The sequence below is a fragment of the Syzygium oleosum genome, unplaced genomic scaffold (genome assembly GCF_021117445.2).
Source record: "Syzygium oleosum isolate NSW1041296 unplaced genomic scaffold, Sole_v2.1 Sole_v2.13, whole genome shotgun sequence".
Taxonomy (NCBI): domain Eukaryota; kingdom Viridiplantae; phylum Streptophyta; class Magnoliopsida; order Myrtales; family Myrtaceae; genus Syzygium; species Syzygium oleosum.
In genome coordinates, this window is record NW_026607497.1 from 7,236,009 (window position 1) to 7,306,666 (window position 70,658).

Below are 70,658 nucleotides of genomic sequence, written 5' to 3' on the forward strand. Positions count from 1 at the left end.
AGAATTGGGGACTGCACCTATTAATGAAAGACTTGTCCTTTAAGCATATACTAAGGTTTTAGTATATGCCCTAAGGAAATGAAATCGTAGCCTTTTGTCTCCTACAAAATGGAACGTGTCGTGTGTAAAGTAGAAGGCAGAAACCTCGGCGTGGGTGGTACTAAACCAAGATTGCAGAAGTTTAAGGAAGCTAATAGCTATCCACCTGCGTCCTAGAATATAGCTCGAGGATGATGATCTCTTGGCATTGAAGTTTCGATTGTTTAAGTAGGAAGGTCCTTTTTTTCTGGTTCCCTTTGGTCCCTCAAAAGTGACCAAGGTCGAAAGGAAACGGCAAGTGACTTCTCGGGCCTGTTTTTTTTTTTTTTTGCGAAACACGAAGTTTCTAAAAATAATCGCTTGCATTGCTTAAAATAATCAGCTAATGAAAAGAATTTTCGTTATCAACAATTTATGTCTGAACATTTTCGTGGATGAGCTATGAGTGATAAAAATGATCATTTTTAAAGAAATATTTTTCAAATCGTCCATTTTTCGCAAAACAAACACGCCCGAATTCCTATTTGTGCCTCATAAAAAGCTGTGTGGACATGCATGCGAGGTCACATCGCTTATCTTACAGCCAAAGACTCTGAAGATGTCAAAGTAAGGTATCCAACATAATGCTACATAGGGACAAAAGGATGCAAATACTGCTGGTGGAGTGGACAAAACAGTGGAGTGAGAAATTAGGGTTAAAGAAACAACACGATTCAAGGAAATGTTGGAAATGAACATAGTACTAACGTGGAAAATTGGAGACGATGAGTCCATCATAACTGCCTTGAGCTTTTCCTGTTGCATTGACCTTAATTGTCAAAATTAACAGTAAAATGTACTCCGTACCAGAGAATACTCAACAGAAATTTCAAATCATAGAACATTCAAACGTCCGTGTAATTTGTAATGTTGAGATACCGTATCTTAAACTCATTAGCAAGAGTACCGAAAAAATTTGGAGGCGGGTGCTTCAGGCGCTCGACAGTAGACACTGCTATTTAGACTTGATCGACGGGCAAGCCTAAACCAGCCCGAATTTGAAAAAAAACATTAGAATTTTCGCTTAGCATTTGACCGGACCGGAGTTGGTCGGGTCATGTCCAAAGAGGGAATTGCTTGTCTAGATCCGTCCCTTTATCCTTTGGGCCAAACCGGGTCTAAATGGACTTAGGAGGGCCTATTATGCTGCGTGCCTAGTGATCACCTCTACGATTGATTCTAATTCTACACCAAAATGGGTGAGGGCCACAGTTGTGGCAAACCGGATCCATTGTTGATTAAGCACGTTTCAGGTGAAGTTGACATAACACAGGAAATCACTCGTACCGAATGTGCCAACACTCTAAAAACGAACAGTCAGTCACCGATACATTTCCCTATAGATCGACTCGAGATCGTTTTATTCACACACTTTGATCAACGAGCGGGTATGTGCGGGCCGGACCGTCTACCGGGCTTAACGGCCCTTGCCAAGGCCCACCACGATTTGGAAGATGTTAGATGTTCATAAAAAACTATCGGGGCTAGACGGGGCCCGAGCGAGTCTATATGGACGGGCGGGCTCGGGCACAAGAAACTACGGGGTTATCGCACAAAATCGAGCCAGCCGACCTGCTCGCGCTCCTAATCCGCGGGATCGAAGTTCTCTTCATTGCCGTAAAAGACGTCCAAGAATGAAAGCCCCGCGTTGTTTGCTCGAAGATGGGCCAGTTTTGCCCAAGTAATCTTTTCTGCTTCCTCTAGTTGGTTAAGAAGCCTGTACGTGCCACATTTGCACGAGGCCCATTGCTCAAACTGTTCCGCCCCATACGCTGTGCTTTGCTTTGAACCACAAAACGATTTAGAGCGAGAGAGAGAGAGAGAGAGATGGGATTGGGGATAATGTAAGGGTTTTCGAATTAGACTTACACGGGAGAGTTTAACGGGGGTGACGAGTGTCTCGTCGGTGGCATTAACGTCATTGTCCGGCAGGAGCATACCTCACTCTCTTAATAATCGGTAGGTCCGTTTATACAGATAGGACATATGAGACGAAAACTCAAAAAGCAGCCTTGTATTTGGCCGCCCCTAAACTTTCAACTCAAGGAGGCTCGACCCTCCTTACGGTTTTTAGAGTTCAAGCCTCGGTTGCCACCTTGACCATTCCTGTTGAACCGAATTCCTAATTTCTCCTTGAAATCGAGGGTCGTGTAAAGCTCTGAATGTTCCTTCTCGCAATACATTTTGAAACATATTAATTTTCGTTCTATGCCGACCAAACCCGGCTTCTCGGGTCCTAACTAATTTTTAGCGATAGCTGGTCGTAATAGTTGATTTTGGATACAACTTGTATGGCCCCCATTCTTCCTTTTTTCACACTAATTCTTCATCAATCGTTGTTCAAGATCAAATCAGATTTTCCATCTGCTGTGACCTTTTTGAATTACATTCTCCTCGCCAAGTGCAACGAACTTTGCGGTAAAGAACAAAAGAAGGCATTCAATGAGATGCGGACAAAAGGTGCGGTGATAGCAAAGACCCCACCAAAAGGAAAGCATTTGAATCCATGCACGCAAGACCACCAACATACATTAAAGAAGTCCGATCACTAAGACGTTGTGGACCACCTCAATCCAGTCAATTGACGGTGTAGAACAAACACAGCACAAGAAGAAGCGACCCGTATAAATTGGTCGGGAGAGAGAGGTTACGCTGTGGTCGGATTGCCGCGTTAACGTCGTTATCTAGCCACGTGACGAGCATTCATATATCTCGTACCCTCCTCACTATTCCGCACCGCGCCGCCCCGCCGAAAATCACCTCCTCCATGCCGTCATCAGCGCCGCCCACCCGCCGGCCGCAAGAATTTCGCTCCCACCCTCCCCACCACCAAAAGAGCCTCGTTTGCTCAATTGCCATGAGGCTTGAGCTAAAGCTTTGCTCGATTGACTCTAATCATTTGCCTCTAATGCCCCCAAAACAAAGAGCCCCCAAAACAAAGAACCCCCAAAAAAAACGAAAGCGTATGATGACGTCACCGATGACGGCAAAAACAGAGCCACTAATTAGCAAATGTAGCAAGTGTAGATAGAAAGCGATCAATCATGGGCAAAGTGGATAGATCCACGTCAATTTTGCTGACCTTTTTTTTTGGTTTTCCTCCCTTTTGACTTTTTTTTGAACGATCTCAGTCCCCCTCCGTCGACTGAAATCGCATCGCTAATCACCCCCGCCTTCGCCTTGAATTCCCCCGCAAATTTCAATAACGTTGAAACCCCAAAAATCCCTTTTTGTAATTTCTTTTTTGTGAAATTAAAAATGTAAAAAAAAAAATTCGCAAAGGCTTTGAGTTTTTTTTTCTTTTTTTTTACAGCAGCACGGGTGGGCTCTCGAGCAACTTCCTCTGTGATTCATCGGACTCTCCGCTTTCCTTGGCGACCGCGCCGTCAGCGTCGGTTCCCCCGTCGCCGCCCTGGAGGTCGCGGTACCCCGCGCGGCGGCTCTGCATGACCCCCATGGACCTCGACTTGGTCAGCCCCGCCATCACCGCCCGTTTGACCGCCACCCCACGATTGTGTGACGGCGCCGGCGAAGGCTTCTTCCTGGCTGCCCAGATCTCGCCGTTCGATCCGACCGACCTCGACCTCACCACGTGATCGCCGGAACCAGTCGCGACGGTTTTGTGCTCGACGCCGGCGACGCGAGATCCCTCGCTCCCTCGCTCCGCGCTCGGAACGCTGGAGACCTTGCTCTTGCTCCTCCCGCCGCTCCCGATCCTCCTCATCGTCTTCGCCATCTCATCGCCCGCCCCCGCCGCCGCGTCGTCGACGCCCGCGCTTGCCCCCGCCCGCCGCCGCCTCCCCCAGTTCCGCCACGCGCGGGCCCTCCGGCTCGCCTCCCTCAGACCCTCCACCACCTCGGCCATCTCCGGCCGCCTCCGCGCGCTCCCCTTGACGCACCTCGCCGCCAGCGCCGCCACGCTCCGCACCGCCGCGGGGTCCGCCGGCGGGTCGATCCGGTCGTCCCAGATCGCGTCGAACGCGCGGCGCCGGATCAAGGGCACTGCCCAGTCGACTATGGAAGGGGGGCTGAAGTTCACGTCGATAGCGTTCCTGCCGCTGACGATCTCGAGCAACAAGATGCCGAAGCTGAACACATCGCTCTTGGCGCTGAGATCGGACGGCTGGAGGTAGCCCGGGTCGAGGTAGCCTAGCGTCCCCGCCGGCGGGGTGCACCTGGCGCGTACGTCCTCCACGTGCCCCCTCAGAGCGAGCCCGAAGTCGCCCAGCCTCGCGTTCGACGCCCCGTCGATCAGCACGTTGGACGACTTGATGTCCCGGTGGATCACCGGCGGGTCCGCCGAGTGCAGGCACTGGACCGCCTTCGCCACCTGGAGCGCGAACCGGATCCGCCGGGTCCACCCGGGCGGTCTGGAGCTCCGGTGCAGCAGGTCGTACAGCGACCCGTTCGGCATGTACTCGACGACGAGATGGAGCTGGCCGTCCGACACGTCGTCGCAGAAGCCGATGAGGTTGACGAGCCTCGGGCTGTGAACCCGGGACAGGATCTCAACCTCGTTCTCCGCCGGGCTCGCGTTGCTGTTGTTTCCGTCGTTGAAGATGAGATTGAGATTGCTGTTGGCCATCGCCGCCGCCGCCGCCGACGGGTTGGAGGGCACTTTGGTCCTCTTGACGGCGGCGACGAGCTTGCCGTCGTCGAGGACGGCGCGGTAGACGCAGCCGTGGCTGCCCCTCCCGAGGAAGCTCTCGGCGGAGAAGCCATCGGTGGCCTTCACGAGGTCGCAGTAGGAGAACTTGCGGATCTTCTTCGCGGGCTTCTTGTGCTTGGCGGTGGCGGCGGCGTTGGCGGTGGTGGCGATTCTCTTGCAATCCCAGCCGTAGGGGTCGCAGGTGGCTACGGCGGTCTCGCCGCTGCATGAGAGATAACCCATGTCGGGACGACGACGGCGGCGGCGGCGGCGGCGTCGATGTATCGGAGGTTATGGTTCGACGGAGGAGGCGGCGACGGCGAGGAACGGCGGAGACAGGAGGGAGGAAACGACGAAGCAGGCGAGACCAGTGGCGAAAGCCATGACACTTCTGAGAGAGAGAGAGGGAGAGAGAGAGAGAGAGTGTGGTGTGCAAAGCTTGATATATTAGTTGTTTATTTATTTATTTATTTATTTATTTATTTTCTTTATATATAAAGTTGAGGAATTTGAAAAAAAAGAAAAAGAGATGTGGAATGAAAACATTCATAAGCTTGGAAATTCGGGTGCGGCTCTTGATTCTTTGAAAGTAATGATGGCATATTGTATGCAACGAGTGGTTCGAGACGTTTTATGAAATATGTTATACTCGAAACGAAAAAAATAAAAAAATTTCACGAGGTTTAGTTGCGCATAACACGAGGGAAATCAACGCATCGGATACTGTAAAAGAAATTTCTATAATTTTAGTCATTGACAGATCTCCCAAAATCCCCAATCATATCCGAGTTATATAAATAAAAATATCATAAGGTGGTGTTTAAATAAGTGAGGTGAGTTCAACAGATATGCGTACTATAGTATTAGTTTTAGTATGACTACCGGGTCGGCTCCTTATTTTTCTAAGGAATAATAACACGAACGGTCCCTGAACTTTGGCTCAATGTGCAATGTGGTCCCTGAACTTTTAATTTATTCGATGTAATCTCTTAACTTTAACCTAATATTCAATGTGATCCCTGAACTTTTGGTGCATGTTCAATTTCATTCACGAATTATATGAAAATATTCAATGTAGTCCCTGAACTTGAATTAACGGAAGGATTACATCAACTATTTTTCCAAAAAGTTCAGGGACAACGTTGAACAAATTAAATGTTCAAAAATCATATCGCACATTATGTTAAAGTTCAGGGACCGTATTTAATTAATTAAAAATTTAGATATGATATTACACATTAAATTAAAATTCATGAAGTGTTCGTGGTTTTTTTTTTTTTTTTTAAATGTTGTTTGACAAATGCACTGGCGTGCAGATTTGATAGAATTTCTTGGGAGTTGGTCATAAAGAGAGGGGGGGTGTGGTCCGCGGGGGTCAGCATCCAGGACTCGTCGATTTTCCCCCCACGCCCCCTTTAAGCTTTATCTTTATCCAATCTACAGCCTTAAAAGTCATATTCCTCATTTAAAACCCCGTAATTTAAAAAAAAAACTCTTCGCGAAAGCGATTTTATAACTAGAGATTCAATGATCGAGACCCCCTCGAATTGAATTATTCCTACGATTCGCCTGAATTCAAAATTCGTACATAGGGTAAACGGGGAGAGGGGGGCTTAGCAAAGGGTTTTCTTTTTTTTTTTTTTGCCCGTAAACCCGAAAGTCATACTTCTCATTTTTAAAATTGCACAATTTTAAAAGAAATCTTCGCGAAAGCGATTTCATCCGCCTTCAATTTGAGAGTTTAGCGACATAGTTAGCGATCGAGACCCCTCGAATTAAAATTATCCATACGACGAGCCCGAATTCAAAAATTCGCATAAAAGTAAACGGGTGGGGTGGGGCGAGCAAAGGGTGTTTTCTCTTTTTTTTTTCCCACCGATCCAACAAACTTTTTTTTTTTTTTGTGGTCGAGCTCCCTAATCGAACATAGACACCATTCTTTTCAAGCTTTCTCGTATTTCCACGAGGGTCGCTTTATGCCTTTTCCCATGTTTTACCTGTCGACGGAAGGCAAGAATCGCGTCATGCTTTTTTGATAATTTGAAAGAGGGAAAAAGGAGGGAGAATGGTCTGCTCACGCAAAGTCGCGATTTGCTTTCCTTTTCCGCGGCCGCTGAGCAGTAGTAGGTAAGGGCGAATCCGTGATGGGCTTCGAAGACCGTGTGATGGACATTCTTTCCTTCGATGTGATAAACATGTTCTTCAAGTGGTACGGTAACTAATTGAATAAACTAGTAATAAACATGTTGTACGGTAACTAATTTAGTCTTAAACTTTTTGATGACTAGTCAATTATGGCCGGAAATCGCTAATATAGATGCGGGCATGGCCTACGTGGCATGACTTAGGAGAGCGGCGCTAAGATGGACCATTTTCGCGATTTTTTTAAAATTTTCTGAATTTTTCTCCTTTTTTTTTTCTTTTTATTCCTTTTCTTCCTATTTCTCTCCACCGGTCACAAAGGCCTCGGCAATGGCCAGCGGAGGTACCTGGGAAATAGGGAAAAAAAAAAGGAAAAAAAATTTAGAAGATTTTAAAAAATATATTGCAAAAAATGTCCACACCATATGGCTGGCGCTGACTGCACTGCCACGTGAGCGATTTTTTGACCAAAATCAACTAGAAGGATTACATTGGCAAATCGTCGAAAATGTTTAGGACTAAATTGATCAAGTTGAAAAGTTTAGGATCGAATCAATCATCGTACAATAGATTTATGACCTTTTGGACAGTTTTCCCACTAAAACTCCATGCAAATTATACAATATGACGCTCCCATCATGATCCGATAGGCTTGAATTGGTGTCTTTCCAACGGGGAACTGATGAACGAGACGGTCGCTGCAAATCATTGCAATTGCACGTGAGGTGGCGCCACCAATTAAAACGTACGGTGGAAAATTTAGTGGTCCGAAGCACACCATGTTCTTGTTAGAAGACTCTTGCGTCCACGCATTGACGATGGGGCACCCAATGCTTGAAATTCGATACTGGCACGGATTTGTTCGGCCAATTTCGTGGAAATATTGCCGCCTTTGCGGGTTAATTTCGAATCTTTCGGACCCCGCGGATGGAGAAATTAGTTAGTAGCTTAATCGCAAAATATGATTGACGGGCAAGACAAAAAAAAAGTGGTAACTCGATAGAAATTGATGAATTCTCATAAGAACATAAACTCGGTCAACAATTCGAATGAGAGGCTGTAACGCAAAATTAGTCGGTGACTTGATCGAAGAAAAATTGGTAAATCACGAGAGAGGGTTGGTAATAAAATAGTTTGGTAAATTTAAGGAGTTTGTAAAAATAGATATCATATAAAAAGTTGTAAAACATAAGAGAGGGTTAATTTATTTGAGATAAGGGAGGTTGGTCATTTTTAAAATAGTAACTGTTTCGTCGGAATTTTGACTTCTGCGACGAAATACCTTTCACCGAAAACCATTTTTCAATTTTTATTAGAAGAGATAGGTTCCGTGGCGATTCCAGACAGGAAATATTTCAAGTATATAAGGAAACTAATAACTTTGCTTCGCACGGAACATAAAGTACACGAATTTTGTCGAAATTTAATCGACGACAAAGCCTGAGGACGTAAAAATAAAACGCTGGAATTTAATCGACGACGCGGATTGGAAACTACAGCTAAGAAACACTCCGGGATTTAATCGACGATGCGAATCTAGAAACTATGACTATAACGTAGGAATTGAAAAATAACACGTTTGCTTGTCTGTGCACAGCGAGATCTCTAGTATTCGAACATTGATACCTATAGTGCTCACTACGCAACTGCCTGTGAGCAGTTCTTCTACAATTTTAACTATGCTTCCTCGTCTTCGAGAATTTTGGTTCCATGTTCTCACGTCACCATGATCTCATCTTCAGGTGGTTGTTCCCTGAAAAACCACACCTCGATCTCTTGCACTTTGTTGGTGAGTTAACTCCATTCCTTCTCCCACGATTTAGGGCCCGTTTGGTTCGACTTTGGGGGAATGCAAATACCTTTAGGCTAAAGGGGTTTTCCGAAATGCAAGTAGCGTTTGGTAAGTATTTTATAAAATCAACTTGGGCTAAAGGACTTTTGCTATTTTTTTTTTTTAAAAAAAAGCTCCGGTGGAGCTACACCGCCGGCCACCGCCTCCGGCCAGATCTGGTCGCCGGCGACCACCGCCTGAGGGTCGTGCGACCCCGGCGACCGCCGCCTGGGGTCGCCGGACCTCGGGCGTTGCCGGGTCTCGCGACCTAGGCCAAGCGTTACTGGGTCGCGAGACCCGTGCGACCGCCCGAGGTCCCGGCGACCCCGGCGGCGGTCGCCGGGTCGCGCGACCCCGGGCGACCACCATCTAGGGGTCACGCGACCCGGGCGGCGGTCGCGCGACCCTCCGGCAACCACGCCGGGGGTCGCGCGACCGCGCCTGGGTCGCGCGGCCGCCGCCGGGTCGCCGGACCTCGGGCGTTCTGGGTCGCGAGACCCGGGGCGACGCCCGAGGTCCCGCGACCCCAGGAAGTCGCCGGGTCGCGCGACCCGGGCGGTGGTCGCCGAGTCGGGCTAGCCCTCGGCGGTGCGCGCTGGGTCGCCGGACCTCGGGCGGTCGCCGGGTCACGCGACCCGGCGCGCCCGAGGTCCGCACGGGGTGGCGCCGTCCCGGATCTCGGTTTAGGGAAGATGAACAATGTCGATGAATAGTGCAAGTTGCATTCCGAAAATGCAACTTCCCAAAGTACCTTCAGAGGTGCATTGGCCAAAGGTCCCTTGGGGAGCATTCCAAATACAATTGCATTTCCCCAAAGTGAGTAAAAAAAATTGTCAAACGCCATTTGCATTTGGCCAAGGGACTTTAGAGGCCAAATGAGCATTGGGAATGCTGAACCAAACGGGGCCTACTAGACTTCGTTGCTTTATCTACCGGTGATTTTAAATTTGAATATCGTAACTAAGTTTCGGCGCCTTCCAAATAATCACTCTTCACCTAGTGTCCCAATCGGCAACTTTCAATCCCCTTTTAAGCGGAATCTTTGTCTACTGACTCTGCCATGATAATCGTCGACCATGTTCTATCTTGTGTCGACAGCGTAGTCCATAGTTCTCGATGTATATTAACATCGATAACAATTCTTACGATCATTGACAACGACTCACGGTGTTGATATCGATAACCTCTAGCCACGTGCTTACTCATGTCGACGACTTGGTTAATTTTGTTCTGCAAACAGTAAGTAGCTCGACCTGCTCGTTCGATCTTCAACCTCGATTGTCGGGTCGATGAACTCCATGGTCATTCTCAAATCTCTTTGGTTCGAGAGAAGCCTTTCCTACATCACATTCATGTCGGTGCCAATTCAGAGAGCGTAGTTAAGACGATGAGCGGTCTGATAAAAGGCCACTCAAAACAAGAACAGCCGTCCTTCAATGGGTGCCTGAGCAAATGTATCTAACTGCAGCAACTGCTGATCAACTTCTATTCAGAAAAAAACGGTAGGACAAAGAAAGAAAGACAGGTGAAGGATCATTAAATCCATCTCCAGTAAAACGGGGGGTGGATGGACCGACCGTCCACCCAACATAACTGCGGATCAACCGTCGGCTCGGAGAAATCAATGCTGTCAGGCCAATTATCGAACCCCGACATACCGATCCAGGAACCCCGAGAGACGATTCATAGCAGCAAATAGAAAGGGAGAAGACACAGGAAAGAATACAGACCATGTGGTTCAGCTGTCCCCATTTATGGAAACCCCGTGCTTTGCTTCTTCGAGGACGACGAAGAGGGTCGTCCCCGATGACAAGGTCACTGTCGTGGTCGCGGTGGGAACAAAGAGAGAAACCGATTTGGAAGATTCGAGTTCGAGATGCGTCGTGTGTTTCATGAGTTCATTGAATCGGAACGACTCGTACGTACCCGCCCCGAACGGTGATATGGAAATTGTCCCGTGAAAGTAACTATAGGGACGATGATGGCCTCTCTCTTGTTCCTTTTCCACGTCTGCCAAAATAAGAGAGGACCGATTGGTAGGTTTGGACAAGCTCGATTTTCGGGCCCGCGACTTGCAGATCCGTCGGGCCAAACCCAGCCCGCTTAACGTTTCCCCGGGACGGCCCGTTCGAGCCCCCCCAGTTTCGTCGAGAAATATTTAGGTGGTATTAGAAGCGGAAAGACCCGAGATCGAGCCTGTGGAGTCTAGCGAGACCGTTCCTCCAATGACGATGCTGAGGTGGTCGTGTATACATGCCTGGTTCTACGGAACGCGAGGCCGTCTGGACCTCCCCTTTCGGTGTGTCTCGGGCCCCTTACATAGCATCGCCTCCGTCCCTCAAGCCTGCAAGCTCAAGTCTCACAATATATCTTTGGACTTTTATGCCTGAAAGTTCATTCGCTAATGATAAAGAAAGAACACTAATGATGCCGATGCTAGAATTCTAATCTTCTGTTTTTCTCTCCAGTGATTCCAGCTTCCGGGCCCTTTCTTCACATGTTGAGATGGACGTAACGCGGGCCAAGTTCCAGCAAAAGAAGCATCTCATCCTTCTTGGTACAAAGCCCTCATCACTGCATCCTCTTAAAATATAAAGGCTGAGAAGGCCCATCAAGTCCTCACTTTCACACGGCAACAGCAAAAAGAAAGTCTAGTCCCCTATGAAATGATGGCATCTCTCGTCGTCCTACTTTGAACTCCCCTTAACTAATCGAGTGACGGAGCTAGCCAAATTAAGAGCGGAAAGCGATTGCTTTGTGCCTCCGGAAGTCTTTGTTTACAATTCAATAATTCCTCCCCCCCCCCCAATCAAACCATATTAGCTTTTTCCACTAGAGGAAAAGCGCGAGAATGGGTGACTAGCATAGCTGCCTTCCCTCAACATACGCAGAGGGACTTCACGTCCCGTCACGGGATATTCGAGCAATGGGTCCGTCAAGTCCAACATTGTCTCGTCCCCGAATTGGATCGTCTCGGTCGACCATGGAGTATTAGAGCTCTAGACTAATTTGGGGAGAGGTATATTCGAGATGGGTCAATACATGCTCGGATCCATAACCTGTCAACATGACTCGCTCCCAAAAGTGCCAATCGGGTACAAGCATTCTCCAACTTTGGGTTGACTTGAGGTTAAATTCCAGGACTCCAAGGAATTGACCGTCTGACTCGGCAGGACTAGAGATGTCATCTCAATGAATTTGAGTCGGGGATCTCCAAATGTCTTAAACCTTAACTCAATCAGTACAATTTCATTTATTATCGGGAAAACCCGACCCGACACAAAAGCATGATTAGGGGGATCTGATTCGTGGAGAAAGTGAGTGAATGATTTGGAAAACATTTTCGTAAAAATAATAACAGCTTATACCGCTTTCAAAGATAAATAAACGAAAAATATTATCCAGAAAGATTTTTAGACAAAAACCCTTATCGATAATTAAAAAAAAATTATTGACTATTTATTTTTTAAGTAATACAAACGATCATTTTTAGGAAAATGTTTTTCCAAATCATTCGTTTTCAGCGAAACAGACCAAGCCTAAAAATTAAAATTTAAATAAATAGATACCATAAATATAAATAACCATTCAAACGCAGAATGCGAATAGCTAGTGCGCAATCGCTGCCCTAAACGTATCTATCTAACCAGCACCTTTTTTGGCACTACTGTTTTCTTATCTATGGGGAATCTCCATGACTTTCGCAACTTGGAGTGTTCCAGATGCAACCCTATCGTGCCTTGCGGGCTTAGAAGAAAAGAGTACCCCGCGAGGTTGATTGATCATATTCATTCACGCCTAATCAGATCTTACTCTCTCTCTCTTTATTAATTGTTAATTATATCCCGCATTAAATTTGATTAAAACAGAGCCTCCTTTCAATTCCTCAATTACTAAAACTGATCTTTGCATCTGGGTTCAATCTCTCTAGGCCAAGTGAGATTTTCTAGAATCTGGGTCGTCGAAGAAGAATCAAATTCTTGCTCATCGCTTTCCTTTCTCGTGAAGGGAAGGAAACGAAGGGAAGAATCTCTCGTGATTAGTGCCGGCGGATTAAAAAGGGTTGACACGTTAATCCTCGAATTTAGTAAAGGGCGGTCGTGATAGAGACCATTTATCATCAACAGCTCATTGAGCTTATCAAATTGGTTTTGATTTTGTGTACAAAGACCCACCCACCTAACCTAATGTCAACTTAATAAGGCAGGCACGCTGTGATAATCTAGAACGTGCCGATCCGCGTCGATTTGTCCGACCGGTCAACGCGAAACGGGGGCTAATTTCTCATTAGCATATTAAGCAAGATTATGGGGTATTCATTGAACTTGCATTTTTCACTTTTATCGTAGTAAAAAAGAATGTCATAACGGAGTTACGCGGAGGAGGACGGAGTTTTTCTCCTTTGATAAGTGAATGGTGCACCAAGAATCCTAAAACTTAGCTCGCAAGATAAAGAGAGTTATAGAGATTTTCAATCGATAATTTAAGTGATAAAATTTTTATTATGTTTTCAATCACATTCTCCTATTAAATTTGACGGAAATTATACACGTTGGAACGTGGCGTGGCCATAGATAATGACACGATAGAAGATTTCCGTCGGACTGAACGAGTAGAGTTAATGGACGGCTTTGGTTGAAAACTTACTAACGATTGCATTAGATTGCTTATAAAAATGTTATAAGCCCGAATTATACTGCCTATATATGTTTTTTTTCGAATTTTTATCGCACTTATTTCATATTTTTTCAAAGTAAAATGAATGTTCTAGTCAATCAGGATTGAAAAATGGTTTCCTAGCTTGTAGGTAGCCGTATAGCCGCAATTGACTTTGACCTACATTCCTTAGTTGATTTTGGCATGTTTGTTTGAATTAAAACAAGAGCAAAAAGTCTCGTGGAAAGAAGCAAAAGCAATTCTCGATATGACTTATTCGCACGAACACGATAAGCAATTAAACTGGTTCAGATTTGACATAAATGAAACCGTATCTTAGACAAATGATACGATAAAAAACCGTATCTTAGACAATTGATACGATAAAAAATCGTATCTTATCCAAGCTGATAATACAATTTAAAAGTAATATGAAGTGAAATCTACTCATATTTTCTAGAAACATTATGATACAATCATAATGTATCGACACCTAATACGGGACACATAAGATTATCTAATTAGTCGTGTCGTGTTGGTGTTGAGGTAATTTGACCCGTTTATTAAACGTGTCGCGTTCGGAGTAGCCATATTCATGGTAAACTCATGTTTCAGCACAATACCATATCGACAACATGACACGGCTCTGATTGCGCGCCTTAATAAATATGAGAAGGACGCTCGCAGACCACTAGAGGGTAAAAATTTGCATAGATTTTGGGTCCATGGATTGCAGTGGATCATAACCATTAATTTGGGTATTTATATTCACATAGGATCCCCATGATTAACAATAGTGACGATGAGCTTGGCACATGGAGACATGAGTCCGAGCAAGAAGGTATCTAGCCGTGCATATCACCCTTTCTAAGTTTGTAATGAAAAACAAGAATCTTGTCAATGGACGTTCCATTTCACATATTAAAACACAATCAATCAAACTATACACAATTTTCAAATTATTAGATGCACATGCGATGAGGACGACGCATATGTTGAAAACTCGAAGTATTTCCTATAGACAGTTCTGTAGAAACCCTACGAAATGCTAGACACATCAAACACACGACATGAATGCGCGTCGGCTTCTTGAAGCACAGGCCGACCAACGGGAAGCCCCCTAAGTCCCCATCATATCTTTTATCTTTTTTAGAGAGGGGGAATACAGAGATAACTTAGTGGGAAATCCGTCCGGCCGAAGGCCTAAGAATTTCCTTTTAAACCTAGTGAAATTTCTTCAATGAGAAAACACACGCCTACCAAACTTTCTAAGAGCAATTCATCCATCTCCATCTTCTCCCGCACTGAACACGGCGACATCGTATTCTCTTTTGGACATGTACAGGAAAACTTTCCAATGAAAAAACCCAGGAAAACAGGTCAACACCCATCACCAGAATCTAATCAAATTTTAACTCTAATTATGTCTCGTCTCTCTCATTCGCCATCTGGGGTTCCTCTGTACACCGAAACTTGCAGACGATGTTGCAGTCCCTCTGTCGCCGGATCAAAACTGGTACCCAGAAAAGCGGCGAGAAAAAGGGAAAAAAGAAACGATTTTGACCATACCCATTTACAAGTGAATTCTCCACAAGCGATTTCCTCTTCGATTCGTCGTCGTCGTCGTCAGCTCGAGACCTCGTCCAGGAGCTTGTACCGCCTCACCTTGTTCCGGAACCCCTGCCTCGGGACCGCGTGCGCCATCTCCTCCGATCTCGTCCTCCGCAGCAGCTTCTCCTCGAGCTCCCCCTTCGTGATGATCCTCCTCCTGACCGGCGTCGTCGGGGACGAGGTCCCCTCCGGGGACTTCTCCTTCTTGATCCGGCCGCCGTTCACCACCTGCAGGAGCAGGGGAGGGGGCTTCTGCTGGCGATCGTCGTCGCCGCCCCTGCCCCTCCTCACCCTCTTGCCGCTCTTGACGTCGCCCTCCAGTTCGGCCCCGCTCTTGCGCGGCGAGTTGGAATCCGACGAGTTCTGCTGCTGGGTCTTGACGGCCGGCGCGCCGTCGTCTCGGTTGTCCTGGCCCAGGCACCAGTTGCAGACTCGGTATGACTCGGCCTTCGGGTACAGATTACTGCAGTATCTGCACCGATTCCGCCATCGAAAAAAAGGAGACATTGTGAGGGTAATGCAGCGAACGGCGGATTCCGGGTTTTCAATTGATCAGACGCAGAGCAGAGGGAGACAGAGAGCTACCTGTGTTGAGATCTGAACTGGCAGATCCTGCACTGAAAAAGCTCATCCGTCAAGCCGCAATCGCCGCACATGCAGCACTCCACGCTCAATTGGGACGACGGTGCAACGATCGCCGCCGCTTTGCCTGCTGGAGTCATCATTTCGGTTTCATGTGGAAAGAGAGAGAGAGAAAAGAAAGGAAGAAGCGTTCTTGGGGGAGGCAGAGTCGGGCACCACCACCAACCAGGTGAAAGAAGGAACGAGAAAACTGAGAGGCAGGGGAATTTATATTCTCTGTAAAGGTGAGGGGTGGGATCGTATGATGTTCCTTTCTCTGCATATGTTTCTGTAACATCCGTGTCGCTGTCCCCGCGTGCTCGAAAGGCAATTTAGCAATTCTGTATTCGATTGCCAGAGGAAGATTGTCACGATAGTGGAGGTTGGGGGGTTGATGAGGGATGGAGAAGGCTCTGCTTTTCTGGGGCAAAAGGTCATAAAATCTGGTTACGTGTACTGTAGAAAAATGAAATGAAAGTGCTTCCACATTATCTATATTTGGGTATGAACATGATGTTGTTTCTGAATCATGCTTTTTCAAAAGAAGGAAAAAGTTGATCTTAGCTTTAGCTCTCTCTCTTTTTTGCATTTTTCTTTTTGTTAAATCTGCATAAGCGACAGAGATATTATTAGTATTAAAATAAGTGATTAAGGTGTAGGTTGAATTTTGATTTGCCTCGGTTTCTTTTTGGGACGGGGTAACCACAACTCAGGTAGGTAAAAAACTGGAACGCGTGAAATGTCTCGCTCGTTTCTTGAATCGGTCTTTGCTCTTTCCGTCTCTTGTTACCATACTTATTGCCGTTCGATATGCACCGCGTGACGAGAGCAGTTTAAAACCTATCCTCCCATCAAACGCCTCCTGCAACCTCGCCTTTGGACTTCAGAGCGCCGCAGTAGCACCGGGCCGCCTCTGCATCCGCCGAATCGCCTCGACATACCTACGCGATTCATTTCTTAAAACCCCCCGAGCTGATCTCCCTACGCGCCTGGAATCGATTGTATTGATTATACTTGCACGTGCATAAGCGAGCGACGCCAAATGCAGATTCTAGATCGTTTATCGACTCGGACGACCCTAAAGTCTACCGACTCTTACGATCGCATGAAATTGACTCGACCGGCAAATAAATGTAGGTTTCAAAAAACGAAAACAAGAAATTCTTCATAAGATTATTAGCAAATGAAAAAGGGCCCATATTAGGACTTTAGAGCAAGATTGCTGGTAATCTGTTTGCCACAATACGGCAAAGAACCATGTTTACAGGGTATATGGGGGTCGCCTTACAAGGATTAAGTTAATAATGCAGACAACCAAGTACTAAACTAAAACAATTCCTCTATTATTACAAAAGCTGTATAATAGCCAACTGTTTCTGCCCAAGATTTTGTGGAATGGGTAGGGACTAGAACCCCTTGATTGTGCTTGATTGGAGCGCGGTCGTTTGTGGATATAAAACTGATGGTGATTTGCTCTAATCATCGTACCGAACTTGGATATGATTGGCTTCCTCTCTTCTCGGTGGGTGAAGTCGATTCTTGGATCGATGCAGACGGCGTCACGAATTTGAGGATCATATTGACAAATCGTCAAAAAAATTTATAATTAAATCGGCAAAATTAAAAAGCTTATAACTGAATTGGCCGTCGTATAATGATTTTATGGTTTTTCCGGACAATCTTCGCTTAAATTTAACTTTACCCTAATTGGAAAAGGATCTCCACCGACAAAAGGATTCCGGGTTTTCGCGATTGGACGTTAGGTGTGGAGGGGTTGACTCTAGGGATAGGTGACTTGGAGCGTGTGGAATGCACCATCAATTAGAGCCACAAGTTTTTTGAGATTCTTTTGTTGTGTATTGCCCAATGGAAGAATCTAGAACCTATATATATATTGTGAAAAGGAGGTCTAATAATTTTCTAACTCAAAAATTGGAGAAATAGCTAATAAACCCATCGCTAAATTCAAGTCACCAAATCATAATTTGAGTAAAAGACTCGAGATCGCGGATCCCGGAACTCGGGGCGAGAGGCCTGAACATCGACTGGGCTCGATTCAAGTATCTTGCTTATTCTTTCCCTCGCGGCATCGCTGAGACCCGAAGCCGAAACTGGTGCGTTTGAGGATCGCTTACGGTTTTTAGGCAGCACCAGATACCGAATAACAAAATGAGATCCGCGATGCAGACGTGGACGCAACTGGGTTTACAAGATCCGAGCAACAAATTCTTTTATTAGGTCCGCTGCCAGGGTGATAAGTAATTTACATGCTCGTCGTCATGAAAGAATCCGGTTACAGAACTAACTCCAAATAAAAATGTCACTCATCGATATGTGAACATGCCGGCGGTGGACCTAACAATAATACTCGATACATTTCGTAACCCTAATTTGACATGTTATGAATTGCCAGCCTTGTGAGTTAGTCCATGAGGTCACTTGGGCCTTGGAAGCAATTCAGTCCCACAGCTCTCAGCCCGTTCCCATCTGCTGATCGTTACGGGTTGAACCAGTCTCTCACCCCCACTTCCTTCCGAAAGCTATGACAAGTTCTCGATTTCACAGAGAAAGGCACCTAACGTTCATTTGCAAGACAAACTCTCAAATGTCACATTAAAACACTTGGAAATGACTCTTGAGTGTCGAGTCGAAAGACGGTAATTCCGATCACAATCGCATACGTCACCACGTATGCGAGCTTTATGTCTCACGAGTAGACCTGTAAAAATGAATTATTGATCCATTTCTTAACCCATATATAATGAGATGGATTGTAAATGGGTCATAAGTGAATTATAAATGATTTACAACTTAAGACTCTTTCTTCATTCTCTCGCCCTCGTTCATTCTCGCACTCACTCACTCGGCACTCTCGCCTCGATTTGCGTATAAGTTCTCTTAGTGTTAGATAACAATATGAATGGAGTCGGATATGAGTCGAGAAATTTGCATTGCGAATAAATAGGCCATAAATGGGTTAATGGATCATTTCGGGTCGAACCATTTATGACCCTACCCATCCGTTTGACAGGTCTACTCACGAGACCGCGGAGCACAAGTTATTCTGATATATAGTTGCAGTTAATCTAAAGACGAGAGACCTCGAATGACCCCCAAAGACAGAAGCATGAAAGGCATGATTCACCTGCCTATTTCCCTAACCTCAACTTAGGTAGCACATATGAAACTTCCCCATCACAAATCCATATCCATGGAACCAAGAGGAATAGTTGTATAAGCAACAAGTGCATGCTCGAACAGCGACGCTAAATCTCATTCCACTTCACTGGTTACCACTCTAATCTAACCACCATATATCAACATGTGTAACCAATTAACCCCAAATGCTAATAAACAGCACACTTAAAACCAAATGCAGCAAAACGCTTACAACTTTCTAGCAGCAGCCACTGTCCCCAACATTTTACTAAACTGATACTGTCAAATAATCAAACCATCAGCGTCCCTGATGGATAAGAGATCAAACAGAGTACCTACACAACGACTTGGGAGCACAATATGAATAACATGGTGCAGGCGGACATTGTCTCTGCCTGTGATCCTACCCAACGTATGAGTGATGAAAGTAAAGAGAATGGGGGCTGGGAGCAAGCATGAGTGGGCTCCCACATTGATCCTGCACAAAGTACAAGAGAGACTGGGGGACGGGCAAGCATGAGTCGGCTCCCCCATCAGTAACGGCAATAGTATCCAGACTCTGTACACGGTCCATCGGCATGAAGAACGGCAAGCAATGTTTTGCCAAAAGTCACGACACTATGCAAGAGGAAGACCACAAGCCAAATCTCATTCCCGCTGATTGTACCAACCATTACCAAAGGACGACAGAACCAAGAATTTGTTTATGCAGCCGTCCAACTTCACCATCACTTCCAAGTGCAAATGCTTGAACTGTTAAATAGAGAAATTCAACAGCCTCGTACTCAACTTATTCCCTGTGCTTCCTCGCCAAAATAATGTATCGCGGAGTAATTGTGACAAGGGCAACCGCAGATTTTATGTCCAAGTCACATAGTAGAAAATCCCAAAGCTTTGGCTTCATCCTTCAAAGAATTCAAGTAACGGATAGCTTCATCGAGTACAACAGTCGCATCCTTTCCTTTTGTGCCAGGAAGTACTTTCTCCAAAAGGCTCACAGTCTCGCAAATTCTCTCCTTGCACAACCTTTTGTTGCAGCACGTGGAATTGACTTCACCTGAAAAACTGCTCCTATCACCGGCATTAGAATCTGCCTCAATTTCATTCTCATTGTGTCGGTTTTGAGTGGAAGAACTCGAGGCATCCACAAGGCTTCGCTTCTTTGTTGGCCATGCAGAGCTGGCAACAACCTCCGTGCTTTCTCCAAAATATTCTTCCTTCTCCTGAGCCGTCATCGTGCTAGGAGAATGACCAGTGCTATCAACTTCATCCTCTTCAGAGTCATCAGAATCGTCATCCGAGTAAAGTAAAGCATTCAATTCTTCTGTGTCTTCATGCATCTCGCTTTGCACATCATCCCCATGATCATCCTTAAAGTTGGGGGTGGTCGGTCCAGACAGAAAATTTACGTCGCTTTTCCTTCTCACAACTTCTTCATTGATGTGATGAGGGACACCCAGGGAATTTGGGCAATGGTTGGGAATTTTTATCCCTGAGCTATAAAATATCCTAGTATGGCCCACCGCTTGATCGAAAACAACAAATTTCTTCTCAACAAATCCAGAACTCGTCCACGGTCTACTGTCAACATCGAAATCTACTGAAGGACCAACAAGAGATCTGTCTTTAAGAACAGAACTGTTAAGTTCTGGTATAAAAGCCTGCCTAAAGCGTGGCAGACAATAAAACCAACCGTGAGCTTCATCAAATTGGCCAATACGTGAAGTAGGCAGTTCTTTATGGGCATGTGGTGGCCACCCAGCATCATTAGAGATCATTTTCGCACCTGTGACTGCACTAGTTGAAAGGACATATTCATGCCCCAGAGCAAATGGAGCAGACAATGGATCGAAAGTAGGCAATTGCATATTGAAATGCCGTGAATTCCAGGCCCCAAAATATTCTCCCATCCAAAGATCGAGTTCGATCAGTCACCTAAGGATGAATTCACATTTAGAAAACCAATTCTGAGGAAACAAAAGTATGAAATGTTCAAGAAAACAAAGAACGTACCCAAAGAAGGTTTCTATCAATTGAAGTTGTTGCTCACTTGCTGTTTCCTCCAAAAAAACAAAGGGGAAAGAACCTAAAAACTCCAGCTAAACTTGAAAAGTATAGAACTAGATCAATCTACGTGACAGGTTTTAGCAAATGGCGGAAATATTCGGCCTGCAAAAATCCAAGAAAGCAAACCAATCAGTTTCTAATCACAATGCTGTCATTACCTAATCCAACTGTATGACAAAATAAAATCAGGATGTCATTCAAACGTCTAGTAGAATATGACAGGGAGGGCTACAAAAACACCAAGCACACAGACATTTAACACTCTGCAAGAAGGACACTCTCACCAACCTGGCAATCATGAAGAGGTTGAAAGCATGCTATGATTCTAACAACTATTGTTGAATTCCCAGCAGTCCCATTTTCGTGTTTCATTGCCCGAAATCTTGTCTGGCTTGCTGCTTGGCACACCATAACTACACTTCCCCACCCCTCAGATCTCAAGAATATGAAGGAGATAAATCTTTCAACACGGATCAATCAACAACCAGAATGAATGAGCAAATATAGACCCGGAAAGTGAAGCAGAAAACAACAGACTGATGATCCCAAGAAACAAATTCCCAAACTCAAATGACCAAAAGAGACGAAAGTTAATGACCAACTTCTCGGGCGAAATCTGAATCGGAACAAGTGGACGGCATGATATTCAGCTAATTTGGCGGACGTAGCAGGGAACGACAACAAAGAAATTCGACCCCATTATAAAATAAAGGTTCTAGTGAAACAGAGCGTGAAATGAAGCTCAAAGTCGGTAATCCAAATTATAGAATGACTCTGCAATCTAGATTCAAAGAGATGACTTCGCGGAAGACATCAACAGAGAGACTCAACCAGCAACGCATGCTGTTCTCTCCCTTCTGCTTCAATCACCGCAACTGGTCCTCGCCAAGAACTGATTCAAAGACCCTGTAGAGTCATCCGATGAAGTGTTAGTGAAGCTTATTAACTGCATAAGCAAATCTAGCCGCTGCTGAAACAAAAGGTAAACAAGAAAAAGAACAATACTAGGCCATTCCACACAGCTTCGTAATACGTTGAAGAAGATAAAGATTTGGACTCGGATGCCAATAACTTCATAGTTTTTTCTTATGTGGTCGAAAATCTTTCACCGACCGAACACGAAAAAATGAAAGATACGGAACATTCAGGAAGCAAAATGGAAGAAAAAACAGCGGGACAAACAGACAGACAACGAAAAAATTTACCTTGAGATTAAGTCAAGAAATATTTCAGTTTCAGCCATGGTTAAAGAACGGCAAGAACACTTAAAAGAGAGATTTCGCAGAGCATCAGCTAATGCAGAACAACAAAAGAACAGAACACCACCGATTCACCCAACAAGCAAGAACCCATCTTTCCACTTTCACGCACGTACCGAAACACGACGAAACGGAAAACCCCACGAACAAAAAGAAACACCCAACTTCGGAGGGATCGCGTGTGCCAACACAAAAGCAAGAAATGCAAGAGAGAGAGAGCCCGCGGCAGTACAGGCCAACAGAGCAACAGCACGCACCGGACTTACAGACGGTGTCGACGAAAAGAAGAAGGGTGGAAGCTCTGCAGAAGAAACGGGCCAAAGACCAGTTCAGCCTCGCACCACGCTCGCAGGAAAAAGCAACCTCGCAACAGAGAACAGAGAGAGAGAGAAGGAAGGAGGAAGGAAGGAAGGAAGGAGGGAGAGAGAGCGAGAGAGGGTACGATCAAAATCGGAACTTCAAGAACGCGAGGAGGCCGAGGTTTTATAGAGGAGGCGAATTGACGCCGGTGCCCCTGGTGGCCCGCCCGGTTTCGGGATCGGGCCGGGGTGATCCGACGTAGACTGGCAGGTGCGCGGAAAGGAAAATTACCCGGATAATGCCGCAATTAATTATTCCTTAAACTGTTGCGCTTTATTTGGAATGATGTTTAGGCGTGTGAAGACTGTTAAAAAAGTGAAAAATAAGAGAATTGGAAAGTGAAGAAACATGGGGGGTCAAAGTTAAAAGTTTCATGGGGCAACTAGTGAACTTCTTCTTTTATCGGTGACACGCATTGAATGTCGCATTTTATCGAGACAAGCCGATTACAGATGGATCATACCTTGTTCAAAAACAATAGTTGTCGATGAGGACAAATTTGAGTAGATCTTGGAGAAAGTATAAACGCAGACTCGGTAATTTAGCGGTGAAAAGATGAGGCCAATCGTTGGAGTACTGGCCAACAGCCAAGTCATGACCCGATCGATCTCGACGCCAAAAGATTGATATATGGAGAGAGATTATTGATCTTGAGCTAGAACAAGGCATTCTCAAAGGCCAAGCTCTATTAGGTCAATGAAGCATATTCCCTCAATGGGTCTTGCCAACTTGGCCTTGTAAATCACTCTCGACCAAATTAGTTGAAGTCACTTTGTAATAGGTTCATTTAGAGCGCATTTGGTAACGTTTCTAATTCTTTGTTTTTCTATTCTTTTATTCTCCAGAACAGAAAAAGAACAGAAATTCGTTTGTGTACGTCAGTTAATTTTTCTATTTCCCGAAATAGAAAGATGGCCAGGGAATAGATTTAGAATAGAAACAAGAAGTAAAAAAAATCTACTTCTCTGTTCCCAAGAACAAAAAGAGAAACAATGTGAATTTAGAAAAACAATTTCATATATCATTAAATCCCAAAACCCAAACACCGAAACCCTAAAACCCAAACCCCGAAACCCTAAAATCCAAACCCCAAAACCCAAACCCAAAAATCAAAACCCTAAATCCTACAGCTCTAAACACCAAAACCCAAACCCTAAAACCCAAAAACCTAATACTCGAAACCCAAAAACCCAAAACCCAAAACCTCAAAACCCAAAACCCCAAAACCAAACCCCAAAACCCAAAAATCGAAACCCTAAATCCTAAAACTCCAAAACCCCAAACCCTAAACCCTAATGCCCGAAACCCCAAAATCCGAAACCCCAAAATCCAAACCCAAATCCCAAAACACTAAATCTCAAAACCCCAAACCCTAAACACAAAACCCTAAAAACCTAAACCATAAATTCTAAACCCTAAACCCCAATTTCCTCAACCACTACCCGGTATTTATTTTGTTTATAAGGAGTAATTTTCTTTATGATTGTATTAAGGTTATCCAATTCTATATCATAATATATTTTGATTATATTTCTAGTCTAATTTTATCCAAATATGAATTGTTAAGTCTTCACTGACATTTTTATAATTAAATGAAAAAAATTGGGAATAGAAATTTTTAGGATTGTACCAAATGTATTTTTGTTCTTTTTCTATTTCGGGAATAGAAATTTTGTGCAGTTACCAAACGCATTCATTTGCTCAGAAACTTGTCTATGGAATAGAAATAGAAAAAACTATTTTTGAACAGAAATTATTTCTGAAAACAGAAATATTACCATACACACCCCTTATTCATAAGCTCACAATTTGCCCTAGCATTTTCCAATGTGAAATTGGGTTTTTCGTCCTACAACTTGACATATTAGTACTATACAATGAGGGTCGCCTCTTTATCAAAGAGTCTTAGTGACATGGCTTATTCAAATCACTCTTCACTAAATTAGTACAAGGCACTAGCCACTCGCTGCCACAATAAATTTCAAGTGGCTATGTAGCAACCATGCACCAAAAAGAAAAAACAAGGGAAAAGAAAAGAGATGGTCTGTGCTCTTTAGACCATCCTTAGAGTCACTTTGTCGTGGATTCACTTATCTAGCATTTTCCAATGCAAAATCGGGGTATTTCGTCATACAACTCAACATATCAATACTACACAATAAGAGTCTTGCCTCTTTATTAATACATCACGTCATTCTACATGACCGTTGGCGACCATACACTCAAGCACACAATTACACAATGTGCACATCGTGATAACGTGACGCAGAAAACTTCATGATCAAACGTTCATCATCTCTGGAGTCCACGGGATTCGGTCGCCCATCACATCGGATCAATTTGCAAAGGGAAAGTAATAAGAAAATGGAACCACAACCACCATGAACATGTTAACGAAAGCAACTAGGGGAAAAACAAAAGGAAAGAAAGAGTATTGATGAGGGGGGATCGAAAGGGACGGTATCCTATGTTAATACACGAAGACCAATTATTTAGTACTTGACCGTTCAAACCACTAATCAGAGAGATCAAAAGGGGAGGCAAGGGAGGAGGGAGGGGGCCCTTTTCCTCTCCTCGAACCAGCCCCCTTTGGCTTTTGCACTCGATGATGATAATACTTTCCTCTGTTCATTATCTCTTACCCATGCACTCGGCCAATGATTTCGCCACTCCTCGTTTCGTGCGGAGTGTTTGCACGATGCGCACATACCCCCCTTTTTTTTTCCTTAGGCTAGTTGAGACGCTCGTGGGATGATGTCCACAAAGGATGTTTTTCGCTTCCTGGGTCGGGCTTGGACGTTTGACTCCCGTTATTATGGTTAATCATCACTTCAACACTAGCACTAAGGAACCCTTTTTTTTTTCCCTTTTGAGCTAAGTTAGCGAGTTGCTGAATTTCATTTGTTCATTTTGCCCTACTCCCTCCTTCGCTGAGAAATCTTTCTTTTCTTTTTGCCCTTTTTGAGGGTGTTATTGGACATCGAATGTTTCAACGGGAAATAATCAATTAAGAGTGCGTGCCGGTGTAAACTTTTGCCGTTTTACATTTCGTTTGATTTTAGAATTTGCGGCATATGCATTTTGAGCTTTTTTCCTAACCCGTGACACTAGAAACTTTCATTATGTGTTATCTATAGTTTCTTCACAATTTTTGAAATTTGGATTGTATTTCAAATTTTGGGGAAAAAGTAAAAGGATGCTCTTTACTTTCGACTCTAAATTTAGTCATTCTAACAAGTACTAAGCATGCTGAATAAAGAGATAAATTTTTAATTTTTTTTGACAATATCATAGATACCAAAAAAAAAGGTTGATTAAGTTTTTTTTTTGGATACAAATGTTGACACCCTAAAAAAAAGGAAGAAGCTAAGGTTAACTTTAGTACTTTACGAGCTAATGGTCCTGGATAAGACAGCTTTCTCCATATAAAAAAATAGGTACAAAAGTTGTACTGCACAAAGGAGCCTCTCAAGGTGACAAAAGTTTAGCCCCAAGGTATGGAAAAAACAAAAAAGAAAAGCTCAGCCTAAGTAAAATGATTATTGACAGGAGTAGCCATGATTTTAACACCTGCAAGAAATCTTCTCCACCGGTGGGGAGATCAATGGCCCCCTAATTGTATATACATCTCCCGCATATAGTATAAGGATTGGTGTGGTCCAATTTGCTTTATCTAGCATGCCTCTTGTTTGGAGTGGAGGGAACAATGAAATCCCTAAGGCAATCACTTTTGCACTCCCTCTGCCTTGTTAATCCAAATGGGTCCTCTCTTTTGGTAGCAATACAGACCCTGGTGTATGGATTGTGTTAGATAAGGTGAGATGTAAAGTGAAGGATTCCCTCTCCAATGCTTGACTTTAATCATCACATACATCAAGAAGACAATGTATCAAAGAAATACCCATTGTATATACACAAATAAATGTCGTGAGAATAGCATTTGTAGATTGATTTATTTTTTTCTTAAACGGATTTTGTTTAGGAGTGTTGTGAGAGTATTGTTTGGCCCCTCCTCCCGCCTCCTCTCCCTCTCTCCTGGGCGGCCGAGCAACGTGGGTGTCGGTGGTGGCTAGTGAACGTCTCGGGAGCGAGTGACGGGGTCCATAGAAGGCGATAGTGATGTGTACTAAGGGAGCTAGTAGGCAGAGAGAAAGAGGGAGAAAATAGAATCGTGGTTTTGGTTGGTGTCGGGGTATTTTATGTGAAACGAGATAACTTGAGCCATTGATTTAATTGCTTACTTGTTGATCCAAAAAGTATAAATCCAAAATACACTCGTTTAAATTTAGAGAATTTTAATTTTTTAACTCATATAAGTGGTGAATCCTCGTCTATATATTTGTAGAAAAAGGTGGTCATGTAATAAGTTGAGAAAAATGCGGAAGATTAAGAATTGAGCAATTTTTTGTGTATTTCGATATATATAAAAAAGTACATGAATAGCCTATTTATAGGAATTAACATATAACTATAAAATCAAATCAGATATGCATCATCAAAATAAATTTAGAAAATCAGGCAACATAACCTAAATATCTCTAGAAGATATCTAAATATCTCTAACATCCTCACATCCTCTCTTAAACTCGATGTGAGTTCAAAGAAGTCAACAAGTGTTTGAATTAATGTTGAATAGTGCCACGAAAACTTGTATCTCCAACGACGCCGAATGGCATCGGGCTTGGTGGATCCGCGGTGGGGTGATGTGTGAGACAACATCTACCCAATCTGGCTTGTCTGAGGGCGGCAAGTCTGATGGTGTCAGCTTCTCGAAACAATAAATTAAAAGTCGAGAATCAAAAGCATTATAGCCGAGAAGCGTTAGAGCCAAATAGCATGCGTCCTTTGCGGTCGACTTTGCTATCATACTCATACAGTAACTTAACAAACGTGGCCATTGTGGCTGACATGGCTACAGTAAGCGGAATAAGCCAAGCTTTGTTGAGCAAAAGTCACCGTGCAAAGAGTCTTCGCAACGTCGAAAAATACCTCCATGAAAAAGAAGTGGCAACGAGTCGCCGACATCTTAATATGACCATCGTGACACTTGGTCAAACGTTAATGAAGCACTCGGGTGAACATTGTCGAACGACAGTATTGATTTATTTTACTACGGAGTGCATTGGGCCCAATGCACTTAGGATTTCCTTAGGAATGACTAGCTCTAACACAAAGTTAAATAAGATAAAGCTATGGAATTTGTGTATATTTCGATATATTATTATGAAGATTACACCTGCTTATTTATAGGCTTTATGAGGATTATCTAAGGTAACATATATTAGTTTAAACATGCACAATCAATGGAGATATACGTGGAATCTTAATAGATATTAATAATCAACAATCATATCATAATTGTCTCTAATAGGAAAATGTCATATTGAAAATCTTAAGAATCTCTAATATTATATCAATAACATCCCCTCAAGCTCAATGTTGACTTATGCACATCATACTCGGTGCATCCCATGCACCCGATCCACTTAGGATTTCCTCGGGAACAATTGGCTCTGATATCTTCCGCACTTAGTATATATCGATATATATATATAAGAGTATATGAAGAGCTTATTTCTAGGCTTTAATAGACAACTATCTAAGAAAATTAAAGGAAATCAAATCAGATATGCATAATCAAAATAGATTTAGAAAATCAGAGGAAATAACTTAAACACCTCCACAAGATATCTAAATACCTCTAACATAATAAATAACCCGAAACACGGGGATTGCTTTAACACGCGATGTTTAAGTATTTCGCATTTTGATTTTATGCGAGATGGGCAATTAACACGCGACTTCTAAGTATCACCAATTACACACACAAACAAATACACATACATATGCATACCCGTTGCCACAAGCGTGATAACAAAGTCCTAGCAAAAGTAGGGGTGAGCGGTTCCGGTCGGTCCGGTTCCAAGGTGGAACCGGACCGGACGAGAGAACCGGTTCCCAATTTTGGGAACCGCGGACGGACCGGTTGGTTCTAGGGGGAACCGGACGGACCGTCGGTCGTCCGTTCGATCCGTCCAATGGAACCGGTTACTTAGAGTTTAGCTTTTTTTTGTCAAACACTTAAGGTTTGGTTCACATTTTACTAATTTTTGTCAATAAATTTATATCAATGAAGTTCACTTAGGGTTTAATTCACATTTTACTATTTTTTATCAATGAATTTATGATAATGAAGTTCACTTGGAGTTTAGTTCACATTTTATTAATTTTTTAAAGAAAAAAATAACAAAAATATATATTAAATAGTCGGTCCGGTCCGGTCGGTCGTCCGGTCAGTTCCCCTTGAACGGAACCGACCAAGCCGAACGTTCGCTTTTAGAACGGAACGGACCGATAGTCCGAACCGGACAAACTGCGGCGGTCCGGTCCGTCCGGTCCGATTTGGGGCGGTAAAGTCCCAGCAAAAGTATGAAAATGCCAAAAGTACTTTTGCCTCTCGCGGCACCAAGACAAGGAACGATTCGGCAACTTCAGAAGATTCAAAGGGCAAAAGGCACATAGCATGCCTTTGGCCACCACACAGATGAACCTGGTCTTTTCCTTCTTTTCTTCCCTTGTTTTCTGCCACTAAGGACTGTTTGAGAATAAATAAAGCAAAGGAAAAGGAAAAGTTGATGATTAAGGACAAGAAACCTCCTTTCCTTGCTTAAGATAGGGTTTGGTGGGGCTAAAAGCCTTTAATAAACAATATAGAAACGAGGGAAAAAGAGTTTGGTGGAGGAGCCAATTTGGTTGTGGATTCTCCAACAAATACAACCCACGCTTGGAAAGCGAAAGAATACCTTCTCCTATCCCACTCAAAACACAAACCAATGCAAAGGAGAACCAAAGAGCATGGAATGCAATCCATGCCCTCACACCTTGCCCTTTCTTATATTCTAATGATAAGCATCACCCACTTCCTTAGACCTTGATCCCATCCTTGCTTGTTCTTCAACCCTTGTCATTTTTCTAAAGGGTGTTTGTGGGGAAGAAATTTAATACTAGTTCGGTGCCTCGAGAGAAGTCGAATAGAAAATCGAGATGGCTGAGCACGATGACGAGCGGCATATAAGTTTTCATCATCAAACGGGGGAGGGGGATGAGAATATAATATGATTTCGGTACCACGAGAGAAGTCGAATAGAAAATCGAGATATTGGAGATGGGTTGAATGTGATGGCGGCGGCATATGAAGTTTTCATCATCAGACACGGGGATTGGTTTGCAGTTCTTATCCCCGTGACCAAAAGAATCCGGGCATGACAGGAGGGGGATGGCTTTTGGCACAGCTTTGCTCATAGTGATGGACACACAAGTATATAATATAAGGTCCGCTCGCTAGTGTCGTTGCTTTGTTTCACTATAATTTTAATTATCTCCGCTTTGAGTTCCCACTTCAAATATTTTGTTTCGCCGACAAAATGTCTAAGAAAAAGAAAGGTTATTCTGCATCATTGGCATGGCAAGATTGCAAATTTCACATCCTTTGCGTTCCTTCAAAATTCAATTGACTTATTTACCTCAAGGTAGAGCAAAAAGGGGTGTTCTTCAACAGCAGAATTATTACATGGGGTTGACAAATTCGATTCAATCGAGCGACGACATTAACGATGTCATCATGGGATTGAAGCCCTTGACCTTCCATGTGATTTGGCACGATTCACAGAAGTGAGCATGTTGATGTCCACTTAAAAAGGCAACTAATGTAAGTGCTGGCTTCGACATAGCATCCCACCCATGAAATGTTATGGTCGGTGGTGGTGGTCGTGGTCCATTCTCTTGACTTAGCCTACTAGCCTATAGCACACTAGGCCTGAATTTGAAATCCTACCACGTGAAATTACAGGGGTCCAAATCTCGTTTAATCAAAGCTCGAAATAGCTCGAGCTCATCCTTCTTTTTCTCCCTACGTTTGGAACCTTTCAATCGACGCAACATCTATCTAATGACATCACGACGACGGTATGTGCATGTGGGTGCGGTTCCAATATTCATATTCGATCATATACTCATCATTCTTTCAATTTAAGGAGGGGGTTTGAGAAATTTAGACGTATCTCGTTCAATTTGATTCGAGATTTTCAGAAGATTAAATACACCTCGATACTATAAAAAAAAACAGGAGCTTTTAAGCAAAAGTTATTTTGTATATACTTGTAGATCAGCTTATGGGTTTTGAAAAATGGCAAAAAAATAAAAAATAAAAATCGGAAGACGGTGACCGCCGGATCTCCGGCGGGGAAAAGCAGCAGACTTTGGGGAATCAAACGACGGCCCACGCGGTTCCCAAGTTGGACGCATTCCCGCGGCACACAAGAAATTAATTTCTTAGAAAGTTGCAAATTATAAAAAAAAAATATATCATCATTATTATTTCGAAAAAGGGGCTATAATAAACAAAACAACAACAACAAAAATAAGAAATAAAAATACGAATACGACGCAGCGTTTTAGCTTTTAACGTTTCTTCTTCCCCCCGGCCCAAAGAACGCGGTTGCGCGTGCGCTCCGTTGCTCACTCACACGTCGTTTTCGGGTCAATGGGGACAAACAGCGCACGTCAACACAAAGTCAATTCCCCATTTTTCTACCCATTAAAACCCAAAACGACGAGCGCGAAGTTCGAGTCGACGACGAAACGTCTTTTCCAAAATGGAAAAAATTTTATTTTTTAGGACGTCATCCGTCCTTCCAATTCATAAAAACAAAAAATTTTGTTCGAAACGCCTTCGCTTACTTCGCGAAAGATCATGCATTGCTTGTAAAACCGAACGAACGAGAAATATTTCTATCGTTCGTGAAAATATTTGAATATAAATTATTATCGATAATTAAAATAATTAATTATTTTAAATTTGACAAAAAAAGTGTTATTTTAAATTATCATTTTCAGAAAAATATTTATTAAGTTATTCGTTTTTTACGAAATAGACGGAGCGTACAAAAAATTAATGGATAATGGTCAAAAGAGCGCTCTTTGCTTTTCTTTTGTATTTTTTGGTATTGGCGCTCTTTGCTTGTTTATTAAGTCTTATTAAATTAATTTGAAATTTTTAAAAATTATCTTTTGAAATGAATGGCCTTATTAAAGGAGTTATACATGGAAATTTACTCGGTTTGTGTTAATGTAGTTGTCGCAAAACTAAAAAAAAAACAGATATTGCCTGTGTATTAACGTGATAAATAGAATCGTAAAATTTGTTTAAGAAATGACTGAAATCACTAATACGATTAGACTAGACAACGTGAAGGCTAAAAAATAATTATCAAACGACACGAATTGCCACTCTAATTATCAAATATTACCAAAATTCTTTCAGAATCACATCCAAACAAATAATTCATCGAAACAACGTATGTTCGGGCTACGATGGATATTTAATCATGTGCGATGCTATTGTCAATTTCCTGGAACAGTGCGGAGTTTACTTCTTCCACGTGGAAGGATATTGTCTAGATCCATTTTCGATAAAAACAAATAATTTCTAATGGCACTTACACGGACGTTGTAGGGAGAAAAAACATGGAAATCATATACATTTACGCACCGTGACCGGTACAATTTACCTTATCAATAACCAAAAAATTAAATTTATTATACTCCCGTCGGTCGTGAAGATGTAGACTCATTACCTTGTCTTCAGAAACAATGAAATCTATAAACTTGACGGACAATGCTCGTGGTCTCTAATTTTCTGGAGCCGTCATATTTGTGTCTATATAAATTTAAATTTTTGGTAGCAAATTCCAAATTTAGTTTTGGTCTTAATTTTTCAGTAATTATATTAAAAACAACCGAAGTTTCCACATACAGTATATCAATGATGAAATTTGGATTCCACCGACAATGAATGATATAATAACTCTTAGGGAAAATTCCAAATAAAGATCTTAAATGCCCTCGTTTTCTCAAATAAGGGCCTGAAGTGGATCTTGTGTTAAACAAGAGTCTAAAGTGGCCATGTCAATCTTAAAAAAGGGCAAGAATTGGCCATGGCAGTTTCAAAAAAGGGCCTGGTCCCACGGATCGCCAAGCTGGCTAAATATTTCGGCTAGTTAAAGGTATTTTCATCCAAAGACAATTTTGATTTCAAATTATTTTTTTCTATCCATCAACCCTCACCCAGCCCACTTCACACTCTTATTTGAAAATTTCCCTAATTCTTCTTAAAATAACTCTCATTTTCACTTACTAACTAAATTAGTATCATGTGGGTACTCTTATAAAATATAGGTCACATGAACAACCGTTAAGTATACTTTATATGGAATAATTTTTCAAGGCGCCAGTCGTGCATAATACGAGGACAATCATTGCATTAGAAATTGTAAAATATCATGATTAATTGTTAACAGGTGCCTCTCAAACACTCCTTCAAAAATCTACATATACCTGTAAGTCATGATGTAATTTCTAAAACGAAAAAATTAATTGTAGGAATTTAGAAGTGATGGCTAAATTTGCTAACAATATAACGTATTTTTTCGAATTATTAAAAATAAAATTTACTTACCCAATTTTTTTTAGGGTTAATACCACGAAAATCTCAAAATTAATATACACGCAACAAATTTACTCAGTACTAATTTTTTAACCACAAAAAAGCCGAACTGGTACACTCGTGACAAATTTTCCCTCCGTTAAATTGGATTAATACAATAAAAAATCAAAATTTGGTAAATCAGGTGTAAAACCCCAAACTGAAACACCCATCAATCACCACAAGTTATCCAACTTTAATTCAACAATTTGACGGTGAAATTTAACGGAAGCTAACTGAGGATAAATTTGTCACATGTATACCAATTTGAGATTTTTGTGATTAAAAAATTAATTTGGGGTAAATTTGTCATAAGTATACTAGTTTGGGGTTTTTTGTGATATTAACTTTTTTTAAAAAAAAATTTGGACAGAACTTAGCCAATTTTCATTTTCTAGAAATTTTTTTTGGCCATATCATTTTCTAGAAATTAGGCACATGTAAGGTTTTTTCAACTACGAGGCGATCATCTCGCACACCACCCCTTTAGAAATCTCTCGGAAACAGGGGGTCGCCTGTAGAGTTCTGGTTTTCGAGGGAGCGTCACATCGCCAACGCGCATGCACGGGGCGCACGCTTCGGCTCGTCCATCCACACCGCCACCGCCACGCACGAATCGCGCAGCAGACCTGAACGCGATCAGTCCGCGGATTGCTCTCGTTGGCTCGGTCAAACCATTGTTTATACAGCACGCGAGACAGCGAGAGAGAGAGAGAGAGAGAGAGAGATCAGCCCACGTAGCCTTTTTGCCTTAGCCGTACTAATGAGCTGCAAAAGCGAATGCATCTGCCCGCACGAGCCTCGATGGTTTTTCTTCTTTGCTTCGTCTTCTCGTCCCCACAGCTCAGCCTCATCACGCTCGCTAATCCTACAGTACGCACGACTCCATCGACGGGACAGCAATGGTGGGCTGTCGCTAACCAAGTCGGCCAAAGGGAAAAGCAACGCGATCCACAGCTAGACGACACGACATCGCAGGGCTTCGCGTGGGGCGAGGATTGCAAGCTGTGTGGTTGGAGCTTTAGAAAACTCGTTAAAGTAATCGTTCGCGTGGCTGTTTGAGTTTTAATAAGAGTTCACAAAAACTTGAAACAGCTGGGGGTGGGGGGGGTGGGGTTGGTTTTGTTCGACGGTCTAAAAGAGCGGCTGAAAGTGATGATCATCATGATCCCGGCTTAAATACACGTGAGCACGTACACTAAGCAAACTGCCGAAATTTCCTTTTCATGTGGGGCCGGAGCATGGAAACTCGTTTCGTTCGAAAGACCGTGAAACACGGGCCCTGCTCGGGATTTGCGTCGTGATCTGATGAATGAGATGAAGCGAGCTCAAATGAATCGATGCACGTGGTACTTAATTTAAAACGTTGGGACCTCACGGGCATCGCCATTGAAACAACAGGTGATTGCCTTTTGACTTTTGTTGGAGTAACTATTGACCCTGCACGCGTGGAGTTTCGTCGTGTTGCGGCGATGACCGAGGTTCGGTTGTGACAAGCTAATGAGTTAAATTAGGTTATGCTAATCCTGAATCTGCTTGGCTGATGAACCGACAGGACACTTGCATGTTGGTTTTGTGCTGGATCGTACGTGCATGGGGTTCACGGGCCATTCAATTTGTATATTAAGGCTCATTTGGTCCTACTTTGTTTTGGGCATGAACAAGGGCAACCTTAGTCGAATGTAGCTAAGCCCGAAATGCTTTTACGTTCGGTGAAGACAACACACACATCTCCTATTCTTTTTTTTTTCACAAATAAATGGGTTGGAAATTGTTTAAGGCGCCAATGAAGCACCCGCTGTCTATTGGACGAGCCCGCGACCGCAACCACCCCACTAGGTGTGAGCAAGGAAGCCCAAGACCGGCGATACATATAAGGCCAGGCTCGTCCTTCGCAGACTAACCAAAGTTTTCTGTGAGACCGAGGATAGGCCGAGAATCGAACCCTTGATGTTTGACTTGCAAACCAAGTGTTGGACCAAGCATGAAAACTTAAAAGACTCGATTGGCAGTAAACGTGATCAAAGGGCGGGCGGCCTCTATCCTCCTTGCACAATGATTTCACGTTAAAAGGCTCGATTCGTTCCGCTCCGGCTCGAGCCTCTAGCCCGGTTCGAGCCGAACATTGTCATCGATCTGTTAAATTAGAACCGAGCCTAGGCAATACATAAAGGTCGATCTCCCGGGCCGCCCCAATCAGGGCTTGCTCAGCGATCACTTCTAATTGGTAATCTTACTGTACCCTTGTTCAATTAGGACCCGTGGAGATTAGTTGTGTGACTTGAATTGGAATTCATTTGGGCCTGGCCCAGTGACCACACTAGTTGTTCTGGCCCCAATGCCTGAACTCAATTGGGCCGCAGCATGAAAAGATAAGCCCCGATAGTTGGTAGGTGGACTGTCGTTTTAGCCCAAGAATCTAAGTTCAATTCCGTCTCTTCAACTCTGAATTCTAAGAGCGACCCTTGAGCCGATGCCTGGCGACTAAAGGATGGGTCTCGATTTGAGTAGACTTACATACTATTTCGGAGTAATTATGCAGGTACTAACCGTGCATTCCGTTCAGCATTCCCAAAGTCCTCCGGGGCTCTAAAATCCCTTGAGAAAATGCAAATGGCGTTTAGCTCGTTTTTTTTTTTAACAGCTTTAGGGAGAAGTAATTGCGTATCTGTAAGGCTCTCCAAGGGCCTCTGGCTCGATGGAGAGTTAGAGATGCCTCGAGAAGTAGCATTTTTCGGAACGCAACTCCCTAGTTTAACGAAAATGTCGGAATTTCCCTAACCAACCCGGATGCCTGCATATAGGATCGGAGTTGAATACGGAACGCATCGATCCCGCCTGTTTCGGCGTCGGGTTTCCCGATTCGGTAACGGAAGCGCCGAAAATGTAGTCGGAATCAGTAATCTCAACGTTCCAATCGCAAAATGCCGATTCTCCTCGGCGGCTTTTGAATTGCAAATGCCAACAGAAGGCTCAAGCTGGCCGCGACGGAGGAAGGAGATCATTTGATCGGGGGGGGGGGGGGGGGCCCAAATCGGGCTCTTTTTCTGCGTCACAAAGAAAGCGCCAAGCCTAGGCCCTCTTCTTTGCTTTTGTTTGTCCCACTAGCGATTCTTTAGCCGTCAGTGTCATTTTCCGTACGAGCTTTTGAAATGATATGCAGAGAGGGGCTTCGAGAGTCGTGTGATCTGCCCCTGAGCTGGAGTCAACGTGGAAATCTGTGGACTTTTTGGTAGTCCTTCCTTCGCAAGTTTAATCTAAGAAATTTAATAAAATTTGGGTTTTGGTTTGATGCCATGCCATTGCCAACCCCCATGTGACGAGCACACCAACATTCAAAAAATGGTACTTTTTGGTCGGTCCCCCTTTCATACTGTTGATCTGAAAATGACATGATGCTCGGTTTGAACTTCGGTTGATGGAGACCCCCCTCCTCTTTGCCTATGGCACTGCTGGGTTGGTGGGTAATGGTTTCTGGTGGTATCGAAATTGTTATTCACATTTCTTTGTTCGAAATTCGAATTAAGTTTCTCGATGGATGGATGAAAAATGGAGTGCTTAATTTAAATGTGACAAACGATGACAACTATCGACCTTAGTAATCGAAATTGATGTGACGATTCAATGTCATAATGAGGACTAGTGAAAAGGCGCTTGCTTACAAAAACATGTACGAGAATCAGGGACTTCATGTCGGGTATAAGAGATATACTGGGCAACATGCTCATTTCCATTGAGTATTTACAAAAATATGCTTTTTGTGCTTGTCTAACCTCTCCCGATTTTGATCTTGACCTGAAAGCCCATTTTAACTTGTTTTTTGTGTCTCCGTACGGCGAGAATATTGAGGACGCTGAATCTAAGCACGTATGGCCCATTGGGCAAGTCGTAGCTATTGGAGAAAAATATTACGGCGTGTGCTCATAACCGATGATGATGCGAGATTCGATGATCGATCGCCATTTGTTCTGGTTTGATGCCGACACATATATGTTTCTTGCGGGATGAGAGCATACTTACAAGTTTTGTCGTCGTATATTTACTATTTAGGATTTGCTTTATTTTGAATCTCATGTGCAATTTTTATTTAATTGAATATGTAATCTCATGTGAACAAAACTTTTTCCTTAAAATTAATCGCTTACGTCTCTTACAGATATCAATGAACAAAAAAATATTTTTACCGTCCACAAAAATATTTAATATATAAATTATTATGGGAAAATGACACAAACAGTCCATGAACTCTTGCTCAATGTGCAATTTGGTCCCTAAATTTTTAATTTGTTCAATGCAATCCCCAAACTTTATCCTGATGTTTAATGTGATCCCCGAACTTTCAATTTGTTCAATATGGTTCATGAACTTTAGTACATGTTCAATATAGTCCCTGAACTTTATAAAACTGTTTAATACAGTCCTTCCATTAGTTCAAGTTCAGGGACTATTTTGTGTATTTTCATATAGTTTATGGACTATATTGAACATGTACTAAAATTTCATGGACCATGTTGAACAAATTGAAGGTTCAGGGATCAGATTAAACAGTGGGTTAAAGTTCATGGACTACATTGAATAATTTAATCCCTAAATTTTACATTGAGCCAAAATTTAATGGCTGTTTGCGTTATTTTCCCCAAAAGAAAAATCATTCCCTCTGGATAACGGTGCTGAGGAAGACAGAAAGCATGAAGAGGGGGTCGAGCGGGACCCGTTCCCACACCCCACACGTCAACCACGTTAAGCGACTTTTGTTCGCAATCAGCGGGAGGTTAGGGAGGATCAAGATTAGAGCAAAATTAAATTAAAAAAAAAAAATAATAGAAAAAGAGACCAAAAGGGGGAGATAGAATAATAAGGACGTGCATGCTGTCCTCTCGTGGCCCCCACTTCCCCAACGTTCGACTGCTCGAGGATTTCCCCCCATGCTGTCCATTAAAAAAACAAAAACCTTAAAACCTTAGCCAACAAGAAAAGATAAAAACCGCACACCTCTCACTGCCACGTCATACTTCCCGTTGCTCCCTTACTCCCGTCGCTTTTGCTACGTCGTCGTCGCCCAGCCCACAGCCTTCTCGTTCCGGCGCAGATCGAAAGCGAATATTCGTTTTTTAGTTATATTTCCTCCCTAAATAATCCGAAATTAATCCTTCGATTTTCTTCCGTATCTGACGGCGTCCCCCCCTCCCCTCGGAACGGGGTTGCTACTAGCGGCTATAAACGACGCCGTCTGACGAACCGTCTCCGACTCCCGAATTATTGATCTTGTTAATACCATAAAAAAATCAAAACCGGTAAATTTAACTCAAACTATTCTTTTGATCATAAAAAACCCCAAACTGATACACCTATGATAATTTTATCCCAAACTAATTTTTTGACCACCAAAAACTCCAAACTGGTACACCTGTGACAATTTTACCCCGAACTAATTTTTTGATTGCAAAAAACTCCAAACCGGTACATCTGTGACAAATTCACTCTTCGTTAGTTTCCGTTAAATTTTATTGTGGAATTGCTATGTTTGATGATACGTGGTAGTTGACCGGTATACCAGTTTAGGGTTTCACCCCTCTGTTTATCACAAGTTTACCAATTTGTGATTTTTCGTGATATTAATTCAATTTAACGGAGGGTAAATTTATCACAAACGTACTAGTTTAGGGTTTTTTGTGATCAAAAAATTAGTTCGGGATAAATTTATCACGGGTGTACCAATTTGAGGTTTTTGGTGGTCAAAAAATTAATTCAGGATAAAATTATCACGTGTGTACCAGTTTGGGGTTTTTTATGATAAAAAAATAATTCGGAGTAAAATTTATCATATTTGTATCGATTTAAAATTTTTTTTTTAGGTTTTTAAAAATAATTTGGTAAATTTATCATATTTGTATCGGGTTCGGGTTATCAAAAAAAAAAAAAAAAAATTTTACGGTATTAATCTTTATTGGTCTCGCTCGCTCAACAGGGAAAGAAATTTCTTTTAAAAATGGAATCTTTCTCATTAGAATTTAACAAGCGAAAAAGAAAAAAATTGCCATTTTTTTTTCGATTTTTCGGGGGTTGGGGGAGCGACAGAAGTGTCCCACATATTCTGCTTCCTTTTGAGCAGTCGTGGTGCATCACAGAAGCTGAACTCGGAAAATCTTCTGCCGGTGCAAAAGCAAGCCGAAGCAAAGCAAGCACATTGTCTCCCCGAGTGCTTTTGCGTTCGCGTTGTACTTCCGAAGTTCCTCGAGCGCAGCGCGAGAAGACGCCCTCCCGGCGGTTCGCGTTCCCACTCGGAAGCCGAGGAGGATCTGAGGATTTTCGGTTCGCGATTGCGCAACCCTTTTGGTTTTTGTGGCCCTTTTCTTTTGGCTTCTTCTTTGGTTGTTGTTGGGTGCTTTCTGGGAGGAGAGTTGAGGTTCGGGAGTGTGGTGTGCGGGGATTAGATTGTGGGGTTGGGTGAGGAGGGATTTCGCTTGTTGGGTGGCAGAGATGTTCACCGACGGCCTGGACACCAATGCCCTCAGATGGGTAAGAGAGGTCAGCTTCCCTGGATCACGTTGCCCTTTTTTTTTTCAGCGAGGTTAAATTTTGGGTCTTTGTTTGTGGGTTTCTTTTTTTGTTGTTGATAGTGATCTCGGGGCACTTCGCATGTTATGTTGTTTGATGTTTGATTCTGTCGTAGGGACTGGCGAGATTGCCGATTTCTCTCTGTTTGATGTCTTCCCTCCCTCCAGAGAAGCTACATTCTCAGCTTTTTGGATTTTTTTCTGTGTTTCTCTATGTATAAGTGCTGGTACGTTTTTGTTTGGAAAGAAATATTCGATAAAGATTTGCAATTCCTTATCTGGATTCTCGTGATTTATTCACATCGACGCAATTGCAGCTGTGAAAATTTCTTATTCGGTTGGTGCAGTTTTCTCAGATTCTGTCGTTTCCTGTCATCTAAGTCGGCGACTGTGATTTTTTCAGAGCTTTCAGTTGATCAACTTTTTGCAATAAAATTGAGATGTGGGTATTGTTTTTATTCCTTTTCAGAATGATGGTGCGCTCCCGCATTCAACTCTGAGGACGAGGATGGATCCTGTCATCGGCACACGAAAAGGTGGCCGTGGTTTTGGACTACCCCCGACGTCAAAGTTCCGTAGTGGCCATCTCCCTGCAAGTGCAATCTCAGTGACAAGTACCATACGTCGCAATGCTGAGGATAGTGGCTCGGCGTCAGAGAATGACATGAGTACTGATTCAGAAGAAGAAGTTTATGGCAGGCGTTACTCCCTAGATTCGTCTCCTCGAGATGACATAGTTAGCAATGGAAAGGTTCATGGCTTGAGGAACCCTTTGCAAGGCCGGCCACGATATACCAGCGATTATATGTACTCGGATGTCAGTTCTTCGGTGGAAACAATGGTGGGTGGACAGGGTCAGATTAGAGAAAAAGGGAACGGGAGGTACCCAGTTCAACAGAGTGGTTACACAGAAGATGAGTCCTCTGATTCAGCTGCTAGCTCAGAATTTTCTACCACGCAAGTTGGTAGCATAAATGGGGCTATTCCACAGAGTAGAGCATATGTTTCTGAAGGATATACCTCGAGTGCGCCTTCGCGAGTGAATACATCTACTGCTGTGAAGGTTTGTCTTTTCCAAAAAATAAAAAAAATGCTGCTGTTAATTGAGTTAGTCTTATCTGAAGTTCTGCATTTTGGTAAATTTTCCTGTCCAATATGACACTGCATACGTGCTTATTGATGGAGCAAATCTACCCTTTTGCATGTGGGGATTCAGGTATATGTGTTTAAATGTCTATACTAACAATGGCAGGCAGAACAGTTTCTAGTCGTTTAGCATAGATTGTACACTATATCACTTACTGATGCATGAATTAGAGAGCGTTGTGCCCAATCAGCAAATGGGTACACTATTGATCAAGAAAGTTGTATGTGTTTTTCTAAGCAAATACTTCTGCTGCCGAGTATTGAACGATGAGTATTAATATTTGCAGTGGATAAATACAAACGAGGTGGCATGCTATACTGACTGAATGGGATGAGAATTATTTATGAAATGGATAAAATAGCATAATCCCCATTTCACCGCTCTATCGTGATTAGGGCCATTATATGTCACTTATCTGTTACTCTTAGTACCGGCATTTAAATTTGACTATTGTACGTGCACGGTTGGAGTTGTGAGCGGGATTTTCCTTTTTGTAGGCAATTGGTGCCTGTTATTGGTATTATTATCATTTTAAGAAACTTCTCAGTTGGATGGAAGTAGTAACCGGTTTTTTGAGTTTGGAAATTTTGTAAAGTTGATTTTTTGCTGAAGTAACCTTCCTTGCAGGGTGCCAGAAAAATGCAGAATGGTAAATACTCGGATGATGATATTCCCAGTGCGCCTCCTTTTGGCAGTTCTGCCCGTGAAATCAGAAAACCAGTAGAACAAACACCAGCCTCTCGAGCTCAAAGTAGAGTAGGAATTCAAGACTCTGCAGGTCTCAAAGCTACTGATGCCCCAGAAATAGTTAAATCAACATCTGCGAATAATGGGAATGAAAGTGCGAGTAAGAGTGCAGAGCAATTTGTCAGGTGTGTTGAAGCTCTGCAATTGTTCTCTCCATGGAAACCATAAGTCGATGCACAAAGCACTAGAAGAGCTTTTTACTAATTTTTTCTGGAATTGACACTCACATCATGGCTTGATCCCAATTCACAGGGCTACTCCTAGCGCAGACAATGTTTTGCCCTCCAGTTCACACCCTCCTCGTCTTCCAGCATTTCATGCAATGTAACATTTGATGATTGTAGTTGTGGCTTCTGTTGAAGATAATCAGTTCTTTTGACCTGTAATCTGTCTTTTATTCTGTTTCCTTTTCTTTAAACGATATGCAGTGCTTTGGGTCCTTGGCATGCTGTGATAGCATATGATGCATGTGTACGCCTCTGCCTCAATGCTTGGGCAAGGGGCTGCATGGAGGCTCCTATGTTTCTGGAAAATGAGTGCCTTCTGCTGAGGGATGCATTTAGGTGAGTAAGCCTTTCTTTTTCTCCATGGTTTTTGACAAGAATTCTTTTTGTGTCAGAATTGCTTTACCTCGTCTTTTTTCAAGTTTATGGTCGGCCGCCTGAAACCTTGCGTTCTACAGCTTGCAGAAAGTTCTGCTGCAGTCAGAGGAGGAACTCCTGTCTAAGCGATCAGCTGAGCTCGCTAGTGAGGGAGCTGCACCGAAACCCAAGAAAATTATTGGCAAGATGAAGGTTCAAGGTATTCTATCATCCTTTCTTTTGTCACTATAATGTTTTTGTCTTGATTCTTAGGCTGTATATAATTTTGTTCATATAGACTCCGAGTTCCTAAGATGTCCTTGCTTTTTGCAGTAAGGAAAGTTAAAATGGCCCTGGATCCTCCTACGGGATGCAATATACTAGCTCTGAAGACACCTTCATCATTGAGGATGCCATCGCTAAAAATGGAAGTTCTACGACATAACTTCTCCAACATTCAGTCAACTCTGTCCTCCAAATGGCAAGCTCTTGGAAATGTCCGCACAACGCCCAGAATTGCAGCAAAGGGTTCCTTCTCACGCCAGAGCTTGGCGTACGTACATGCCAGTACTCGTTACTTGAAGCAAGTTTCGGGACTTCTGAAAACTGGGGTAACAAGTCTGCGTAACAGCTCAACATCATATGAGGTTGTGCAAGGTAAATGGAGATTCACAATGCCTTCTTAGTGGTGGGAAGTGAAAGCCCTGTGTTTTGCTATATATTTGCAATTGCTGATATGTTTAGTTAGCGAGCACCTATACGGACTTTGAGATAGAAAATGGGGATGACAGACAGTTGATTACCAAGTCCATCTACTACGCATCTTAGAACATCAGAATCTATATGGCAAGAAGTTCTTTTGCTGGGTTCTTTGGAATTTGTGAGCAAATATAGCCATATGGAACATGGAAATATGGGTGTAGTTTGAGTAATCAACATATTGTTCCTCACAACAGCATGATATATTTCAGTTTCATTTTCTTACAAAATCTATTGCTATTTTATCGTCAGAAACATACTCTTGTCTGTTGAGACTGAAAAGTACAAGTGAAGAAGATGCCATACGCTTGCAACCTGGATCTGGTGAAACTCATGTCTTGTAAGTCATCTATGTTATTTTCAACTCTTTGGAATTTTATTGTTCAAGATAAATTCTATTGACAACTCTACAGCTTTCCTGATGGTGCAGGAGATGATCTAATTGTTGAAGTTCAGGATTCAAAGGGAAAATATTATGGTCGTGTCCTGGCACAGGTGGCAACTATTGCCGACGACCCGGTAACTTCTTGTTATGACTTTTGAATATACCTGTACAAGTTTAACTTGGGCACTACTTTGCTGGGGTGGTTACTCTCGGCTCCTGATAGATGTTTCAATGAGGAAGATAACATAAGCTTGTCTTGAAATTGGATTCAGGCTGACAAGTTGCGCTGGTGGTCTATTTATCGTGAGCCAGATCATGAGCTTGTTGGGAAACTGCAGCTTTATATAAATTACTCAACTAGTTCTGAAGACAATGGTCATCTCAAGGTGAGTTTCTTTAGTAGCATTAGATTGATACTTGTCTTTTGTTGAGTATTGTTAGACTGTTGTTACTTTCTAGTTTCTACATGACATATCTGAGATCTCATGTAGATGCCTACTACTATAGAAACACATAAACGGTGAATTATGTGTGTCCAAGTTGGCTCTGACTTCTGTGGGCATTAAAGTAGAGCATGTGAGATTAAGAAGCTGATGATAGAGAGTATCTTCAAACTGCTGCTCAGGGCTGCTGTTTTTATTATCCTGTTTTCTATTAAAGGCCATGTTGGAGAGGAGAGTCAAAGTTTTGCAATTTTCTAACTTGAAGTCGTGAATTTGATCTTTCAGAATTTCCCTTCTTTTCCAGAAATACGTGTCATCATGCATCCTTTTGAACATTTCAAGCAGACTAAATGAGGTTTCCTTCTAAACCAAAGGAAGTTACTGGGATAGAAGACAGATATCTATTGTAGGAAGTATTTTAGGATTCAAAAATTCTTGAATTAACTCAGGAAGAACACTGAAGCAGAATCCGAAAGTGCTTTTAGATTAAGCTTTTTAGACTTCTGGCTTCCTTATCGTGTGGAGCTATGTATGGCTAGTAACAACTGTATAGAGGTTTTGTCGATTGCAATCACCTATTTTCTGACTTCCCTAAGAGCCTGTTAAGGCCCTGGGTCACAGTTGAACCGTGGGGTGGGAACTCTGCAAATTAAGCAGCTCAAAGACTTACCATGGTTTACTCTGCAAACCAAGCAGCAGAGAGTTACTATGGTTTACCCTGCAAACTAAGCAGCTCTGAGTCTTACCATGGTTTAGTGCAGTGATTCTTGTTTGATTGAGGAATATGCTTATCTGTTTAATGATCTGTCAAATATCTGAGTTCTTTCTCAAACACTTGTGGATGATTTTGAATTTTAATGTCTTCTCTTGGCTGTTGTTGACTTCACCTTTCTTTGGATTCTAGTATGGGACCGTTGCAGAAACTGTTGCATATGACCTGGTTCTAGAAGTTGCTATGAAGGTGCAACAGTTTCAACAAAGAAACCTGTTGTTGGATGGTCCTTGGAAATGGCTTTTAACAGAGTTTGCTTCATATTATGGAGTTTCTGATGTCTACTCCAAGCTAAGGTAGGGAGATGGTTGCTTTTGCCACACTTTCTGTTGGAGTTGTTAATGATGTCATCGATCAATAAATATCCTTCTCAATTTTCTGGCAATTTTCTGTTATGGTTGAGATTTTCACATTCTTGGCAGATACCTTTCATACATAATGGATGTGGCCACTCCTACTGCCGACTGCCTTAAACTGGTTCATGACTTATTGATCCCTGTACTTATGAAAGGCCAAAGTAGAGGCACATTAAGCCATCAGGAGGTAAATTTCAGCTTTCGAATTCTTTTTTTGTCATAAGAATTTGATTGTGTTAGATGGTGGGACTGCCTTTGTTGCCTTTTGTACAACTTTATTATTTTCATTGATGGCTTCCTTTCTTCTTGAGTCCTTTTAGTTCTGGGCTTTATGCTTGAGTGCATTCATCGTGAAATTTATGTACTATCTTCATTTGCTTCAACAGAACCGCATATTGGGAGAAGGCAAAGATCAGATTGAACAGATTCTTGCTCTTGTTTTTGAGAACTACAAGTCACTGGATGAGTCAACACTCTCGGGGATTATGGACGTTTTCAGGCCTGCAACTGGGGTTGCTGCACCTGCCTTGGAACCCGCTATCAAATTATACACGTTGCTTCATGATATACTGTCTCCCGAGGCACAGACTAGTCTGTGTCAGTATTTCCAGGTCCAAGATATTGACATGCTCCCAAATGCCAATTTCCTTTATTTGTGTGATTTATTTACTGTTATCTCCTTTTAACCTTATTTAAAGCATTGCGCTTGCAGACTGCCGCCAGAAAGAGATCAAGAAGACACTTGACTGAGACTGATGAATATGTTACAAGCAATACTGAGATTATGCTGATGGATCCAGTATCTATGTCCACTGCCTACCAGAAGATGACCGCACTTTGCATGAATATAAAGAACGAAATTTCTACAGATATTGAGATCCATAATCAGCATATACTGCCTAGGTATGCTCTCATGCTCATAGAAAGACACAAAGGACTTGTTCTGGAAAATCAGTTGCATTTGCATTAGCATCAGCATTCAGCATTGCAGTTGAGCTTGATAATGCACGTCAGTTTCTTACAATTAGGTTCAGAATGCCTAAGCACTAAAAATAGTTATATGACCACTATTAAGCTTTTTCATTGTTAATGTTGGTGTTGCTCGCTAAAGTAACAACAGTAATACTGCTTATCTGCTGTGAAAACTAGCTGGTGATTTCTAGTAACCACAGCATGCCATTGTTGTCACACTACTAGTACTTGCAAGATTGCTGCCAATTCTAGTCATATTTTGTTGACCACCATAGGATTGTTCTCGTGCTAGTTGCACATGCATGAGAAGAACATCAAGGTTGCCACTTCGTGGAAGAAGATTAGACATGGAACTCATCTGCGTGAGGTCTTGCAAATTGCTATTTTCTTGGGGGCATCTTGTGTGGACCGTCTGCACATTTCTGTTGCTTACTTGGTAGAACAATTACTGAGTTCTGCAATTATTCTGATGATAATTGTTTGTTGCAGTTTCATTGACCTGCCAAATTTATCTTCTTCAATATACAGCAGTGAGTTATGCAATAGATTGCGTGCATTTCTTACTGCTTGCCCACCCTCGGGTCCTTCCCCTCCTGTGGCAGAGCTTGTCATTGCTACATCTGATTTTCAGAGGGATCTTGCTAGCTGGAAAATCAGGTATGGAACTGTAATGAAATACACTGCTGCTCTATGTGACACTGTGCCTTGGATGATACTAACGCTTTTTATTTTCTTTTTAAAATTTCCACAGTCCTGTGAAAGGTGGCGTCGATGCTAAAGAATTGTTCCATCTGTATATTTTGGTGTGGATTCAAGATAAGCGCATGTTATTACTTGAGTCATGTAAATTGGACAAGGTATGACTTTGCAAGGTCGTTGTGCTTTCAATCTCATAATCTTATTCGGTTCTCACTTTTGCAATGGAATAGAAGGCCTGTTAGATTGGTTGCTTCTGTTTCAAGAATCTTAATCTGGTGAACACTTCCATCACTTTGCAGGTGAAATGGTCAGGTGTTAGGACTCAACATTCTACGACTCCCTTCGTGGATGAAATGTATGATCGGCTGAGAGCGATGTTGAATGACTATGAAGTGATCATTTGCAGGTGGCCAGAATACATATTTGTGCTCGAGAATGTATGTCATCATGATTATCCTTCACTCTTTATCCATTTAAATGAAATTACTGATATTGCTTATACTTCATCAAATAATTTCTTGTCCTTTTCTTTAATGTATCTTGGCATGTGCCAGTGCCTGCGTTTATTTTCTACTTGAAAAGGTTTACAAGAATGTAGGTAAACTTGTCCTTTCGGAGCATATAAAGATGGAAAGCTATGTGTAATAAAGCTGTAATTCTTCTGTTAAATAGGCTATTGCTGATATCGAGAAGGCAGTGGTGGAATCTCTGGACAAACAATATGCAGATGTCCTCTCACCTTTGAAGGATAATCTAACACCTAAGAAATTTGGCCTTAAGTATGTCCAGAAACTTGCAAAGCGATCAGTATGCTCCTATACTGTGCCTGATGAGGTGAGTCTTGATTTCATGAAGTCTCACAGTCCATTAATCGATATTTTTAAGTTCCTCTGGTGTTTGTCTTATATAATTTGGTGTCCTAATGATGCTCGCGCGCAGCTTGGGGTACTTCTAAATTCCTTAAAGAGAATGATAGACATCTTGCGCCCTAAGATAGAACTCCAGTTCAAGTCATGGGGTTCCTGCATGCCCATCAGTGGAAACACTGCTCCTGGAGAGCGTCTCAGCGAGGTGGCAGTCATGCTGAGAGCCAAATTCAGAAACTATATGCAGGCTGTTGTGGAGAAACTTGCCGAGAATGTTAGTATCCACTCACGCCGTTGTTAATTTCTGTGAAAGTTATTATTTTTATATGGAAATGTCGAATATTGGAGTATAACCTGATTTTGGGTCCACACAATATGGAAATGAGCATGTGTTTTCAAAAGTTGGCAAAAAGTAGTTTTGAAGCTCGTAGTGTGGAAAGTACCAGAGAAAGAATGTCTGTTACACTTGAAGTTGTATCTAATAGCTGATGGTTCCCTATGGTGGGAGGCCTCTATTCCTTGTGAAAGACTTGCAAGCGTGATTTTCTTTATGGAGTCATGCTTCCATTGGCTTTTGTTTCTTCTTGCCTCATTGTTGGATTATATGATCTATGCAGCTTTGTTTTTATCATGCAACTTTTAGCGAGTTGCGCTTTCATCTTTAACTTATTTAGTAGTGCTGATCCTGTAAACTTGCATCACTCATTGTTCCAATCTCCTCACGTCTCTGACTTCCAGATTGTTCTTTGTCTTCTAGTCAAAGTCACAGGCCTCTACAAAACTGAAAAAGGTTCTGCAAGATTCCAAAGGGACTGTGGTGGAATCGGATGTACGGGGTAGAATGCAACCCCTGAGAGAGCAGCTGACGGAAACAATGAATCATCTTCACACAGTCTTCGAAACTCACGTCTTTGTCGCTCTTTGCCGAGGTTACTGGGACCGGATGGGACAGGTAGATCACACTCAAAATATTGATGCAGATTGTTGCAGTTTCCTGATGACTGAAATAATAAGATTTGTTTCATCGATGATGCAGGATGTTCTGAGTTTCCTGGAGAACAGGAAGGAGAACAGGTCGTGGTATAAAGGTTCACGAATTGCTGTATCTGTAAGTAGAAAAATCTAAGATTTTTGATCTGGCAGTGTTTAATAGAGTAGAGGAGCATGCATAGAGCATCGCTGGCAACTATTTAGGATAGGGGCCCCTTTATCTACACTAATTGTTATTTTGTTAATAGGGCACAGGCACTGTTTAACAAGAGTCAACTTGGTGCTTTTTTTATTTTTAATTAATTTCAATTAGTGGAAGTAGATATAAGTGTGTTTAGGATGAAAGTAACCCCAATTTCATGGAAAAGGAATACTTTAAAAGCATGTGCTTAGCTCGACATCGAGTTAGGAAATTTCATCTGCTTGCTTTTCTATTTTCCCCCTTTCCTTCCAAATGGTGGTAACTTTTGCATTACCTGCGCAGATCTTGGATGATACTTTTGCATCACAAATGCAACAGCTTCTTGGGAACACTCTGCAAGAGAAAGACCTTGAACCTCCTAGATCGATCATGGAAGTGCGGTCGATACTGTGCAAGGATGCTCCCGATCACAAGGACAGTGCATTTTACTATTAGGCTTGTGTATATAGACTCGAGTTGAAGATCAAGTAAAGCTGGAGTTTAGGAGCCTGAGATATAAAGCCATTGCACGATAAGTGATAGGGCAGATGCGGGAGCCGAGAACACTTTTCCTGTAGTGTTCTCGTGCTTCTTTCTGTCTGCCGGAATGCGCGTGGCATCGATAGTATTACAATTTTTGTATCGACTCTTGTGGCAATTTTGTAGAGGGAGCAAGCAACTCTGCTGCTCCAAGCATAGTATTTGTCAGTAGAGTGACAGAAAGCTAATGCTCATATATATAGTTTTCCTGTCATGTGCATATGTCAATGCAATAGTTTTTTCTTCCTTCGTTTTATTCTAACTTTTTACAAATTGTTAGCATTTTAATCACCATGATGACTCCTCTACTGCCCCAATTAACTTGGGAGATTAGACCAGGGTTATTTCTGGACTTGAAAATAGAATGTTGCCTTGATAAAACAGAGCATTTCGAGAGTAGAGATAGAAGAACTTAAGAATTGGTTTACCAAGTTACTGTTATAAAATCTGGTAATATAATATATGACCCAATTGAGGATGTATAGTTGAATCTGTAGGTTGGCAAGTTGATATCCGATTTGGACGCTTTGTGTGAAGATCATGAGGATGCAACGAATAGAGTGGATGAGATCTACAACTCGCTGGGTAAGTAAAGAATTGTTTATTGCTGTGGAGTGCGATCAACGAAAACAATCAATCAAGTCCCTCCTCAATATGAAATGCTGAAGGTGTCCAAGATTTTCAAGAGTTTAAGAGAATACGAATTCAAGATGGAAGAACTTGAATCACGTGATGACAGAGTATATAGACGAATCAAGCAAGGATGATGGCTTGGAAGTAGTATGCTTCTGGTGTGGATACATTGTTGCTTATCAATGTCCATTGCAGGTCCATGTTGGGCAAAACAAGCAAGATTCAGTTCAATGTGGATGTGAAGATCACGCCAGCATAATAGAAAATATGGATATTGTGACATCATCGTTATATTTTCGCAAAGAGTTTAATCAGGAGTTTTTTCGATACATGTCCTAATGAAACTTCTTTTGGCATGAGGAAAGAACTCGTGATGCGGATGAAACTAACGAATTCAATTGTTTCACGTTTCAAAACTGGAGGGCAAGTCGCTTCCAATAGGGGGAGAGTGATGCAGCCAACAAAATCATGCAAGACGACATTTGTATATTGACGTTTTTACTGAGTTTTAGTGAAGATGGACTTTGCAACTGAAATAGGCACTGCATGTATATGAGTCGCAAGTCCTGATGCATGCTGAGTGCATGTGCTCTTAACATTGCAAAGTACCGAGAGGTGTAACTGTTTTTGCATTCAGTATGAGAGATTTTTACATCGCATTCGTATCCGAACTTCAAATGTAGAACAGATACCCATTTACATGATTAAGTAACATCAGAGGGTAATTAATCAAACTGGAACGCCTAATAAACGCACTAATGTCAAACAACATGGACAACATCAGACTGCATTGGCAGGACAAGCATGGAATGAACTAATTAAGCTCCTCTTCAGGCAGATCATGCAGATCAGAGAAGCTTTGATATAACATGACAAGATGTCCAAAAGGCATTTGAGGCAGCCCTCAGAAGTACTGGGTTCTGATAGATCCTGAAAAGAACAGACATTGACCACAATTACATCGAGATCGAGAGATCGAGAGAGAGAGAGTTAATTGCAGAGGTCAAGCGCTGGATATATATCAAAGAGTATGGAGGTTGAGAATTGTCAAAAGAACAGTGTAGGAAATAATAAACCAATATTTGAGAGGAGATTAACTATAAGACACACCCAATGGCTGTTGCCCCCCAGGATGCTACGTTATAGATGACTTTGCTCCCGTCCCATGCCTTCCGGAGCTTACCTTTCTTCTTTTTCACAGAAAATGTCTTGCTAAGAGCTAAGAGGAAATTGAAAGTGTGTCAGGATTCTTCTTATCAACCATTGATGTATAAAATGTTATCCCCTTTCCATGCACTGACAGCCTATCAAGTACTTTTTGTGACTAGTAGGAAAATACAGTAAAACTACTGAGAGGCTTTAATGTCTGACCTGCTTGGAGTTGATTAGGAGTTAATTCCTGAAATCGCACAGCGGCTCTGTTAGCAAAGTCATATGTTCACATGAGGTATATTCCAATTCATGCTTATCTTGAAAAAAATAGTATCAAGCGAGTATGCCTATGGCATGAATTGATCATTTATTTAATTCGTCATGCTTTTTAATGCATGACTTTTCAAGCAAAATGCACATAAACTTGAAATATGACCTCAGCTCCAATATGCCTTTACAATATATGAAGCTCATGAAAATATGTAACCAATCTGTAGGACGAATACATATAAGAAACCCCCATCAACAAGATCAACTAAAGAAAATATTTGCCTTCTTTAAGATTCAAAGCGCTCTGAGGTTGGAAAAGCTTGAGTTGCTGAAATGCATGTTCATTATGCCATGGGGAAGGAATAAGCGTGCCTCGCTGAAGATCAGAGGCATTAGTTGATGCTTCTCAAGCAGGTGACACAATTTTTCAATCATGTAAAACAGAGCAGGTTCCTCTGATCTCTATCATTCAAGATACATGCTATAAGACACTGCTACAATCAGCATCCATCGTACACTGATGCAGAACAAAGTTCTAGTGGGATATGTTCTGTGCCAACCTAAGAGCAGCATAAGTTGTATCATTCAGGAATTGGGACAATACGAAGCTCCTATAACCTTGGCACTTATAGGTGTTATGATGCATTATGAATTGTTCTCATGTCAAAGCAGGACGAGCCCAGGTGTGTAGACCTCGATAGATCCAGGTTGTATGAGCTCTTTACAACCACAACAATGTTGGAAGTCTGAGTCCTATTAGGAACTCAATAGTGCAGTCATCAACTTCCATTGACCAAAACATCAGATTGACCAACATTTGCCACAGTTTCGGGAGACATTATTGCCTGCATCCTGAGCAGTAGGCTAGTATATGTAATCTTTTGGGTCAGGTGGATCCCATATGGGACCCACATGATCCACCGGATCAGATACATTGGGCCATATGCTCCTGGTGCACTAAAGTGACCACCAATCTCCAGGATGTACTACCACTTATTCCACTCCGATGTAACTTTTCTCTACTAGTGTCAATAGTTGATTGTCCAACCATACCAGACTAGTTATCATTGAATAAATCATTCTAATAACATCAAAACAAAAGAATATATAATGCAAAATCCAGCGCAATCGACATACTAATAAATATGATATATCGGCTGATTGTTCATAGTTCGCGAAATCTTTGACCCTGGTTAATCAAGTAGCGCATTTCATGTCTTTTAACAAGTGTCTGTCATCGAAGCCCTTGATGGAAGCTCATTATGCAATATGCTAATACATCGAAGCTCATTATGCTAATACATCGAAGCTCTTAATGGATGAGCTCATTATGCAATATGCAATAAGCTCATTATGCTAATACATCGAAGCTCTTAATGGATGAGCTCATTATGCAATATGCAAATAGATAAGCAAAATATTTGAATTAACTGGCTTCGGGGAACAAACTTGCATACCTTTGTCTGCTTGAGAGAAGACAGATATGCAGCCATGAAGCAAGCAATACCCTCTACAATATCTTCTTGCCTCACTAGAACATAATCCTCTTTATCCAAATCTGCATTTTCAGTTTCCCAAAGGTCATTTTCATCGACCATATCCCAAGAGCTACCTTCCTCTGCTGCCATATGAGAAAATAACTATCAATTGATCTTGAGCAGACTGATAATTAGAACAGTTATGCAGTCTTAACAATTGAAAAGTCCCCAGGGTCCATAGGGCAACAGCTCTGAATTGCATTCCACAACTTAAACAAGACACCGTTTGGAAGCATACCATTTTGAGGAACTGACACCTTAGCGCACTCAAGCTTTTCAAGGAATTCTGGGCATTCAACTCTAGATTTCAGAAGCTCGCATAACTGTATTAAAACAGGAAGAAAAGCATGCGTCAGTAGACAACATACATGTGACTGGTGAGTTCCCCGCAGAAATTTACTGATGGCTTAATGAACAGTATGGTTAACTGTTATCACGACCTTTCTTCCATTATTTTTAGGGTGCTTCTGGATTTTCTATTGGAAGGACATTTTGTCAACCAAGAACCATAGAAGAATCAACAAAAAATTGTTGGAAGCAAGATCCGACCAAAAAAGAGAGTGAAGCGCAAGTCACTCTTGTGAGATTGCATATGCAACAGATGATAGAAAACCCATCATGGATAGTTATGCAAAGCCATTTGTAATCGGAAGAAATTAAAAATCGTCCTCTCATGAGACAGCGAAGCCCATCACCAGCTGAATTGCCATCTTCTACAGCACTAACATGGTCATGGAAATACTGCTCTTCAATTTTTTTGTTCTTTTCCGCTATGAAAAATTGGTCCCAGAAATGCATGATCACAATTCTGACTACTAAAATTTCACTTCCAAGAACAAGTTCTCCAATCAACCAGCAAAAAAGCCAATGGAATCACAATTCTGACCTACGTAAGCCCGAAACATTGATGAAGCTGGAAAACAATCCACAGCCAACCTCAGGCCTACTTTAGAAGTCAAACATTCTTCGTATATTTGACCTGAAAATAAAAAGGCGTAAAATCCCTAGACTTAATACTATAAGTCAGAGTACCAAGGACAAAGAAAAGGACCAAAATAAACACATTGATGAACAATCATAACGTGTTAAAGCCCACCAAGGTAAATGGCTTGTCACATGATCCTCATATTTTGATAAAAATCTCATTTTGATCAGAGAAGCAGTTATTTTGGAGGCCATGCTACTTTGAAGCAACGACCTTTGCAGTATAACAGCAGCTCTCAGTTAAACAGGTCAAGAATGTAAAATCATCTATTCACTAGCATGCAGCACCTCCGACACAATCAGCTCCGTCAACATGACTAATTTCCCGGATTTGGCTATCGGACAGGGATCACGCATAACCAATACAAGAAAATGAACAGCTGTCTATGAGATCTAAAGGTCAGGATCTTTCTGAATTTCTAACACGATGATCGAAATCTGTGTACGTAGAGCGCACAAAAGTACCAACATGTGAATGACTCATAGCGGCAGATACAACTGACATCCATCCAGATACTGCATTAATATCTGCCACCCAAAATGAAAGCACTCAAACATTAAGTGATTCCAAAAATGTTATTTCGATAATGACAATTCTTGACATTACACATTACTGCCCCGTCAAAAAGAAGCAAATGCCAATAGTTTACTCGATGTAAATAGAAAGAATTGTAGTTTTATTTGCTATTCACAGCCCAAACTCTTAAGTAACGAACAAAAATAGAAACTTTAACTGAATCTAATTCTCCCCATAACGCCACCGAGATACAAATCAATTCCAGCAAAGAGGGGCGAATCCCCCGCACGCGCATTTATCAAGTTGCCTACTACTTCTCGAATTCGAAAGTTTCTTCCTTTCCTCTTTCCCTTTTTCATTTTCCCTTCCTACTGAAGTTTAACTTCCCGGAATTAATGCGAACTATCTAAAGCAGCTGAAAAATGCCAACACAATTCAAAGTAGATCAATGAACAGCACATAAGGCTCAAATTTCCTAGCTGAGCGACGCAACTGAACATGCCGAGAAAAACGCCACCGCCGCTATACCTCATCAGCTTCTCGATCTCGGCAGGTGGATGCCGAGTCACGGCGGCTCGGCTCCGCGCCGTCATCGTCTGGATCGTCGCCGTCGTCGTCGGCATCCACGCCGCCCTCGCCATTGCCGAGCAGCTCGAGAGCCCTCTGGCACTGCTCCAGCACGGCCTGCAGGGTCTTCCGCTTCACGCGGACCGCCGTCGCGTCGCTCGACCCGGGATTCGAGCGCGAGTCCATCGCCTCCTCCATGAAGAGATTGGGAAAGAAAAGGAAAGAACGGAATTCAAATTCACCCCAACCCCCAGGTGAAGAAGGAACTCGCGCTATTTCGGAGAATCCGAGACACGGGGGGGGGGGGGGGCGTCTTTCGAATTCCTGACGAGATTCGGACGGAGGTCGAGGGAGGAATGATTTTGTTCTCGTCGTCGTCGTCGTCGTCGTCGTCGTTGCCGATGATGTTTGGGCATGCGATCGGGTTCCTCCTCACGTCGTATTTTACCTTTGTCCCACGCCTGCTGGCCGTACTATATGTTTCTTTTTGGCCTTGGCCGAAATGTCGTCGAGGTGTACGTAACTTTCTTTTTGGGTAATTGACCTGAATCTATCGTAATTTCTTTTTTCGCCACGTCGACAACGTAACTTACCATGATCATGACATTCATTCATAATTTGTAAACTCGAAAGGCCTTATCAATGGAATAACTATACTGGTATGTCGTAATTTTCATTAGTTGATAGTAACATCCACGATCGGTAATTTTCCTTTCATTTTTGCAAGTAGCTACCTCTTTTTAATGTCATTCGACCATTGAGTTTCTTTCTTTTTTATTTTTTTTCCTTTTTGATCCAACAGAGCAGGTTACATGCGAGACTGACCTTGTGAATTGCCGGTCTCGACCGTATAATCCCCCCTTAAACTTTCATTTTCTGGAGCCATGGCTAGGAGCGATGGCGGCTCGTTCGACACCGGCGACCATGGACTGGCAGAATTGAAGAGTTGGGCCGAACTTCCAAATATGGAGCCACGGTCGCGAGCGATGACGACTCGTTTGGCTCCGACGGCCATGGACAGGTTGAGTTGAAGAGCCATGGACAACGGCCAAATTCGAAAGGAAAATAAGGGAAGAAGAAAGAAAAGAAAAGTTAAAATTTTATATTTTTTATTCGAACTCAACGATACGTGTCGATCTATTATTAAACCTAAATAAAAACGCATATCGGCAATTGACGTGACGCTTTATAACCGCTCAATATTTCTCGCCTTAAAGAATATCAACTAGGAAAGTACAAAAAAAACATAACTCACTTTTCAGAGTATTTCCATTACCCGCGTCTACCTTTTGAAATTACATATTTCACCCCCCGCCCAACTATAATGACCAAAGTACCCTCGGATGACCAAATCAGGATGAAGTGATGGGACTAGCTTTGAAACGACACCTGAGTAGTTTTTAAAAATTTCTATATATTTATAATCTTCCAATCTTGTTATATATATATAGGACGTATGGTCATAATGGGAATACAGTAAAAATGTAACAAATAAGCTAAAATAGCTCACGACCACATTTATGTGCGTACTGGGCTCATAATGGGCCCAGTATCTGTAAGTCCCACCATCATCTTTAGGCAGTCTCAAGCAATTGACCCTCATTGAAGGACCCGATTCAGCTTGCCCAACCTCAACTACTTGATTCTTTAATAATAATAATAATAATAATAATAATCAAGAAGGGCTAAACAATTTGATGGGAGAAATTTTTTGGGATAATAGCCGACCCTTTTATTTATTTATTTATTGTATCCCTTAATTATGTGATTTTTTTGGGTTGATTCTTCCGCTACAAAAAGTAAACGGAGATAGTGACATAACATTTGAAGTTGACAAAACGGGTCAAAAGCCCACTTTGGACATGATATTTTAGGAAATAGACTATTAATATGTTTGAGTTGTAAAGCCCATTAAAATGGGTTATTAATGGGTCTAGACTTTTACCTGGATTGACCCAACAGTCTTTTTTGCTCTCTCTTGTCAGGTATTCGATTCCATCCATCGCGACGTTGCCGGTACCCGTCCATAACCCGACCCCCGAGCTCTCTCACTGACTCGACAAACCGGTCCACGGAGCCGCTCATTCTTCAAAGGCAACAATTTAAGGTGAAAATTTGATTAAAAATGGATCTCGGGTCGGATCAGCTACGGGTCGCCGAATTCGTAGAAAAAGTCAAAATTGATAAAACGGGGTCCAATTGGATCAGATCATTTTTCCGACCCGACCCGACCCATCTATTGTTTTTTTTTTTTTTGGGGTCGAACAATCCATCTACTTGACGGGCCTACTTTTAAGTTACAGTCGCATGCTGACATGGCATTGTATGCGCCAACTGTAAACCTAAAGCAATGCAAGAAATGCAGATCAAAAGGGACAAGAAGTTAAGAGGCACCGCCGCACCATCAGAAAAAAACGGAAAACAACTGGGGAAGGGAGGCGCACCTAGGGAAAGAGATCTCCCCCCACCACCAAACACAAGAACCTCTCACCCCCGGTCCACACGCATCGGAACGCTTCCAGTTCACGGGATTGGCCAGATGCCTTCGGATCGCGAACGATTCGGTGCGAATTGGAACTCCGCCCGCCGAATTAGCAGACCCCCACTACTGATCAGAGAGACCTACCAATGAGTTCGCTCGATCGAGCACGAGCCTTACACCCTCGTCCAGGTTGTCCGCGCGGATCGACCGCGTTCGCCTTGCCCTTTCTTTCCACAAAGCTTGAGAAAAACTTTATCTCGTCTCGTTAAATTGATTTTGCTAGAAGACTCGACACTCGACGGGTGATTATCCGAATTCATTAGCCCATTTAAGTACAAGTTTAGTAAAAAGGTCTTCATATGCTTCGTTATTTATTTATTTAAATAATCAAGATTCGCATACTTAACTAGATCTACGATGTACCCAAATATAACGGCTTCAATCAGACCAGCAGAATTTGTACTTCTCGCGATTGTCGGGCTACATATTATGTGAGTTATTATGTGCAATTAGGGCTTGAGAAACACCGACTGTGTTTGAGTGAATCGAATATGATCGTAATTTCCGTTGTATCGCTTGATCTATAGTGGAATTCTTTGCTACCCTCCTTATGGACGTAAGTCACACCGACTGAACTAGGTAAATCTGATTTCCGACTTATTTTCTTATTTTGTCTATTTTATTGTTTGATCTCTTGTCACGTCCTCACGACGGTGTTGGATCGTATTGTCGTTACGTTAATTGAAGATACAAGCAGGAGCAAGTGATCCACCCCACCACACACGAGAACCTAACATAATTGATTGCAAAAAGCTCGGTCCACACGGATCGAATGCTTCAAGTTGACTAGAGGGATGTCTTTGGATCGGAAATGATTTGGTGCCAATTGGAAACTCTACCCTCCAAAGTTAATTCGGTCGTTGCGGACATACATTGACTAAACGTACCGATGATTTTTGCTGAATTGAGCACAAGCCTTGAATCCGATGCGAAGTCTTGTCTCGTTAAATTTGCTTATTAAGAGATGTGACGTTTGGTGAATGATTCCTGAGATTCAGAAGTCCATTTAAGGACTCAAGTACGCAACACCACTAAATAGACAAGTTTAGTAAAAAGGTCTTAAATATGCTTCATTGCTTATTGTTTATTGAATAAAATGATCAAGATTCACTTACTTAGCTAGATCTATACGTCTTCTTCAACCTTTAGTCATGAGGGGAGTATTTGAATTAGTCTCACCCTCCTCTTCCTCTTTTGCCAATTTTATTTCTGTTTTATTGTTCTTTTCTTATTTTTTCTTCTCTTCCGATTTAAATTTGAGTATTGTCTTCTTCCGGTCTAGTTTTAGATCTAAGAGTCTGGACTCTCCCGATTTAATTCTAGATCTGGGAGCTACTCTCTCTCGATCTAAATTTGAGAGTTTAATAAATTTGTTTTTGGGTATTTGATATCCCACTACTTTGCCCTTGTACAGATTCTCTGCTCTAGCTTCAATGGTGATCGTAGGAGCTCTGGCGTTTCGCTAAATCACGAAGATTTGTTCTTCCATATGTTAGATTTGTGTTTGTTCAATTTGTTTTGGTTGTTTCCGTACGGTGATGGTGTAGAAAAAGCCGAACCTAGCTGCACACCGCCAATCGGTAACGCCGAAGTTATTGGACAAGGAATTTCCGGCATGTGTTCATCACTAACGAAGATACGAGATCCAATAAGTGACCGCCGATTATTTTGCTTAACAGATCCGTTCTTATGGAATGAGTGTGTACTTAACCTTGACGGTGCTCCGTTAATCATCCATGTTTTCTGGATTTAGATTTGTTTTGCAGTATTTAAGCATTTGCTCTGTTGTGATTTGCTTTGTCGTGAAATCTATGTACTTTTCATGCATCCTTTTAAGTAATGAATATAATTTTCTTTTGATACAAAAAAAAAAAAAACCTAGATCTACGGTAGGCCCAAATACAACAACTTTTATTGTCAGATCCGCCGAATTTGCACTTCTCTCGACTGTCGGGCCATGACCATTAATGACCTACTCAAACCGTTGGTTACGTGGGATGCGACAGGAAAGATGAGAAGGTTGGTTGCATTACGTCTTCTATTGTATAACACACTAATGCGATTCCCTCCATTTAACTAATTCTTATCATATAATAACAATATAGAATAATGCTTATACACACATAGAATATACGTTAGCTCGAGCCATCACAATCGCCGAATCGTGCACTTGCATGATCGATATGCAACAGGATCATGTGCACCCAGAAGAACGTAAGAATTGATCATCAAACGACGGTTCACGTGAAAATTTTGCTTTTTCGGTCGGAAGTTCACGTGAAATTTAAGTCTCGATTGCTAAAAGTGTTCGGCAGTCCACCAAACACGTAAGTGGAGGTGTCCTCCTCGTCCATACGAATCATATTTGGCTCCAAGTGTCCCAAGCCTATGTGTCCACTCGTCTCTAGAGCCAGTACCAAATCTGCCCCTTCGTATGAAACCAACGAAACCACCACCCCTAGTTTCTTCAAAATTATCAATATCAAAATTAGTTAGACGTTCATCATCAAAACGCGTGTCCTCACAATACCCCCACTTTCGTATGGAATAACAGCAACATCCTAATGTTGATAATTTCGAGAAAACCGACCACGGTTTTTGGAAGCGGGGCGGATCAAGGGCCGGAGTGAAATTTGATTTTTTTTGTAAACAAAAAAGGTTCAGGGGTAGAGTCGGAAATGGACTTAAAATCGAGGGTTTTTTTTGAGGAGTTAGGCCAAAACTGCAGACATTTTTGTTGGACAGAATTTGAGTAAATTAACACCCGCTATGGGTGCGTTTAGTTTTGCATTCCCAAGGGGCTTTAGGGGAATGCAAATACCTTTAACTTAAAGCCCTTGCAGAAATGCAAATTGCGTTTGGTAAAAAATAATTTATGAAGCTATTTTTGCCCAAATAGTATTTGGCAAATCTTATTTTGCAAAGCGACAAGGCTTGAGGTTGCGCGACCCTCGTCAGGGGTCGCCCGATCTCGGGCAACGGCCGCCAGTGCTAGATCTGGCTCGCCGACAACTGTCGCTAGGGTTGGGCGACCTTGCCAGCCTCTCGCCGGAGCTTCACCGTTCCGATCTGGCCTTGGACGGCTCTGGCCGGCCGCCCTCAGCCCAAAGAAGATGAACATTCACGAGGGATAAAATTGGAATATTAAATAATTAGTGAGGGTGGTTTGGGAAGAAAAAAAATTGATTTCGGTATTAGGCAAATGCTGAAAGTTCAAAGCTCAAAGCTTGTTCGGACCAGCTGGGGTTTCAACATTCCCAATGCTAGCTTTCGATCGAAAGCTCGTTGAAAATACTTGCCAAATGCCGTAGCATTTTCAAGGGATTTTCAAGGCCGAAAGTCTCTTGGGAATGTCGAACCAAACGCACCTTATCTGCCATAGCGACCAAGCTAGACGGACCGGTTCGAAACTGCTCATCGGGCTATTACGGAGTTGTGCCTAATGAGTCAAAACTCATCTTGAATTCGAGACGACCGACCTTTTCCGAACCCTCAAATCGGCGTCAATGAAGCAAGCCTTGAGAACTCGAACCTTGAATTGATGAAGGAATTCGCGTTTCCCCTGCTTCGACGAAAGCCAAGACCTTTCCCATCTTCTCTCATGTCGGATCGAACTAGTAAAAACGGCACAGGATTGGAGTTTCGCCGAATAGTCATCGGAATTAAACAAATCACCGAAAGGGTCGCTCTCCCTGATTTCGACCACGTGTTTCGGGGGTCGAAAGTTGCAAGATTTCACGAGGGGGGCCGCCTCCTCTTCTCTTCGCATTCACAAGACGAAAAGAACCAAACTCGTAGAGTCGAAACACCAATTTGATTTCATCTTCAGATTAATGAACAAAGAACAACAGCAAGAAACACGGTAGCAAAATCAATAGTCCTATAAAATCTTTGTCGTCATCATCGTCGTCGTCAGGTCAGTCCTCGCGAATCAGAAGTCCTTGAGAATTTTCCGGACTTGCTCGAGGGTCACGAACAGCACCACGGTGAACGGGCCCTGCCTCGAGATGGTGGGTATGAACCCCTTGTACAGGGCCATCGGCCCCTCCGCCCTGATCGTCTTCATGGCGCAGTCCAGCGCCCCGGCGTACGGCGGCGCCTGCCCCGGCTCCACCTTCATGTTCATCACCCGGGTCTTGATCACGTCGATCGGGTTCGACGCCACCGCGGCCACGAACCCGGCGGCGAAGCTGGCCGTCACGTGGGTCCCGAGCCCGTCCCGCATCGCCCCGCTGTCCAGGATGGCCTCCTTGACCTGGTCGTAGGTCGCGAGCTGGGACGCGGTCACCACCATGGCGCGGTTCACCGTGAGGCTGGACCCGCGCCACAGGCTCGCTACCCCCTCCTGCTTGGACATGCTCGCGAGGGCGTCCACCACGCTCCGGTAGTTCCGGCGCTGGTGCACCGGGAGCCGCCCGTCCGCCTGCATCCGGACCATGGCCACGTCGGCCGGGTTCCCGACCATCGCGCCGATGGCCCCGGCCACGAGGCCGGCGGTGATCTTGCGCGTCAGGGGCAGGGTGTTGGTCCCCGGGTCGGACCACTTCTGCTTGAGGATGTCGTACAGCCCCATCCGGGTGGTGGAGTAGAGGGTCTGCCGGAGCACGGTGGCGGACACGCCGGAGAACAGCGCGGCCACGCCCTCGGCCCGGACGATGCGGACGCCGACGGACACGAGTCCCACGCGCGGCGGCGGCGGCGGGGGGACGTGGACGCGGGCGGCGGAGATCGCCGGGGAATGGAAGGCGAGGGCGGGGCGCAGGCTGTGGGCGGCCTGGGTGGGCGCCGCGGGGAGGGACTCGCCCTGGAGCTGCATCCGGACCTTGATGAGGTCGAGCGGGTGGGTGGAGCAACCGGCGACGATGGAAGCAATACCACCTTCGACAAATCCCTTGACACCCATGATGGCACCGACGAGCAGCAACAAAAAGGCTCAACCTTGGGGAGCAAAAGGAATGAAAGAATAGGGCTTTTTCGATGGAGGGTGTTCGGGTTAAGACCAGTAGGAATTAGGGTTCAGCTCGGTGGAGACGAGGAGGTGGGAATGGAGGCCGAAGGCGACGGAGGAGGAGTGAGGGACGGTGGGTCTCTGAGACATATAAGAGAAGAGGAGCGTGTGTTTACTGTGTGGGGATTCGAGAGATGGAGAAGGGAGGAGGGGGAAGAGGAGAATATATAGTGTGGGCAGGAGGGAAGTGGGACGGAACGAGTTGCCCTACGAATTGGGAAGGCGAAAGAAGGTGGGCATGAGAATGGGGACCACGCGTAAAGGGGAAAGGGAGTGCGCAACCGAGACGGGTGGCTTCTGCGTGTTCTGTTTTTGGTCTGGGGGGGTTGCTGTGAGAAGGTTCCCTCTTTCGTTCCTTCTTCACTTGACTTTGACGCGAACTCCGCACCGCAGCAGCTGGGTCTCTTCTCTCCTCTCTCGGTTTGTGGCCGTCGCAACTTTTTGATTCCCCCGTTCCGTCAGTACGCGGAACCGGAATGGATTGCGATCGAACTGGGTCTTGTTCTGGTGGGGCCCCCACTACGTATTCCCGTAAAATGCTCTTGGATTATCGGGGCAGTTGACCGGACCGTGTGGACCGTAGGCGCGATCGATGGACAGGCTCGGCCGGGAGGGCCCCCCATTGATGGGGGTGGGCGGCGCTTTGCCTGGGCCGTCGAATTGGGTCTTGTTCCGGTGGGGCCCCACTATGTATTCCCGAAAGATTTGATTGCATTTAGAACTTTCGTGACAAGTTTGTGTGCATATGCCGTGATATTTTCCTGTAAAAAACAGAAGAAAAAAGAAAAGGGCCCTTTTGCCCTTCTTGCCAACGACGACGAATGGCGCAAGTTCTAGATTGTGGGACTGAGTTGCCATTCTTTGCTGGGAGCGGGTCAACTACTCTGAAGTTTCGACAGGCGTCGGGACGACACCGGCAGTTTAACAGTCGTTGGACTTCTTAGGAGCGTTTCATTGACTCGGCAAACCAGATGCTCAAAATCACATGCCCCCCCTCCCCCCGCGTATGAACGTGCACTAAGTAAGAGACGTGCCCTTCCAAAATTCGATTCCTTCCCAAACGTTTACTTCCTAGGGGAAATGCATTTCGAGAATATTGATCTTTCGGAATCGGTACGCGGATATAACTCGTCTTAACCCCCCCTCTCTTGCCGGTTTTGTTATCACGCCTAATGGAGAGGCCCCCACGAGTAGGGGTGTGCAACGGGCAGAGGTTTCGGAAACCAGACCAACCCACCCGAAAAATGGTCGGAACCGGTTCTAACAAGAACCGGTCCGGAGCACGGTTCCATTTTGGGAACCAGGTTAGAACCTAGGTTCGGTTTCGGCCCAAGTAAAAACCAACCCAAACCTGTTTTAGAACCGGTTTTGAGATAATATACAAAAAAGTAAAAAGCCTATATCATGTTACCCTACTTCACCGGTTTAGAACCGATTCCGGTTTAATATTGGAATATGTTTCACAACTATGAGCGAAACAAAGACTACGGCCCTTAAAAGTCATCTAAATATTGTGTGATTCGGATGAGATATATGACATTTTTCTAGTGAGAGCGGATGCCTTCTTGCATAAGTTTCTTGATTTTTCTTTCAAGATATTTCATTCGGAAACGAAGTGAGGAGTTATCTCATCATGGCGCAAAATAAAGAGCTAAACATGTTGAATAAATTCCTGGAAATGTGACTCTTAAAGATTTATGCGATTGGACTATGTCTTGCCACATAGTGCTTTTGGATTATTGATTTTGATGGATTGTAATTTCAATTGCTCATTTTGGGGATTGTTACTTTTGGCGGATAGTGATTTTTGTTATTCATCTTTTATTTTAAATTGTTTCATTGCTACCTATATTATTTTGTTAGAAAAAATGAAACCGAAAAAAGGAACAAAAAAAAGTTCTGTAGTTCAAACCGAACCGAAAAACAGATCGAGGTTGGCTTTGTGCCAAAATGAACCTAGGTATAAGGTGGTTTGTGTTCTAGGTCCGACCCAACTCACCCGAACCGATCACCCTACCACGACCACGGGCCAATTGTTCGATCCCATAACGTAAGCACACGAAACCGTCTTGCGTTTGGGGTCTTACCCTGCCTATCTGGACTCGTTTGGGTCTCGACTACTATTTGCATAAAGAAGTAACGTTCTTGGACCGCGAGCGAAGTCGGGACACGGTTTTCGATGCCCCGGTACCTAGCTAGATCCCGATAGGGCCGTCCATTCGATCGGATCAACCGTCGCGTTACATCGATTAGGCGATTGCGTCGTGTGGCTTCGCCGTTCATGCACCACAGCGGAAAAGTCAATTCACCGGTACTAGTCCTTCTTCAGAAGTTATGAGGGGTCCGATGACAGGGGATGCGCTTCTCTGTCGTCCTCCCGCTTTGATTGCCATGAAAACGATGGCAATAAATAGGCCAGCCAACTTGCGGTCACAATTTGCAGTCCAACTTGTTTAGGGCTGGAATTGTTCTTCCATACATGGTGATAAAAAGAAAAAAGAAAAAAATAAGAGCCAGGAAGAAAAAAAAAAAAAGGAATTGATGTGAGAATCGTCGCCTGAGAGATTCGAACTCTCGCGGGGAAACCCCATGTACTTAGCAGGCACACGCCTTAACCACTCGGCCAAAGCGACGCTTAGTTGACAACTTAGCCAGATAAATTATTTTTTATATTACTACATTCTTCAACGTTAGTCTTAAATAGACGGACGATCGATCTTGAACATCAACGATAGACGGTACGAGCTAACCATGCCCTTAAAAAATTTCAGCTTGAACCTCCGGACCCCTAAGATGTAAAGCACATATAGTGTATTCCCTCTCTCTTGAGGGAAGTGAGGAATGTATGACGTATTAGTGCCTGCACGTCTTTAATTTCTGTAATGAATTTACTGTCTAACCAGACATCAATGATAATCAGTTTTGGATAGATGGACGATCGATTTTGAGCATCGACGATAGACATAGTAGACGAGATAGAAACAACCCCTCCATTTATTATCTTTACATCGATGAAGCTCGTGAATAATACATCGCCAAAAAATGCCGGAAAAGTTTAATACAAAGAGACAACGACAAAGCATAACAATTGCCCGGACTTCTTTCTTTTCTATCTCTCTCCCCCTCTCGCATCAAATTAAAAAGACAGCAAACACGCACGCACATACAAAGCAACACGAGCACACACGACCAAAACAGAAGAAATTTGAAAGAAACGAACGAACGAACGAACGAACGCACCAAAGGTTTAGCCCCACCACTGGTGCACGGCAACACCCTCATCCCTGAGCCTTCCATACAAAGCCAAGCACTCCCAATACGCCCTCCTGCTCCTGTCGCTCATCATCATCATCCTCTTCACCCCCTCCGGCTTGCACTCCAAGAACAGCTCGTCCACCAGCCCTATCGCCTTGCTCCTCACCATCTCCTCCACCACCTCCGCCTCCGCCTTCATCACCACGTACTCCTCCTCCCTCACGTTCTTCTTCAGCCAGTCTGACATCCCGACCTGCGCCGCGGTGGCGGCCCACCCCGCCCCCGCCTCCGCCTCCTTCTCCTTCTCCTTGGTTGAGCCTGGTTCCTCAGCCACGGTCTCGATCTTGTACATCTCGAAGTCCAGGTTCCTCGTCGGGTAGTTCCTCGCGAACCACGCGGTGCTGCTGGCGCCCCCGTCTCTCTCCGGCAGCCCCACGTCGATGAACACGCGGCGCGGGTAGCTCTCCAGGGAGTCCCCCATCAAGTCCGGGAGGTACCTCGTCCTCTTGAAGTAGGCCCTGGACCTTCTCGAGGCCGCTCGCGGGGGCTCGAGGAGCACGTCTTCAAGGTTCTGTAGCGCTGCCTTCTTTTCTTCCGGGGCAAACCCGCATAGCCGTCTTTGCGTGGCCGAGTTTGTCGTTTTCCTTTCGCCGGTTTTCCTGATAGCGAGGACGGTCGATTCGAACTTTCTAATGTAGGCGATCTTGTAGTTCGGGGGCACATCGAATTGTACATTAGGGTCTTTACTTAGCAGAATCGCCGCCACTCCACCAACCTTTAGGGTTCGATCAATGAATTCCGCGGAAGAAGTATAATCGGTTGTGAAGGCGAAGGCGAATGTGTCACTCGGGATAGAACTTTGTCGCTCTAAATCGGTGATGGAAATACGATCCATCTCATTGCTGCCCGGAATAATAGAGGTATCAATGGACTCCTCATAGCCATTGCTCAAGAGGGCAACACTATTTCCACTTTTCAATAGGCCTTCGTTCGCTAAATCTTGGAAAAGCAATGGCAACATCACCAAGTTGACCGGGTCGGATACGTGCTGATTGACCTCGGAAATGGCTCGGTAAGGATCAACGGATCTCTTCAAGCCCGATTTCAACCAAGAGAAAGATGTGATGATGAATGCTAGAGCCAATGCACGGGCGAGAACCATCAAGACCCTCGAGCTAGGGACTTTGATGATCAAGTACTTAGATCCATAAGTATCGAAGCCAATGCCACCGACATCAAAACGTTTGTACCTTTTCGGGCGCTTCGGTTTGGAATCCTTAGCCAATTCCAAGGCCATTCTCTTCGAATTCCAAAATTTAGCCAGTGGGAAAACACGGACGTGAGGACGGATGAAATTTGCAGAACTTTCAAAGGTGAACGAGATCAGGCGGTATCTTATGAGAAGAAGAGCAAAGGAGCAGGAACTTGTGAACAGAATAGGACATAAAGGAAAGCGAAATGATCCTAAAGAAAAATTTGAGATCTGAAAGCTAGTAAGAAAGGCAAAGAGAAAGAGGGAGGAGAGGAGGGCTTGATCAACAACAACACTTAGCGAGTGCAAAATCTGGCCGCGGTGTGATTCCCACCCACAAGAGCTACACGGTTGCTTTGCTTCGATGACAACAACATCAACTGCCTCAGACGTTCCACCTCCATTTCCTCGACCTCGCGCATAACCCGTATCAACGAACGGTCCGCTATCACCAAGGCTCCAATGGTTCTAGCGACCCATTGAGGATATTAGGGATACAAGAGAGCCTATGGAAAGGACATGGAAGAGGTCTCTCTTTTTTTGTATTTTTTTGTTTTTTTGTTTTACTATATTCGGGAAGACAAGACACACAAGAGAGATAGAAATGGTGGGGTTGAGGTACTAGAAAGTGCAGAGAGGGGGATGATATAAGGAGATGAGAGAGAGGGGAGGAGAGGGTTTGCGCTGGTAGGTTAAAATAAGAGGCGAAGTTGTATCGAGCTTAATTTAGGGTTGATCGCAACGAGAAACAAGTTAAGCCGTTGTTGCTGTAAGGGGGGATTTTATCACTTTGCATCTCGTCTGCATCATCAGCTGGAATGTCCCTACAAAATCGCTGCGTGTGTGCCCATTTTGATGCGTGTGTTTTGCGTGTCAATCACTATTGATTAAGCTGTTCATACAAGGAAAAAAGATAACTCATTACCATGACTATCTTGAAAGAATCTTCCATGAAAATTTTGGTTTTCTCTCGTTAAGATAACTATCGTTTACCGATTTAACTGTTTAGCAGGGCTTGGACATATATAGCTTTGCATGCATCACCATGTTCGTGCATATAGACATGCCTTCATACAAGGTTTTGATGAGAGTTTATGGACGAGAGTTCTCTTTCTTCATCTGTTGCTCTGGAAAGCCAAAAAAAAAGGCTGCATAAACTTGTAGTTGACAGTGCCAATACCAAACTAAAATCACTCGGTTATCTATATGTATATTACAAATTGTACATTCGGGTATGATCTAATAAAATAATATGAGGGGTAGGCCAAGGAGGGTTTATTTGCCACGTCCATTTACCAGATCCTGTCAACATATATAAGTTTGAACGATCAAATGTGCATTACATTTCTGCAAATTGCTCAATTGAAAATAACCTGAGTGTCTCTCTTTCGTCATACTCTCTATATATCTGCCATGGCTAATCACTACCAAGTCGCTTGCTACAACCACCTCGAGTGAAATCGCCATGATACGCATATTCGACGAACAACACCGACGTCGTTTCCTCCCCGTCTTCAACCGATGATTGCCGTGCCCTCTCCTTAGCTGCTTCTGTTGGGATTTTGGAACCAAAATCCCATAGAATTGAATGAGAAGTGTGTGGGTGAAAGTGTCCCACATGAGTAGAAGAGAGATGGGAGATGGGTTCAAATAGTTGAGCCTCACAAATGGGTTTGGGCCCAAGGGGTACCCACTTTTGTGGAAGAGAGAGGACCACGCTCAAGCTAGGTCGGTCCACCTCCCGCGCGCCGCCGTCCGGCCGGCGGCTCGGGTTCCGGGTCCACTCTCTATCGGTTTTTATTTTTTTTTTCGAACAGACACGTTGTTTAGAATTTATTTATTTATTTATTTATTTTTGGACAAATAAACATGTATGTTCGTGAGGTTCGGTTCGCCCGAACAGAAAACCGAAGCCCTTCTCGCGATTGTTCATGAACCGAACCGGTTCAAGCGAACCTTCGCTACTATTCACGAAAACTCGCGACTCTTCATTTTTCGTCACTTGAATAAGACCGAACAGTTTAGTTCGGAATATAAATATCACTTCGTGGCATTCATTTTTTCCGATGCACTCTACGCATATTCACTTCATCATTGTCATTTGGTGCGATTGTTCCGCAAAATTGCGTTCGTTGGAGTCCTCCGAATACGTACCGCTTCGGAGGAACGAGATCCGTTCTATCCTGGGAGACGATTGTCCAATATCCTGGTACGATTGAGGGGCCAAATTCGTCTTAAGGACACGACGTTAATTCGTTGGGCTCGGATCAACATTTCGCTTATTTGGTTGTACCGCTTTCGGGTTAGTTTTTCCTAACGTTTGATTTTAATTTCGATATACGAACTTAGCCGACAACAATCTTAAGACGAATTTTGCTTCGGTTCTGTTCGTATATTCTTATGCGTTGTTCATATCAAATATCATATTGCCGTTTCTTTAATTCGAACTTTTGTATAGTTCGTATGTTCCTTGTCATATCGTATAGAATACGATTCTATTTGCACATTCTTCGTTAACGAATTTTTCGAATATTGTTCATATTAGAAATTTTCAATTCTTTCGTGAATATGGTATGTGTTTATATTTCGAAATGGCTTCGCTTCGACTTCGGTTAATCCTGTTCGAATCACGGAGAAAAGCCGAAAAGTTCAATGGTACGGATTTCAAGAGATGGCAACAAAAGATGTTGTTCTATCTCACGACCTTGAACTTGGCTAGATTCCTCAATGAGGATGGTCCTAAATTGGACGTTGGAGAGACAAATAAAGAAAAGCTTGCTGTTGTGGATGCATGGAATCATTCGACTTCCCGTGTCGCAACTATGTCCTCAACGGTCCTGGACAATACTCTATAACGTATATAGTCCGCTAAAAACGGCTAAAGAGTTATGGGATAGTCTGGACAAGAAATACAAAACCGAAGATGCCGGATTGAAGAAATTCATTGTCGGTAAATTTCTGGACTTCAAGATGGTTGATTCAAAGACCGTCTTAAGTCGTTCAAGAGCTTCAAGTGATTATGCATGATATTCATGCTGAAGGAATGACTCTAAGTGAGACATTTCAAGTGGCTGCATTCATTGAAAAATTGCCACCATCCTGGAGAGATTTCAAGAATTATCTCAAACACAAGAGAAAGGAGTTGTCACTTGAAGACTTGATTGTTCGGTTGAGGATAGAGGAAGACAATAGAAATTCCGAAAAGAAAGTTGGCAGCAATTTGGCGGTCTCAAGGGTCAATGTTGTTGAAGAAGGATCAAAACCCAACAAGAAGAGAAAAATGACTAGCAAGTCCGGAGAGGATTCACCCAAGGCTCGAAGAAGTTCGTTGGCAAGTGCTTCAACTGTGGCAAGTCCGGACATCGAGCCAAAGACCGCAGAGCCAAGAAAAGACAGTAAAACTCAGGCTAATGTGGTGGAAGAAATTTCCAATGGTGTTGATGATATCAATCTAATCGCCATGATATCCGAGTGTAATATGGTGGGAAATCCCAAGGAGTGGTGGATTGATACCTTGGAGCAACTCGTCATATTTGCGCCAATAAATCAATGTTCTCATCTTACATGCCTATGGAAGGTGATGAAAAACTCTACATGGGTAATTCATCGACCTCTAAGGTTGAAGGTGTTGGAAAGGTTGCTCTAAAGATGACATCGGGAAAGTTGTGACACTAAATAATGTGCTACATGTGCCGACATACGCAAGAATTTAGTGTCCGGATCTCTTCTTAGCAAGAATGGCTTCAAGTTGGTTTTTGTATCCGATAAGTTTATACTCTCCAAGAATGAGATGTATGTAGGAAAGGGTTACCTCGGTGATGGTCTTTTCAAGTTAAATGTAATGATTGTTGTACCCAATGATGTTATGAATAAAGCTGTTTCGCTTATGTGCTTGAGTCTCCTAATTTATGGCATGATAGATTAGGACACGTTAACTATAAGTCGATAAAGAAATTAATGAACATGGGAT

At 43.1% G+C, this 70,658-nt stretch overlaps 6 protein-coding genes, 1 non-coding gene and 1 pseudogene across 11 annotated transcripts; 1 reads left to right on the forward strand and 7 right to left on the reverse strand.

Moving 5' to 3' along the window:
* Nucleotides 1-3,660: 3,660 nt before the first annotated feature.
* Nucleotides 3,661-5,143, reverse strand: LOC115669049 (serine/threonine-protein kinase-like protein At1g28390). The gene is given in 2 exon segments (XM_030590376.2): nt 3,661-3,822; nt 3,824-5,143. Coding segments are annotated over 2 exon segments (1,170 nt in total). The 5' UTR covers nt 4,970-5,143; the 3' UTR covers nt 3,661-3,798.
* Nucleotides 5,144-14,091: 8,948 nt separating this feature from the next.
* LOC115675741 (uncharacterized) lies at nt 14,092-16,085 on the reverse strand (annotated as a pseudogene).
* Nucleotides 16,086-18,935: 2,850 nt separating this feature from the next.
* Nucleotides 18,936-22,491, reverse strand: LOC115675868 (transcription factor bHLH145-like). Of its 2 annotated transcripts, none has more exons than XM_030598651.2 (4): nt 22,339-22,491; nt 21,102-21,719; nt 20,760-20,915; nt 18,936-20,681 (listed from the first exon to the last, which is right to left on the reverse strand). In XM_030598651.2, exon 4 carries the CDS (start codon nt 20,654-20,656, stop codon nt 19,616-19,618), a length of 1,041 nt encoding a protein of 346 aa, XP_030454511.2. In that variant the 5' UTR covers nt 20,657-20,681; nt 20,760-20,915; nt 21,102-21,719; nt 22,339-22,491; the 3' UTR covers nt 18,936-19,615. The 2 variants fall into 2 exon arrangements, with proteins under 2 accessions (XP_030454511.2, XP_030454514.2); XM_030598654.2 differs by lacking the exon at nt 22,339-22,491 and adding an exon at nt 22,019-22,158.
* A 16,599-nt stretch (nt 22,492-39,090) lies between these two features.
* Nucleotides 39,091-49,141, forward strand: LOC115675805 (uncharacterized). Its single transcript, XM_030598584.2, has 22 exons — nt 39,091-39,503; nt 40,002-40,595; nt 41,307-41,551; nt 41,679-41,750; nt 41,855-41,989; nt 42,109-42,227; nt 42,341-42,664; nt 43,019-43,106; nt 43,180-43,285; nt 43,424-43,537; nt 44,499-44,662; nt 44,789-44,909; nt 45,109-45,333; nt 45,435-45,625; nt 46,184-46,351; nt 46,446-46,551; nt 46,693-46,830; nt 47,066-47,227; nt 47,333-47,533; nt 48,017-48,211; nt 48,296-48,367; nt 48,734-49,141. The coding sequence occupies exons 1-22, from the start codon at nt 39,456-39,458 to the stop codon at nt 48,884-48,886; spliced, it is 3,741 nt and encodes a 1,246-aa protein (XP_030454444.2). The 5' UTR covers nt 39,091-39,455; the 3' UTR covers nt 48,887-49,141.
* A 1,072-nt stretch (nt 49,142-50,213) lies between these two features.
* On the reverse strand, nt 50,214-54,950 carry LOC115675808 (uncharacterized). Of its 4 annotated transcripts, none has more exons than XM_030598589.2 (6): nt 54,593-54,949; nt 52,802-52,886; nt 52,483-52,643; nt 50,975-51,002; nt 50,714-50,822; nt 50,214-50,533 (listed from the first exon to the last, which is right to left on the reverse strand). In XM_030598589.2, exons 1-6 carry the CDS (start codon nt 54,827-54,829, stop codon nt 50,452-50,454), a joined length of 702 nt encoding a protein of 233 aa, XP_030454449.2. In that variant the 5' UTR covers nt 54,830-54,949; the 3' UTR covers nt 50,214-50,451. The 4 variants fall into 4 exon arrangements, with proteins under 4 accessions (XP_030454449.2, XP_030454448.2, XP_056173009.1 ...); XM_030598588.2 differs by having other exon boundaries at nt 52,483-52,646; XM_056317034.1 differs by lacking the exon at nt 50,714-50,822 and having other exon boundaries at nt 52,483-52,646; nt 54,593-54,950.
* Nucleotides 54,951-60,968: 6,018 nt separating this feature from the next.
* On the reverse strand, nt 60,969-62,327 carry LOC115675810 (mitochondrial uncoupling protein 5-like). Its single transcript, XM_056317293.1, has one exon. It carries the CDS (start codon nt 62,074-62,076, stop codon nt 61,105-61,107), a length of 972 nt encoding a protein of 323 aa, XP_056173268.1. The 5' UTR covers nt 62,077-62,327; the 3' UTR covers nt 60,969-61,104.
* A 2,405-nt stretch (nt 62,328-64,732) lies between these two features.
* On the reverse strand, nt 64,733-64,814 carry TRNAS-GCU (transfer RNA serine (anticodon GCU)). Its single transcript has one exon. It is a non-coding gene; the product is annotated as a tRNA-Ser (tRNA).
* Nucleotides 64,815-65,159: 345 nt separating this feature from the next.
* LOC115675807 (uncharacterized) lies at nt 65,160-67,424 on the reverse strand. Its single transcript, XM_030598586.2, has one exon. The coding sequence runs from the start codon at nt 66,731-66,733 to the stop codon at nt 65,429-65,431; it is 1,305 nt and encodes a 434-aa protein (XP_030454446.2). The 5' UTR covers nt 66,734-67,424; the 3' UTR covers nt 65,160-65,428.
* Nucleotides 67,425-70,658: the final 3,234 nt, after the last annotated feature.

Coding starts and splice junctions, on each gene's coding strand:
- LOC115675868 (XM_030598651.2), bottom strand. CDS start 20,656: ATGGGAGAATATTTTGGGGCCTGGAATTCACGGCATTTCAATATGCAA.
- LOC115675805 (XM_030598584.2), top strand. CDS start 39,456: ATGTTCACCGACGGCCTGGACACCAATGCCCTCAGATGGGTAAGAGAG. Junction 39,504..40,001: donor CCCTCAGATGGGTAAGAGAG/GTCAGCTTCCCT, acceptor ATTCCTTTTCAG/AATGATGGTGCGCTCCCGCA. Junction 41,751..41,854: donor CTTCCAGCATTTCATGCAAT/GTAACATTTGAT, acceptor AACGATATGCAG/TGCTTTGGGTCCTTGGCATG.
- LOC115675808 (XM_030598588.2), bottom strand. CDS start 54,829: ATGGAGGAGGCGATGGACTCGCGCTCGAATCCCGGGTCGAGCGACGCG. Junction 52,647..52,801: donor GGTGTCAGTTCCTCAAAATG/GTATGCTTCCAA, acceptor CTCATATGGCAG/CAGAGGAAGGTAGCTCTTGG. Junction 51,003..52,482: donor CTTCTCTCAAGCAGACAAAG/GTATGCAAGTTT, acceptor GTGCGATTTCAG/GAATTAACTCCTAATCAACT.
- LOC115675810 (XM_056317293.1), bottom strand. CDS start 62,076: ATGGGTGTCAAGGGATTTGTCGAAGGTGGTATTGCTTCCATCGTCGCC.
- LOC115675807 (XM_030598586.2), bottom strand. CDS start 66,733: ATGGCCTTGGAATTGGCTAAGGATTCCAAACCGAAGCGCCCGAAAAGG.